The sequence below is a fragment of the Anopheles moucheti genome, chromosome 3, assembly GCF_943734755.1.
Source record: "Anopheles moucheti chromosome 3, idAnoMoucSN_F20_07, whole genome shotgun sequence".
Classification (NCBI taxonomy): Eukaryota; Metazoa; Arthropoda; class Insecta; order Diptera; family Culicidae; genus Anopheles; species Anopheles moucheti.
The window spans coordinates 1,197,669-1,268,883 of NC_069141.1; the positions used below are offsets into that span (position 1 = coordinate 1,197,669).

The window sequence follows — 71,215 nt, forward strand, 5'->3', positions numbered from 1 at the left end:
GAAGAAGAATCCTCTTTTCTTCGACTATACTCACGGTATGCATCGCTCGCATAACGAGTGCGCCAGCTTCTCCACCAACATCCACCAAAGTAATGTAGTGACAGTAGTGTAGTTCCTTTTACTGCTCTGTTTCTCTTTTGACTCTTCTTTGAAACGCTTGACGGAGGTTACCCTTTCGATCTAATGTACAAAAAAACATCCGGTTCATCTGGGCACTGGCAAAGCGGTTTCTGTCCCACGATCACTTCAAACATTCGGCCACATAAATGGATTAGGTTTTTTTTCCAAATGTTGGTTTGCCAACAACGATGGATCAATTCATGGATGGTAGGTAATTTTCCTTGTCTTTTTAACGGGTTTTTCTGTCTGCCTCAGCAGCCGAACTGTATACATTTATAACGTTTCCTTAGCATTAGAATAGTATTAGATTCGGATAGCTTCCGAGCACACTGTCTCGATGGTGCGCTAGTCCGGGTTTGGCTTTAACGACTAGCTTGTCTACACGTCTTTAACACGTTCTAAACGTCATCGAAACGGGGCCGTATCTCAGCCGTACCACACTCACAAACCAAAAGTCTCATCGCAAAACGGAAGCGTAACACATAAACGTAAACATCATTCAGCCGTTACACAACACCGTACGGTGTCACCTTCATGTGAACGTTCTTTGCATACAGTATCGCACAGTCTCATGCCACTCAAAAGAATTGCAGGGCTGCGATGTTTGTTCTGCCTATACCTTCCATGCTACTGTGCTATTGGGAGAAGAAAGAAATCGAAACAGTTCCAACTGTATGTTTTAACACTTTAAAATGTTACTGCCACCAACACTTAGTATCACGCGCTGGCCAACACCCATATCACAATAAAGGTAGCTATCGTCGAGTAAAGGGACGCACGGAACAGTGTCGTGGCCGTGCCGCACTGCTTAATTTCGATCTCCTCCGGATGGTAGCTGATGCATTTGCCCGGACGCTTTCGGAGCATCTTCTCTTTGGCCATACGACGCACACCGCATGCGCCTGCGTCGGAACGGGAAAATCGGGACCATGTATTAGTTTCGAAAAGATATACAAATCCACTCAAATATATACTACATACCCGCTCCGCCAACGACCTCTTGCGGCTCAATGTCTAACTGTTTGGAGCCACAGGGACACAATACGTCTACTACCAGGAGAATCAGATTGCTGTTCGGTATTTTCTGTACACTAAACGGACGTTCGCATCCCGACGAGTGACAGTTCGTGAGCTTGCCCTATGTAAACAAACCTTTCGTTTAGTACACACGTTTGACAGGAGTGCATATACTAAGACGTGTACTAAAATCTCTTACCTTGAGTGGATTGTTTTGACCGCTCGAGTTTAACCGTTCTGGTTGCAGTACGTACAAGTCCGTCTTGAGATCGCATGGTCGGGCATGTGCGGGATCCGGTGCAACACGCGGTCCTGCCTGGGTGTGGGAACGTTGCGGTGTCGGTGTAGACCGTTGGTCGTAGTCCGGTGTGGTCACGTCACTGTGTTCTGGCGGTAGATCATAGTCCGGTTGCTCGTAATCGTACGTATCTTCGTCCTCCACATCGTCCGTACCGTCGTAGTTGTAGTTTGAGTTCTGCCAGGCACCGATTGGTGTGGGCAGTACGGACAACCAGTACGTGGCAAATGACACGAAGTACTTCAACAGCCACGACATCGGACGAACAGGCTTCAACGGTTCGCTGGCGCCGGTGTACGGATTGTCCCGGTCGGAACAGATACCCTGATAGTCCATCAGCGGTACCCGCCGATAGATGCGGTCCTGCACCAACGAATCCATAATCGTACCATCGATCTGACCGAAAAATTTCCCCGTATGTTCACTACGCTCGGACAGTATGACGAACCCGTTGTCATCTAGCAGGTAGCAATCGAGCTCGTCCGAGGCACAATTCTTCTTGCACGTCGTCGATGCGGTACACTAACGAAAAGAATTAACGCACCGATATAGATATGGACTAGAGGAAGCGATTGGAGATCGTGTTACCTTTGACGTTATGTTGATAAAGTGCTTGAACAGTGATTCGTGCAAAAACTGCAATCCCACTACGGCAGCCGGTGCCTTATGGCCACGATGATCGATGAATATGGCGTGACTTGCAGTCACCAGCGTGGAACTGTTTTTGCCGGAGTATCTGTATGAGCGGAAAGGAATGTACTATTAGGTACAAGGGAAAAATCTTTCTCCACAATGAGCCCCACTTTACCCAGAATTAAACGGCACACTAAACACGAATCCTTCCGGTTCGGTCGCATACAGATCGACCGCACGCTTGTACCAACTCATGTCCATTGCTCTCGCGTTCGTTTCGCTGAAGTGTCTGCAAAGAGGTTAGTTACAGTAATCGCGCATTATTAACGTTCCCCTTCTTCGGAACCAATTGAAACCGGCGGACCATCCAGCGTCTCACACTTACTGTTCCGATGAGTCCTCCGAGTGGGGTAAATGGTCAATCCAGCGCAACAGCCCCGATCGGGTTGCCACGAACGTTGTCTTTACGCTGAACATGCTGAATCCAAGCCGACTGGTGGTCGTAATACCGCAACCAAAATGTGTCCGGCAAGTGTGCGTGTTGTTTGGCACGAGTCCAGCCGATGGGTTAATAAAAGAAGAAGACGAAAGGGAAGAAACACCAGTTAAAGTACTTGTTGAACACGCGTCAGTGAACATATTCCCATCGGCACGGTACGCCATTATTGGATTATCTTTCAGCAACAATCTTTTTCAGCAGAAGGCAAGCTGCTGCAGGAACTCTTTCACTCTTTGTTCCTCTCTTACGCGTGTTCTTTTGTTCCAGCTCGAGAAGCAAACAACATCTCTTACAACCCATTTTTCGGTGCTTTATTCAATTCGGCCGACGATGGGGTGCTTCACAGTTTTCCCAACCCCAAAAGTGCCTGATATCTGACCGCTAGCCAATTAAATATGCATGCGTTCTACACTCAATTTCCCGAGTTCCGACTCTTACTCCCTCTCTCTCTTCTCTCTCTCTCTCTCTCTCTCTCTTTCTCTCTCTCTCTCTCTCTTTCACTCTTTCGACCCCGGCGAAACCAACCAAACCCGGACCTTTACCGGTCGTAAAAAGCAAAAGCCCTGGTACGCTCATCGGCTCACTGCCAATTCATTATCCCGTCCGGCTTGACTAATGATTACGGTCCGCTTGCCGGTGGCCAATCGCAAGAACACATCGGCTGGTCCAACGGAGTCGTTTAAAGATTCAAACTTCCTGTCCCTGGTACCCAAACTCCGAAAGCACACCTCAGACATCCCCTCCTCCCTTTCCTCCCTTACCCTACAAAACCCGGTTGGGTTACGTGGTTCCCTCCCCGGGGGAGGTTGTTTTAATGGGCGAAAAATTTAAATTAATTTGCCCACCACACCACTTCATTTGCCCGGCGCTCATAATGATCATGATTAGTAACCATCAACCCGGGTACCGGGATGCTGGGTTGAGTATGCCTGGAGAGAGTGCAAAAGGACAGTGAGGCAGAAAAGTAGGATAAGCTTCATTACGGTGTGTACTGTTCGCGTGTACTTCGGAAAATCCCTTCAATCCTTGGAGAGGTGGAGAGGTTTGTAATGGGCACCCTGATCACAAAGAAAGCTGGAAGAGCAAGTGGACGGTACTGAACCTGGACCCGTGTAAGGGGTTCCAGCACATCGTTAAAGCCCGACGGAACAGTAGAGCGATTTGACCTGAACTGGTCTTGTTTTTTTTTGTTCACTGTCGTATCTCACAGGTTGTGTTTTCACATTACTAATTTGACTATATCACGTGTATCGGTAGTAGATTAAAAGATTTTGAAAATTAATTGCACACATTTTTATGATGTGACAAAGTGATTTTTCTTTAATTAAAAATTGTCTTATATTTCGTATGAAGTATTTTTGAACTCCAAAAGTTAAGTTTTTTTTTTTTACCTTCCGGCAACATGGTAAGCGATTTGGATTTATTCCAAGGCCTGAATATAGTGACGACCTTGTGTAGCATCCATTAGTCCCCCAACAATGAATACATGTATTCTGATTGCATACTTTTAGGCGTTGTTAATCAGTAGCACAGCCCACTGAAACAGCTATTGTTATCATACTTATCCTGTTAATTATTTTTCAAATTACAACAATAACACTTATACATAATGCAAACCCCACCCACAAAATGGCCATAACTCGTGAAGCAAAGAGGAAGACAAAGAAACGAAATGGTTCACTAGTTGTGATGTCAAGACACTCAAGATTACCTGTGCAGCAATGCCATCAACGTGGCAATGGGGCTATAAAGTGGTGAATAGAAATCAAGTGGTTTTTTTTTGCGCAGATAAAGGAAGAATAAAAAGAGGACGAAAAAAGATACACAAAAACACGGTATACGGTTGCGGTGCAAAAAAGAAGAGTGCATTTGTTAGTACATCATTATTCTTCCTTGCTGTGGTGCATGCTAGTGCTGGTTAGATGTGGTAAAGTGAGCGATGTGAGATGTATGAGCGGTGTGCGTATGCGTCATAGTGAGATGACTGCACTACTCTACACACTGATGGTAAGCGGTTGAATCTGTGCGTTTAGCCACAGTACCTACCTTCGATCTTCCTTCCGCGACGGATGAGTTGGCGTACGATCCAGCCCATCGGTTACGATCGCATCCCGTACGAGGCTCTGGACGAGGGTACGGTCGCAATAATACGGTTCCGCTTTTCGTGAACCTTGCGAGTTAAAGTGGTGCTGAGCATAATGCCCAACTGGTATGCCACCGTGTCCGTGGTGTGGTTGTGGCGATCGTGGACGTACCTAGAGAGTGTGTGTGTGTATGTTGTAAAAAATGATAAACGGGAAAAAGCAAAAGATTTCAGTTAGTAGTGGCCTGCCGAGTGCTACGTTCCACGCCGTTCCGTCGCTTACCGACATCCACTTCCAGCCGGGCCTGCCGACACGGGCCAAAAAATGGAGCACCTGTTCCTCGGGCGTATCGAAACTTTCGTCCTTATCCCGATAGGTGGACTCCTCCGTACCCTCGCCAGTACCGTCCGCATCCTTCAAACTGTTGTACTCACAGTATACCCAATCTGGATGTACCTTCCAATTGTTGCCTTTGAAATGTTCGGTCACTGGTGGAAGGGTAGAAACAGGAAGAACATTTTTAGACCAACAATTTAATCAACCTTCACTTGTAGACTTGCATCATTTATCAACAGAGAGAACCATTTATGTACAAAACATTCCAACTCACCATTAATATGGGAATGCCTAATCTCCTGCTGGGCATTCAGCTCATGAACACCGTACGAATCAGGCAGGGCTATACCCAACGAGAAAGGTGTACCATCGATCGGGCCGTAAAAGTATCTGCAACAAAGGAAGAGCATAAGTTGCGAGCATTGCGCTTCGGATCGGGACATTACTTACTTCTGAAAGCGTAAGGACACACGCTTCATCGTGTCCAGATGCGTCAGCACAGTGAGTTCGTTCTCGCCTTCCTTCTGCAGAACCATCTCATTGCGTAGCTGGAATAAGTGTAAAAGTGTACATTAGTTGCATTCGAACAGGGTCAGGTGCCACAGACGACAGATCACGTTTTCCTACCTCCTGAAGCGTATTGGCGTATCGTTGGTCGTGTCGCTCGTTGATGGTGTTACTCGGATTGTCCACCTCCGGCAGCTCGACCTCAGTTAAATCGACCGAATTGTACTTATGCTTCAGTGTCGCACTGTACTGATCGTTATCGCTCAGTGGCCTCAGATCCGGATGGCACAGCACCCGTCCATTGTTGTCCACAATGAACGCGTACCCATTTACGCCGAGTTTGTGCTGTGGAATCATCTTCTGGATCTCCTCTATCGGGACGTCCGTACCAACTACACCGAGCAGGTTGGCAGCCCTAGTCGAATGGTTTCTTCGATCAAACACGGGCGTCGAGACGGTAGTAACGAGCTTGCGACGGTTTTCACTCTCTCGCCCAAGGATACCGCTGCGACCGCCCATAAATACTGGACTCCAGTGTACTGGATGGTCGGCTTGATACAGCACCATCGGACGTGCCATAACTAGTGCATATTCCACCACCTTCTTCCTTGCCTCCTCGGCACTGTTTATCTGCGCGAAGAAGCCTAAGTAGCAGCAACAACAACCCCAAAGTGTTAGTATGAAACATCTACTGTGAAGTACATAATTTCTGGGAAATCGGTAAAAGATCTACACTCTTTCAACTTCACCGTCCGCCTGGGGGCCACGACGGTACGCTTCAATTTATTATCGGCTTAATAATATAGCCGTACTCATTCCATCCTCACAAAACAGGCTAATCCGCTAGCCGGATGTACACTCACATCTTCTAACCGGGGTGGCTAGCATCGTACTTACCTTTATTTTCGCACGCCATTTTATACAGATTTTTTCCACCACTCTTGTCCGTCCCGATCAGGTAGGTAAAAATGCGTACCGGCATATGCGGATGGTTGTAATGCTTGATCACCTCCATGAACGTATCGCTGGGCCCATCGGTAATTAGCATAATGGCCTGATTGCACTGGCTGCCTTGGGAGCTTTGGTTGTACTGTGCAAAGAAAGAAAAGGGAACTCGTGAAAGAAGGTTGTCGGATTATCGGCAGCAACGGCAGTGCCTGCTTACCTTACGAAGCAGCTCAAAAGCCGTCTCAAGGGCAGCCGAAAAATTGGCCGTATTTTCGCACTCCACCGCATTGATGGCTGACTTCACTTCCTTCACGTTATCCGGGGTGGCTCGTACCTTTCGATAGCGACGGTACGAACGGTAAGTATAAGCACAGGATGATTCGAGAAGGGGTTTTTTGCCACTTACCATTTTATCCTGGAAACAGGGCACAATCACTCGTGCTTGATCTGAGAACGAGATCAGGTTGAAAAAATCATCATCGCCGAGTGTGTCCAAGATGGCACTGGCAGTTGCTACCGCTAGCTGGTACTCCTTGCCACTCATTGATCCGGACGAATCGAGAAGAATTATCTGCACAGAAGCACACATTCACGCAGTAGTGAGGTTAGTATCGAGAATTCACGCGGAACTCTCCAGCCATCTTACCACATCCTTCGGTGAGGAAGCCGCCTGTATGAACCAATCCTCCGAACGGAAATCGTTGATCTCCTTGCTGCCATACGACGTTTCCGGTGGCCAAGCGGTACCCGGGAACCGTCTCAAGAATCCAGTGCTACTCCCAAAGTACTGCCACGATAGGGCCGAATCACGCTCAATGTTATTCGCAAACAACGGATCCAGATGGGACGACCACTTGATGGCGCTCTGTGTCTCCGGTTCGTCCAAACTAACGCCGGCAGGCATCAGTACCGAGCTCAGACTAATATTGACCGGATAGCCCTCGAAACGGCGCATATGTCGCAGGAGCATCTGTCGGGAACCTTCCGCTAACCGACCGTCCGACTGATACTCATTAATACGCCGCGCGTCGTAGAATGCGCTTGGGTGTGCTTTGGATGTAGCTGACTCTGGATCCGATTCCGATAGGGCGGCCTGTTCTGCCGAATCCATTATTCGCTGTGAATGAAATCAGAGCCAAGCAAGGGGAGAAGCGTTAGGTTGCGATGTAACACATAAAAAAAAAACTACCGTTAAACATAAGCTTCTTGTCGTATCCACGAAGGTTTTGTTCGATGGAAAAACTCCCCGAACGTCATCTTTGCTCAAAAGACACATTAAGCGAATGGCTAATCCGCATCCCTGCTTTCAGGTTCACTGTATACTTGAATTACATCGTCACATTGCCTAGATGACAAATATAAAGCTATATGGAATGTACTGCTATGCAGCATGTGTGCAGCGAAATACAAAAAAGGACTGAAACTCCAAACGCTTCCTACCGATTCATCACTAATGGACGGAAATAACCCGATCGAAAGTGTTTTCCGTTCATCGTTACAATCGAAGCCAATTCTGTGCGCCAAAGATGCTGTCCATCAGTAACCAATTTTAGTCTTCTTTTTCCGTTGAAACCAGCATTAACCTCACTACCTTCCATCGCCTCGCATCCCAAAGATAGCATTTTTCTTTTTGCGAGATGGAACATCCATTCAACGTGTAGTCAGAAACTCCATGCCTGCACACACACACTTGCCACACGGAAAATTGATATGCTGTGGAGCAAAAGTGACCGTTTTTGACAGAAACCAGCTTTTACAGTGCATCTCTTCAATGCACGGTAAAGAATTTTTTTAACGGCCCAACATCCTCAAGCCTGCCATTTCTGGCCTTCTTTGACTGTGATTTACCCGAGCTGGATATTCAGTCCTGCGCATGGGAGATTGGTCCGGATGGGATTTTGGACCGGGTCCTGTCGTATGATGACCGTCACGGCTTCTAATACACCCTCGAGCCCCCAATTCAACGAGCTTTACAACAAGGCTAATGGCGGTTGCAATGTTGACATGTCTGTTGAAAAAAAGGTGTTGGCTTTATGCTTTGAAGTTTAAAGCAGACGTTTCCCGAGGGTAAATGATTTACTATTGTGCCAGGGTAGGACAGTGGTCCGAGTAATCGATTTACTGATACCAACTAAAAGCTTTTCATCGTCTTAAAGCATAACACATATCAATGGGGGTTTGTTATAAGCGTATAAGCACGAGAGAGATGCATTATTACATCTCAATAAACTATAAGCAACAACACAACCAGATTTTGTTTTGTTTATTCCTTTCTGTAAATTATAATGAAAACAGCTATTTGACTGTTCTACTATATTTTATACAGTAAGCAGTAATTTCTGCTCAATAGTATGATGTTTACAGCCAGCATGTTTGTTTGCAATATTATGCGTAATTACTCCTGAAAGTATACAATACTCCTCCTGTAATAGTATTAAACAAACATATAACTAAACCATAATATTCTAGTTTTCCTCCGCGTAGATTGCTCAATTGCTTAACAGTGATTTAGTTCGCTCATTGCTCAACATAACCGCTCCATTGAAAACTAATGCCTAAAAGTATGCAATTCGCATGACTATACGCATCAAATAAAATGTTTTTCTTTCATTAGTTTCTAAACTTCCACAAATATCCGTTGCCAAACAAAATAATTCCTCACACGTACCGTACAGCAATTAAATGTTTGCAATAGCACCCAGTACAGGGCAACAATATTTAAATTTCACCCATTTCGTATGACTGCTTGGTGTATGGACGAAAGGACGAATACACTGTTGCACATAAAAACCCCTCCATAATACTGTTTGTAAGTCGTACAAATTAATCGAATCGGCGTTAAGCAAATTTTACAAGCGTACGAGCATCCATCGTTGCACAACGGTCGCCGGCGTATTCTGCTACTATTCCACACTTTCCTGCATGTGCGCCCCAACATCGGATATCGTCTCCCTGTGCGCCTCCTTAATAGATAACGTGAGCGGAATAACTATTATCATTTTGTGCTGGGCTGTTCGGTGTATTTCAGTGTATGTATGTGTGTGTATGGCAATGTATGTCCGTGTATCTATATCGCACCAGGCAGCGGAATCCTTTTCTTGCTTCACGTTTGAGACGCTTCCGGCCAACGAGATGCCGGTCGATGGTTTCATCCATACGCTTGGCACAACTTTCGGTAACAATGGTAAAAGGATTTCCACCCGTACCACGTGCCATCACCATGGCCAACCACCATGGTTCACTAGCCATACCCAGTGCTCTGTCTGCATTCTGGAGAAGGAAATATCGGTGCTGTTGCGTCTTTCCGTACGATACCATTATATCCATCTCTTCCGTACCGGTTGCTTCTGGTCCGTGACTCCTCACGTGGCACACTTTTTGTGTGTGACACCGACTTGCTGCTAAGCTTGCATTGGTCGCACAAGGAACTGTATCCGTGTGTACATATAAACTATATTTTCCATTTTAATTTAATAGAGAACGTTCGTTCCACCCGGCCGGCAGGGCAGCAACGCAGCGAAGGAAAACCATTCTGGCCAGTCTTCTTGGACCACCATGTCGTACATCCGAAAGTCAGGCCCACATTATTGGCCTTCACATGCAGGTCTGTACGGCTGTAGGTTTCTTCCGTTTTACTTACCGCAACTGCCTTTGGAAGACATATTACGGCAAGCGCTAGCGGCCTCGCTAGTGGCAAAAGAAACGGGCAGCAAACTACGCTGCTTCCCAACGTGACCCGCACTCCGGGAACCAACACGGGGACAATAAAAATATCGAAATTAAAGCGTATAACTTACATGCCAAGGACGTTTCTGATATTACGCTTGACTTCGAAATAAATTTCTAAATATGTTTTCCGACTGGCACTTCACTGCCACCGATTGCCATTGTGTGCTTCAATTTATCTCGAGCCTCCGAAACAATTCGAACATTCTGCTAGAAAACATAACCTATTTATTATAATACAGGCAATTTAGTACAATAATTCTTCTCGTAAGAAACAGGTCGAGATCATTAAAACTTCTATTCTTGCAAACAACAAACAAATAAAATATCCAAATCAAAATATATGAGGAAGTGTGTTAAAATATTAAACGATTCAAGGGAAACATAAATATTATAGTGTTTACTTAAAATTTCATCCTAGTAGAAGGCAGAGACAGTTAAGCAGTTAAGCTAAAATTGCATTGTTATTGCATACTTTTAGGCGTGCTTATCACACATCGAAATACGAGCTATAAACATTCATATTAACGCCTATGCAATCTTCTATGTAATCAAATAGTTAAATTTTGCTACACATTAGCTTCAATGAGTGACGATTCAATCAAGCTTCCTGTCCGTTATGTCCTATTTATCTTCTTCTCCTAATCATTTTCTACACAATCTCATACTAACCATCATCCTAAACCCTATCACTTAAACCTTCCAATCGAATGGCGCTGCTATTAATCAATAATTGTACTATGTATCGTACCCGCCGGGTATATAACATGTTGCCGAATTCTTCAACTGCATTTGCTCCATTTAGCGAGTGGCAACGTCTTGCGGTAGCGTGCAAACAAAAAGAATAACCACCACACCCGAAGCATCGCACTTCAACAGTAGCGCAAAAAGGTTCCGATGAAGTACAAACCGTTGGCGGTGGCGAACGCGAAACACAAAACCTGTCCACCCAGAATGCGAGAACATTGTTAGCATTAGCAATTTCGATACACGTTTGCACACCTAACCACCTAGAAACGCAGCAACAACATTTTACCCAAACCAGCCGTTTGAACAACAGGACGAGCAATTCATTCCACAGAACCAGCATTGAAACCCCTGGTACCGGGAGTACGGGAGAAAAATTGTTTGCCAAATCCCAACTACTTCTTTTTTTTTGGGAGGGTGGTGCTCACCTGCCCTCCACCTGTTCGTACATTTCTGCATCGTGCAAAGTAACATGAGGCGGAGAAAAAAAAACTTTTCCACCAAACGGTAGCTGCACCGAACGGACTGGCATCGGCCGCACTCGCACACCCGCTCGCTCACTGTTTGTTTGCAACGTCGCCGGAACACACTGGAACATGGTGGCCAATTTCACAAAACATACGACAATTTCCGTCCACAAACTAAGCCGAAAGTGTTGAGCGCAGCAGTATGGAGTGAATGGGAGAGAAACGAATTGAAGAAAATCTTCAAACTATGAACACTTAGAGCGAGTTCCTTTTTTGTTTGGGATTCGCCACCACAGAATGTAGATTCAAATCGTTTCAACCATGCCAGTGATGATGTAGCCTAAATGCAACAATAAGAAAAAACTAACTCACTCAACTCGTACCCGTACTTGCGGAGGAGCACTTAGACTAGCGCATTTTTAGATGATAAATGCTCTTTTGTCACATGAGTCAAATGATGTATGATTTTAAAAGCATTTGAAAACATCCATGGTAAATGCTTCAAAGAAGTAAAAGATATATTTATATCATTTCAAAATACATTCAGCATTCAAAAATTAAAAAAAAATAAAGTATTATACCAATTGCATAGTATAAGGCGCAAATTGACCTTCAATTCATGATCAATGTAAACAAATCAAATTTAAAACACCTAAACTTACGCAAAACATTTGTGAAATGAGATTTTTTATATTTCTAATTGTTAACCGAAACTAAGGCGAAAATTGTTAACAATATCCATAAACCTCCTGAAAGCTATTTTAGAATCAACTGCATGCTATATTTTAGGTTTATTCACATCGTTTTCCTGCATCCTGAATAGAATCATTTTACCACTTCTTTTAAATTAAAATACCCACGGTCGTTCATAAACGAGAAACGATTGATACTGCCGCTCAAACTGGTTCCTTGATATTTGGCAAGCTACCAACACCACAGTTGGGATAGGCATGAAGTATCTGCATGAACAGCTAAGCCCACGTACCGTTTTGACTGCTTTATTTGAAATGTTAACTTACAGAATGGAAACTTAACACAACAATACGTATCATCCACATTTGGGAATTACAAAAGAGATGGTGCCACAAAGCGCTTAGGGAACTGTGCCGTAGTAGATGTATCATATTTGGACAATTCTGTTCCAGTGTTCGCTGATGTTTCGATACGCTACGAGCCACCTACGATCCAGTTCAATGGAACAATTTCCGTTTCTACCCACTCTGCAAGGCTCACGGAAAACCTTCAACCTACCTATACGCAGTACCCATCGAACAATATGCCATTGACCTTTTGCGAAAGTTAGCCTCAATCTGTTGACCTAATAATATTCAGTCCCGTATAGAACATCCGGAGAAAGGTTTCATAGCCATAGAAGGCAACACTAGCAGCGTTGTACAGTTCTTAACTCCTTCTCGTCTAGTAACTGAATGATTGTTTACCTCTTTGTGTGCACATGGCTGCACGAACAGGGAGCCCCATGGAGCGTTCGCTTTTGGGTGAGCTAGGTCCCAATTTTACAAGTAGTATGTTATGTTTAATTACATATTGTCGTTGATCTCTATTACAGGTTTGAAAATATAAAAAGGATAAGTAATATTTGCTAGTCAATATTAACCTATTGTTTGTACTTGGACGAAATAAAAGGCACTGTCTTGGAAGGAAAATTACGTGAAAAATCGGATAAACTATCCACTTTCCCATCTTACCGAGCATGATTGTCAGGGCCGATCCGATGTTGCTCCTTCATACCCGTCACGTCAACCACATCCATCATCGCGGGGAACAGCGTACCCCGACACGCCAAACCACACAAGCCAACACCAAATCCTCATTAAATCCCGAACCGGATCGAATAAAAATCGCTGACGCACTATCATAATTCACGGCCTATAAGCGTCCACACTCACATCGAGCATGGCGGCACATGAGGTGTACAGAGGCAAAGGAAAATCAACGAGAACAACAACAGATAGGACCATTAGTTCACACTCGCAGCGGGTGAGCTTCACGGCACCCGGAACGCAATCGATTCGATCCGATCGATCGCGCACACATTCTCCGCAAAAAACGGGGACGTTGCGGCACGCGGAGCCCCAGTTTAGTTTCGAAACACTTTTGCAAGAACAATTTTGCCTCCGAGCCAAATTGGTTCGCCTCGTTATGGATAGGTTGCCATCTTTCGGTGGGATTACTACGCGGGCTGGGGCAAGTTACGAACGAATTGTAACGCGTTACAGCGAGATGCGACTGGGCTGTCATCCTCACGTCAGCGTTCGCGTTGGATCAATAGACTTGACGCGCCAGACTGAAGGATACCACATCCATATGCCCACCCACAACACACCACGTTTGACGGCTGCTAAAGTCAGCAAATATTTTATTATTGCCGTAATATTGGCTTTTATTACTGGCAGATAATAATTCTTTACGGGAGGCCAGTAGACAGGATGGTTATTTTATCCGCTCTAGCCAATAACATCATGCTCACTCACAAAGCGTTGTTCTCGTGATTTTTTTTCTCACTCACTCGCTTACTCAACGCAAACAGGAACGTAGCGGATAGACGTTATGGCGTATCTCGTTGCAAACAAAAACCCGAAGCGTTCGGCCATATTGTGACGGCTCGTTTAAAGGCACCTACTCTTAAAGCACACACCAACGACGGCCTGGGACCGACCACACTGCATGAGCATATACCATCAGTCATCCTATCTGTCACTCAACGGAACCATCTGAACAAACCCATAAAATGACCTCAAAGCGACACACCAGCACACTTCTACCCGCTTCTTTTCTTCAGTACAAAATCAAGCTGCGGTTACTCTAAACGATCCCATTTAACACCACCGAAACACGAAGAATACGATGCAAAAACGCATCCTCCAAAAATTCGGACCATTTCAACGTCAATGAAATGGTGTACTCTCTGACCGTAAATGATGCAAACTTAGCTGTGCGTGCTTTAAAGATAAAGGGTACAACAAAACCTCTAATAAGCTAGTACTCATAGTGATTAAGCCTACGGTTACTACTACTACTATTACTACTACTACTACTACTACTACTACTTTTAGAATTGCTACTACGAATTGCTGAATCTACTATGAATGCGTGGGCCTCCGTTTTACAATCAATTAATCATAATCTGTCACGCAAAATGGCAAATCTTTAATTTTCGCCTCACAGCTCTTCGTCTTTTTTTTTTCTTCTTTTGGTGTCTTTCATGGCCATCTTCGACACAGCGCCGTGTACATTACCACGTCTTATGCATTCAGTAGAAACAGATCATTAAAAGAAGCATCTCTTTCTCTTTTTCTTCCGAAACGACTGAACCAACCCAAGAACATGGCCTACTGATGTGTCTGGTCGCGATGTTTTCCTCTTTCTCTGCTCCCCTTTCCCTTCCCTTACCTTTTCTCATTTCGCTGTCGCCAGCAAAAAAGCTTCGAAGCCTTAGAAAAATGTCACATCTTCCGCCTGTGTCCTTTGTCAAACTAACGTGGAAAGCAGTGTCGCTCGCTCTTCGCAAAGAACTTTACTTCGGGGAGCGAAGAATTTATCCTCCTTTCCCATATCTCCCATCTGCTACGCGGGAAAAAAGATACACCTCCCCAAAAAAATACCCCTCGAATGCCGAGAAGATTCGGCCCCGGCGTCCTTTTAGCTTTTCACTTTATCTGCACCCTCAATGAAGCGTTCCTGACGTAATCGCAACCGACCGAACCGAACCCTAGAACAAGAAATTCAGTGCTTTATCCTTCTCCGAGCATCGAGCTAGGAAACCCGGAAAGAAGGAAGGAAGAAGGCGGTTCCACTCGAAGGAAAACCTCCCCTTACTTCCCACATACATTCCCACCCACCCACATACATCTCCATCAGGAGGAGCATACAGGACGGTGTGATGAAACGGCAACACAACTGACATGATGAATAATCGTCAAGATTCCAGGCTAATGTCTGGGAAAATCATTGCCACCATTCCGTTCCGTTCCGTTCCATTTCATTTCGCAGACGTCTCCGGTCTCGGGGTACGGAAGGAAAGCCCAGCGAGTACGTCCCCCAAAAGCGCACCCAGACACTACACACCGGAAGCTGCAGAGCTAATGCTTCTGCACCTACCACCAAGCTTTATTCATGGGTCCGAAGGATGGTGATGGTCCGATTGAATTTGCACTGGGTACAGAAAACTGTCACTTCACTGGAAATGGAACACGGGAACTGTACCATTGCCTACGCACTGTTGAGCAACCGCTATTTCCAGCGAATGTCCCTTGTGCTAAGGCTGAAAAGAAAATGTTAATGCGAAAAGGCTCCTTCCGTGCCAGCACCGACCAAAAACGCAAATCGATGATACACGTTGGCCGCACTAAGATGATGTCACCCGGAGGTTCCGCGGTGTGTGTGCGTTTTTTTCGTCCTGTCACAAATGCTGACCAATTTGCCCGACGCTCTGCGCCAAACAGTGGAGGGATAATAATTGAAACATTTGTCTACTTTCGCCACCTTCCGGTAGCGGGATTAAGGATCCCGGAAACATGATGAGGATGTGTCACTATGTACCTTTGGTTGCCGTTTGTCTCGAGCTGGTTGTTTGCGCTTCTTCTTCTTTTTGTTTTTTTTATTGCTATTCGGATTATTTTCCCACCCCGGTCGCAACCAGTTGGGAAAACAAAACGAACTCGAAACGAGTCAGTAAGGTAGTGGGAAGCTTTTCCAATCTGTTGTTGATTTGCGGCAACAGTCACATCATTCCCGCCCACATTCGAGCCCCTAACACAGTGGGTGGAAATATTAAATTAGCAGCAAATTGTTTTTTTTTTGGTTTTACTTTTCCGTTGTGCTTGTTTGTTACGCTTCGCCCATTTTGATGAATTTGGGAAATAATCAACTAGTCAAATAATCAGAGGATGATCTCTATAGATGAAACGCACAGGCCTGAGTTATTACTGAATGGATCATATTATGGGGCGGCCCGGGGCGCCGGTCTTTACACGAACGGACGCCAAGAAAAGATGAATCATTTTATGTCATCAAAACAGCATACTATTAAAACTAGTAGCATACTAGCGGAGTAATATTTTTTTTAAATAATAACAAATTGTATTAGAAAATTATGTGAGATGAAAACATACTACAAAGAATTTAAAATTGGAACATAAGATATAAGCCATGCTACAAAAACAGCCTACAAGTATGCAATTCGCCCAACAAAATTACCAAATAACCCATTACAAGATTTATCGAATATTCTCAAGAAATTAGCAGCATCGAGACATGACCATGCTTTGAGCAGTATAAATATTCAATCCATAGTTGACACGTTAAAAACATATGAATCATTACGATATCCAGTTATTGAATGTTCCTATGATTTATACGCCTAAAAGTATGCAATGACAAATGACCAGTTTCAGTTCCGAGTTCGATGTTCGAAACGACCTAAAAAGTGTACAAACTCCTATCTTTATGCAAACTTCAGGGAAAATGTGTTCAATAAAAGTAAAACAGTTTGCAGAGCTAATCCTGTAGGAATTACCAAAGCATACTTAAAAAGAAGGACAATTAAATGAACAAAAGAACGAAAAAAATGCATGAAAACACATACTTCTCTTTCACTAAATGTTTTAAACCTGCTAATCTATTTTGTTTTGTTTTCATTGTTACAAGTTCATTCTCTTCAGCTAATATATAAGAATTGTGCTAATATCCACCGAAAAATGGAAAAAATAATCACCATCGCTAGATATTGTTATTGAGACGATGTGAGCAGACACCACAAAAAAACCAAAAGTGCTCCTTCAGCGCGTTTCAGCACACAACTGGTAGCTAAATTATTCTATTCAAATTCAACGACTCCCGATCTTTCGGTCAAGGATGGGCTTGATCCACAATACTTTACCCCTCGAAGAGCTATCCCGAAAACAATACCAAACCGGCCCTATTCAATTTGTACCACTTATCTTGTTGTGCTTCATAGCAGCAGCAACAGAGGCAGCAGCTGTAGCGGCAACACCAAAGCAAACAAAAAATCACACCCACCCAGTGCCCTTTGAAGTACTCGCTTTTACAAGATTTAAGAGCACATTTTCTTTACGTAACTTGGCGCACGAAAGGCGTCCCATCCCGCGTGTCTTTTCTGCTAAGAATCTGCAGCCACGCAGCATCGAAGGGATACACAACCGTGAAGAACCTCGCGGATCATCAAATCAACAGAGCTTCGACCCTTGTGGGTTGGTCGTATTCTTGCAGATGTTTCCTTAAGATGAGCATCGTTTCATCATGCAGCTATACGCTGGAGGAGATGAAAAAGCATTCACGGCTGTTTCGCGCGAAAAGAACAATTGAAAAATCGAAAATAGAAAACTGGTTTCATGCACAACGGCAAAAGGAATCGCTTCGGGACGTGAAACGTCGCTTCGGTGCAATTGGGTGTATGAACGAACAAACGAAACGAATTTCGTTGTCCCGACACACTCTTATGCACAGGGCCATAAACACAACAACATAAAGGGTGCCAATTGAACGTGGAGGATGAAAAGTACGCGGAATATTCATTGCGTAATCATAAAAAAAAACTTTATTTCTCTTCGTTTCATGTTCTTGTTTTATGCCATTTTATGCTACTTCACATTTTTTTAACTAATTATACTGGCATCACTGGAATGAAGGTTTTTGGCTGTCATAATGGAAATAAATAAATTATACTGTGTGTACTAAAACAGAAATAAGCGAAAGCGCAAATGTAAAACTTGTCGTACATAACGATAAACGTATTCTATTTTTCTATATTCTCAATTTATGTAAAATATCTTTAAAATTTAGCGTTCGGTTCATTTTGCAAAGAAACCCTCTTACAACGAATTGATTTCAGCAAACGTGAATTCAAAAGAAGGAAAACTTGCGATTGCACAATAAAATGGGAAGAAAAAAATGCGAACAAAACTCTAATTGCTATAGATGATTACTTATAATAAAACTTTCATCATTAAGCAACTATAAGAAGAAAGACGAACAAAAAAGGGATGAAAAACCAAAACCCCCTACAAGAAGCAAACGATACCGCCACTAGGCAAAGGGAACACAGCATCTTATCGATGCAGGGCCACCAGAACCACTAACCAGGCCGTTTTCCATTTCCGCTTTTCCACCCTGTCCAACTTCGTGGGTTTCCCTCGACAGTTCCGTCTTGGCTGCAGTTCATCCCAACGTTCCCTTCGGGAAATAGTGACCGGAAGTACAGCAACCAGCAACCAACCAAATGGCCAACGAACCGGTGAAAATTATAACGAAATCAACCAACGGCAATGATAGCCAACGATATTCCAACATTCTGCCCATCCTTCTGCCTGGTTCACCCATGGTGGAAACTTGAAACTAAAGTATTCTTTGCCATCCTTTTATATCTAGTTTTCTTCGCCTCTTTCCACTCATCTCATTTGCAGGAAAAATCTTTCCCCGGACATAGGCACATCTTTATTTCCCTCTTCCGCTCTTGATTTTGTTTTTCGTTCTCGTCTGTTTTCTTTGTCTAGTTTGCCTTCCGTTCCGTTCGAAACCTTTTAAAGCAAGCCCGTAGAAAGTTGCTTCATGCAGAAACCCCTGACCGGACCTGCCTGCCTGGCTTTTCCAATGCAATGCGCTATTTTTTTCCAACAATCCTCTGACGGCCATCTCATCATCTTCGGCTTTTCGGGTCCGGGTTGGTAATTGCTTCAAATTGAAAGTACGAATGAAACTCTGGTTCGCACGGGCCGGTCAAAGAAAGCCAACACAGCCGCTACTTGCTGCTTGAGAGCGCACAAAATGCTTCACAAACGCGCACAAGATTGTGATGCGTACCGAGGAAACCTGTCGAGGATAATTTGCAGCCCTAACCGGTGGTTAGAGCAGGCAAAGAATAGGCAGAAAAAAACGACCCAACAGAGCATAAAAAAGTTTCCAACTTTTACAGATGTATGCCAACAAATTGGTGTCAAAGTGATTTTAATGCACAGATAAGTTATAGCGAAAGTTTATCACCCGCAAGTTGGTCCTGCCCGGCCAACCCGGCCCCAGCTGGCACCGACCGGAGGGGAATGAAATAACACCAGCAAATGGACGTCCATGGGCAACTTCCCATCATAATTGGATCGTGTCTGTTTATGGAAACATTAGGAAATTAGAAACACGATAAAGACGATACGGGAACGATGAACGGACGTGCGAAACTCCTAGTCACACTCTAGGGCCGTGCTGCAACTTGACGTTGCTTTAATAATACACACACACAGACACCTATACAAGCGCAGCAAAAGAAAAAAGGAAAAACGTTGGAAAAGTTGTGCACTTGCGCACTTCGGGTCACATGTAAACGTTGCCCCCGTACTCCCACCATTCCCGGTGCATGGTCGGGCGAAGTAGGAGCCAGTTGGTTGTAAAATGTGCAAACTTTCCGTGCAGCTTGTAATTAATTGAAGTAATCACGCTGAGAGTGTTTTGGAACGCCGTGTACGTATTATTGACGTTACGGAATGATTTTAATTGTGCAACAGCAACAAAACTTTCTACCGTATACAAACTTTCACTAACGTGTCGCAGTCTGATGTTCTGATGAATCTACACAATGTTGAACACTGTAAGGCAACATTCATTCTGGATTTGGTAAGAGGGAATGGATGCCAACAAAAGGTGTGAGGTTTATTTTTCAGGTCGATGCACTGAGGGCAAACTATTACACTTTTGGAAGCAACATGTTTCAGGTTTCAATAGCGATGAATCTGTTTGTATTTTATCTCTTTAAAGTATGCAATCACTATTTTTGGGAATATTTTTTAAACATGATACAAAGTATTTAGGCGCAGTTTGACAACTTTTCACCTCAATGGACAGCCATATACGGCAAACGGTTCTCGCTCGATTATTCATTTCATTATTTACTCTGAGGCATCTGACAATATATTAGCGGTAAAATGCATATCTTCAGGCGTCAACGAGAAGAGCAACATAATTGCCGCTTTGTTTCTTGTAACTTCCGTTTTGATACAGCTGATCATATTAAAACGCAGAGTGAATAAATATTTACAACCACTAACACTAAGAGACGCCTAAACTTTAATATATTCAACGAAGTTTGTTTTTATAGGTTTAAATCATGATGAATAAGACGAGTACAAAATGCATACTATCAGAATGAATAAATCGCTAAATATAACGAATTCATGATATTTGCTCGCATCCCACTAGAAAGCATATCCTATGTTACAAACTCCATTCATTTTCTGTCATATCATGTTTGCTTAACAAAACCATGGATTGTATTTACGATTAAGATGAAAAACTCAATTTTTATATATAGCTTAGTTCTATAATTACTTAAAAGCATTTTAATTGCATACATTTAGACTGCACGCACGAAGCATTCTGTAACAAAATAGGTACGTAATACTACGGAACCGAAATATTTTAATTATAAAAAAATCAACTTATTTCCCCCTCTGCCAAAACCGTTCTAAACGCAAAGTATCATTAATTCTATCTTAATAGTATTGTTAAATGTGTCATTAAATTCCACACTCTTTTCTCAGTAGTACCAAAGCATCGCACTCGCTGCGCCATTGGCACTTGTTGAGCAGAACGCAACATAAAACACAAAAGAAACAAAACCACCCCACCCGAATGGTTCAGCCCGTCAAAGCTCACTCATCAGTAAAAACATTCATTTTAAAGACCAACACTTACAACGTACCACCGTATTTCACGAAAGAGTTGCGACTGATAAAGCAATCGGTGCGACCGCTTGCCGAACAGAGGACGCCAGTGGAACAGTGCAAAGCGAAGTGAGGCTCGTTTTCCGCGCGCAACCTAAGTGGAAAATAATTGTTCACGCTACAAATAAATTAACCTCTTCTTAATCATCTAATCTGCTTCCTGGCGTGGCTGCAAACGGCGTGTGCTTTGTGGCAACACTTCCGCTACAAACACATTTACATATCACACGAGCTACCAAGGCGGGCAAGTGGCAAAAAGCGGGTTGGAAGTTGTAGGAAACCGAGCAAAAAAAAAACAGCACCGTGAGAAAAAACAAATATCCAGGCATCCATTCGTCCTGGCGCCGTGGCGCTTTGGTGCCCCAAAAGTAAATAAACAGCTGGAGGGAGTGAGAAAGCTCAGCACCCACCCCAACAAAATGGGAGACAATAAATTCCACGATAATTTTACGATTCGTTCCTCGGCCTGCCTGTTCTGTTGCCTGCGAAGGTAGGGAAAGTGACGCACATTTTATTCCAACACTCTTTTCCTTTTCGCCCCGTTGCATCCCCCGTGGGGTTGGAAAACTCTTCCCATCACGGCGAAAACCGTGTTCGAGACGAGATCAAAACCCCGGTAGGTTTGTCAAGGAAGAATCTGCTTGCCGGTTGCGATAACGGCTCCGTTCGTCACCGTTGCGTCATTCGTCATCGCGAATGGTTCGTGAAAATGCGATGGAAATACGGGTCGTGCAAACAATTTACTCACCTCCGTCCCCCTCATATCATCCCCTTGTGGAAAGAGGCTTCCGAAAATCGACATCGAATGTGCAAAACGGTAACACGAAGTTGCTGTACTTGGACAAATGCTGGTTAAAAGCGTTACACCAGTCGGAAAAACGTTCGACCCGACCCCGTTGTTCCAGAAGCTCGTGCGCTTTATATTTAGTTGCACGGTGTGTGCAGCTCATCGATGGCTTTAAGCAGCACTTAATGAGTAATTTCTGAGGCAAACGATGAAAAGTTTCCCGTTCATCAATTGGCCCTTTGACTTTGGACGGTTTTTCGTTTAAGTTTTCCGAATGAAGCCAGGACGAGGATGAACATTCAACATATATACACAAACACATACACACATGCATACTTGCGTCGTGAGATGCTCGTTAGTAAAGTTTTTCGTCCAACGATGTCGGATTTGATGTTCGAAGTAATTTAAAGATTCTATTCACGCTCGTTCCATACTTCACCTGCCGATGGCTGTGTGAGACGTTTCGTTCTTAGAACTGCCCCCGTAAAAGAATTGAACCATAAATTTACAGACAATAGGTAGCGCAGCATATGAAAAGAGCAAAAACCATGATGAGTGAAACAATTGGAGGCCATCCCTTTAAAAGGAGTTTTAAATTCTTCAATAAGCTCAAACCCGTACATGATAATGTAAATAAATAACACACATAAATATATAAACAAAAAAAGAATAGTTAAATAATTAAATGAATCCAACACTCGGCAAAGAAACATAACGCAAAGTTAATCCAGAAGAACTTACACAAGCAATCAACTAAATAACATTTTGAAATGATTTTCTTCAAAGCTTCGACCTACAAAACGGAGATTTTAGATCTAACCAGTCTTAGCAAACCATGCCTACAACTAAGTTTAGAATACATCACATTGTAAACAACTGTTTAATACACCCTACCTCAAATATTATGAACCGATAACTAAACCTAAACATTTAGAATAAACTTAATGTTTTTTATGCGTTTAATCTCAAATTTATTCCATGCTAGAATAAAATCACCCTTGTTAGACAAGTGGGACAAAGAGAAATGGAAAAAACAAACTCCACTTCGCACTGAGCTAGCGTGAAATCATATGACCCAGTTCTTAATAATTCTCCCCAGAATTGACACCCAACAAAAAGGCAAGAACTGTCGCCTTACGGGACGCAAAAACATCTGGCGAACAGCTTTGCATTCAGGGCTGTGAATGCCTATGGAGTTAATTTATGTTACATCCATGGTACAAATGCTCTAGCATCGTCCTCATGTTCCGCAGTCCAATGGCGTTGGGTACGAGATTGGATTGACGATGAGCTCGCCGCTCATCGGTTGTGGAAGCATATGGTAGTTGAATTAATTTCTCCACTTTTGAGTGCCAATGTCAGTGTTGGGACTGTTCGGAACGGGTTCTAGCTAATCGTTACTGATCAGTTGGTGGTTAGGTTTGATCTAGGGTAGATCTCGTTTCTTGAATTTTGGTGCGCGTGTATTTTTGCTGTGTGAAGCATGTCTATAAAATAGCGATCAAAGGAAGAATAGCGATTTATGCCCCTTTCAAAATGGTTCGAATTTCTATAGCAAGGTGTGTGTTAGCAAGAAAAGGTTTATGTTTTGTGTTTAAATAGTGCTCATTTTATGGGTTTTCTTATCATTCACATATTCCCAAAACACTGCCGAATAGACTGTGTGTGCTTTTAATATGTCTAGTTGGTCTGGTAAAGTCGCGTAAGTTTGTGCAATAATCACAATTCTCGAGGTCAAACCAATCTAATATCGACCGTCCGTGTAAATGTTCTATGACCATATTCGGTAGAAATCGATGACGAGGAAGAATATGAAGAGGGCCCATGTGGACGTTGGAGACCGGGTGATGTGGATCTGCGATCGTTTGATTTGATCCGTGAATTCCGTTTGGATCAGATTGAGGCTAGCAGCAAGCACATGCATCGCTTGCAAGGCACCAACGAGTACCAGACGGCCTATCGATTCGAGAAGGAAGCCAACCTCACGATGCGCTCGGTAGACGCTTTTCCACTCGGATTACCTCATCAGTTTTCATTCGAGTGTACGTACCGCATCGAGGACGAGGGTGATTCCTCCTGGCACCTGTTTGAGGTGACGAACGAGGTACAGGAGAGTCAGCTGGCAATCACGCTGAATCCCGGTAGGCAGATTCTGCAGATTGGTTTACCAGCGACCGAAGGCGAACAGCAGATAGTGGAGTACCATCACACTTCGGTGAGTCAATCGACTGACAAAATGGCATCTCCAAACATTCCTTTACCGGAAACCTTTACATGCTTATTCTAGCTATTCGATCACAACTGGCATAAGATAATGCTAGGTGTGACCAACGATTACCTTAACCTTTGGGTCGATTGCCGTCCCGTGCGTGATACTGATGGAAACTTGAACGTGCCCTTAGAGCCAAGGGACCGCTTTGACATTTCGGATGGCTACGTTTCAATATCCCGGTTCGCGGAAACGTCCGTCTTTGAACCAGAATCACCAGTGATCGACCTTCAGTGGATGGTGATGAACTGTGATCCTACCCGACCGGCACGCGGGAATTGCGACGAGCTACCTGTATATGACGTGGCATCTTTAACGGCGAAACTTCCGGAAGGACCCACTCCAAAACCGGACTGTAATGCCGTTTGTCCCCCAGGATACAATGGAACTGATGTGAGTTAATGCCGCTAGTGAAACGAAAACTGTAATCAACACACGATTGTCCTCACTTTTTTAATCTTCAGGGTTCACCAGGTCCAGCAGGCCCTCCTGGTCTACCAGGTCTAAAGGGAGAAGTGGGAGCTTTTGGAAGAAGGGTAAAGAATTCCCATTCCCTATTCTCTAAACACATTTCACCAGTACATATTTTACAATTTCTTTAGGGTCCTCCTGGACCACGCGGATTAGAAGGTCCACCGGGTGTTCCAGGAATCGGACAGAAGGGAGAAAAAGGAGAAACCGGAGCAGGTGTTGCTGGTTTGAAAGGTCAAAAAGGAGAACCAGGTGCAGCTGCGGTGGCTGGAGCGGCTGTTGCTGGACCCGTCGGCCCGAGAGGTATGCCCGGACCGCAAGGTCTTCCTGGCACAGGATTGAGAGGTGAAAAAGGTGACAGCGGTTCTCCCGGACGTGATGGGCAATCAATAGCTGGTCCGCGAGGACTTATCGGGCCTCCCGGAGCACCAGGACTTCCAGGTGCTGATGGGTTACCTGGAGCCTCAGGCCAAAAGGTGAGCAATTACTTTCTTTTCAAAATATGATCTCTTACGTCCTGTCTCTTATTACTACAGGGAGAACGAGGTGCACCAGGTGCAAGAGGTGAAGACAGTGTTGGATACCCTGGAGAACCTGGTCCAATGGGGCAGAAAGGTGAACCTGGTAATGCAAGGGCAGCAGCTGGAGTTGCCGGACCTCCTGGATTACCCGGCCCACAAGGAAATGATGGATTGCAAGGAGAGAAAGGTGAGTCCGGAAAGCGAGGACTCCCTGGCACCCAAGGGCTACCGGGAATTCCTGGCGCTCCAGGTCTTCCGGGACCTCCCGGTCCACCCGGTGAAGGCTCCACCGAAGGCGGCGGTAGTGGACGATACTTTGAGAATCTCATGTCATATAGCCACCGTGGCCCTACGGGATACACCGGCTTGCCCGGCGAGCGCGGTGCTGGAGGTCTTCGCGGTCCAGAAGGTGCCCCGGGAGTACCAGGCTCCCCCGGCGTAGATGGAGCTCCTGGACCGCAAGGTATACCCGGGCTTTCGGGACAAACGGGTCCACCTGGTGTTCCTGGAGTCCCTGGGCGAAGCTATACAGAGGCGGAAGTAAGCGACATCTGTCGTGCAGTTTTGAGGGATCATATCGCCGAGCTTACGGAAGGATTAATTGGACCTCCTGGACCTCCGGGTGTTTCGCGGCCCGGAAAACCCGGCACCCCTGGGCGTCCGGGAGAGAAAGGAGAGCGTGGATTCCCAGGATTTGCTGGGGATAGAGGTATACCGGGAGAAATGGGAGTACCTGGTGTTGCTGGACCACCCGGAGAACGTGGAGAACCTGGTGTACCGGGTGAGAATGGACGCGATGGTGTGGGTTACGTTGGTCCGCAAGGTTCGGTCGGTCTTCCCGGTCCCCCGGGCGATTCCGTGATAGGTCCACCTGGTAGAGCAGGTGAACGTGGAGAGCCTGGCAAGGCGGGTAAGTGTAGGGAGAACGTTTCGTAAAATTTAAATTGAGGTAACTGTTGCTTTAAAATAACGTCTTCAACAGGCCACCCTGGCGTTCGTGGAGCACCTGGTATTCCTGGCGCTTGTCCGAACGATTGCTACATGGCGGCTGCGGCTGCGGCTCAGAACTTCCGAACAAACCAGCAAACCAAGGGTCCAAATTATTAACCTGCTCGATGCAGTATTGAGTAGCATGAATACGAGTGAAGTGAAAACAATAAAATCATCTTTGCATTTCAACTAGAATTGGTATACAATCTAATCCATCCGAATCATTTTATGCATTACTTTTGCCATCAGTTAGACTATTTTACAAACACATAGTTTTTATCGTAATATCATTATACTTTTCTCATGGAAATTGCATAAATGTAGGCTTATTAATTCTCCAAGCTAATTCAATTACTGACATATAGTATTTAAATCCAGAATGAAACACATTTACATACCATTTGACGACAATGGCATAAAAGGGCTTAACTTAACCTTCCTCTTACAACACAACACAAAACCAATAAACTAACACTCTAATCGATCCGTAATGAATACTCCCGGTCGCATAATAATCCACGTGCTTTTACTCAGCACCATGCCATCACTAATGCACGTGCCTTCTTGTCAATGAGGCATGATAATAGCGGTAAAGCAGCATAATTATTCATTCAACACTTTCAACACAACCCCATCATTACATTCCATCAAACTAATGCCGTAATACACATTGTGAATGCTGGGAACTGAGAAGCAAAAAAACTGCCATAACTGGCCAACAATCCCCCCTTTTCCGGGTACGACACACAACTTCACACTAGCACATTAGTGCTTCCCATGCACGTGCATACACAAACACAGCAAGCACATGCCCCCTGAACGGAACATTGCAAGGCACGTTCTTACGGCGTGGATCTTACAAGGCACGAGCTGAGCAGAGTCAAACAATCGCGAAGTTTATCTCGCCATTTTCCTTATGTTTTCCGCTCAGGAAGTGAAATGTTTTTCACTTTTCTGTACCCACGTCTCACCGCCATGTATCACACTACCACTTGCATCTTGGTGTCACTGGCGAGTTTTCTCCCGATGGCTTCGTTTTTATTCTTGGCCACAACGGCTGTGAGTGTTTGTGCGCTCCGTCACTCTTTGTCTCACCCTATCTGTTCTGTTGAGCCTACCATTATTACGCCCAAAGTCCTCCCACGTATCACATACCCTTCCGGCACTCGGTCTCACTCTGCTGGCATTTCGGTAAGATTTTCCCCTACTGTGGAGCCGACGGACGGGGGCCAACAACGACGACATGGGGTACCGTCGTGCAGCAGATGCTATGACTTGGCTGTCTTTTACATCGACTTTTACTTGAACACTCCTTTATCCTAGTCCCATCTCTGGCTTGCGCTAGTGCCCTGGCTCAGTACTTACGACTTTCTTTTTATTTCGCTCTTTATTTTTCCACCCTCAAGTATGCGTAACCGAGTGTGTGTGTCTATGTGTGTATTGCGCCATCCAAAACTGGCATTGAGGATCGTTCCGTACTGCGCCTATACCCTCAAACGTGTACCACTTTTCTGCTGGTAGCGTTCACTTACATGAACGTAAGCACACGACATTTAGCCGCACTTTCCACTCTCCGTTTACATTATTTCTTACCATTTCTTTTTCTTATTTGCCGCCAGCTACAACGCGTTCCCTTCCCTTCCAAGCATCGGCTAGTGACTTTTCCACTCTGCGCTCGAAGTGTACCTCGCAGCAAAAGAACACGCGGGACGGGCTTTTAGAGTTTCGCTTTTATCTGGAAAACGGTCCCACGTTTTCCGGATGAACCATTTACGCTTGTTGGCCACAGCCAATGAGAAGATACGACGCGCGGGGGCTACACAAACGGTAACGAGGGCACCACGGAAGGACACGCTCTTGCACGGGATGTTGTTCGGTTGTTCCGTCTTGGGGTTCGAAATTATGCTTGATACGCGTGTGTGATGAGCCCAGCCAACGCACCGACACCATTAAGACCGACTACACCACCACTAACACCTCGCAATGGATGCAATAAACAATAAATATTACACGCTCATTTCATGCTAATGCCAGCTGGAGTAGGAGAGGGAGTTTGTCACTTCTTTGACTTCTTGGAAAATGTATACCGATAAAAAAAGGTTGAAATTTTCTGCGAGTTGATGGCTGCTTTGTGAAAGAACCATTGTGCGAAACTTTTGAAACATTACCTAATCATTTTCATTATTTCCTGATCCAACTTTTACATCAAATGTCTCACAATATCATCCACGAGCTCAAGAAGACTCTTAAAAATGTATTCACTTTCTAATTTATCTAAAAGGTTCGTAGGGAATCATGGTAGTTCATCATAGCAAATACGATCGGAATGTCCACATGCAAATTGTATAAACCCACGCGTATTGCTTAGTTAACGAAATGCATAGCCACTTCTACCCCTGAAACTATGCAATTGAGCTTACAAAATCGCTATCCAAATGAACACAAAAGTAATTGATAAGGATAAATGTAATAAGAAATTTATATTCAAAACTTATGCATACTTCAGCGCATTGTGAAAATTTTATCACAGTTTCTTTGATTAACAATACATAATTCAACTAGAAAAACTACGCCCAAGAGCCCACCACTAGCATGGAAAATTATTACCAAAAATATCGATACCACAATTTCTCTGATTAAATAATTAAACATCAAAGTGGTTACGTGCAGTGGTTTTTGATTAAAATCAAACACTTTTCTCGTGCGCTTTCGCGTTTCGTAACAATTTGTGTCCTAAAAATAATTTGGTCCATAACGACTAGAACGTACCATCCCAATTCCCAACGGTGGTAGGACCGTCCCGCAGCCAACGTACCTGATTAAATTCATCAATTTTTACACCAAAAACATCCCAACTTCGCTCGCTCGCGTGTAGCATTAATTCATAAACGGGACCCTTCATCAATAAGTCATGGGAAAAAAGGGTCCTGTTTTTCCATGTCCCTTGCATTGAGCGAAATTCAGACCCTCTCCATTTACGACGGCGTGGGCATGTCAAAAGACGAAACCGAACCGAAATGGTTTTCTCGCACCGGGGTAAAATTTTCTCCGTATACCTTCTTCAATCACCGTCACATAAAATATTCTATTAAAAATCAAACTCCTGCAGTTTGGCCCTATTCTTCCAATGCACATCCCCCTGCTACTGGTACCGGTAGTGCCGCGAACACCGCTTCTGCGTCAGCAAACCGCGTCTCCGAAGGGATCTGTTTTTTGTTTTCTTTAAAATTTAAAACAAAACTTTTCCATCGATAGCAAAACTACAATCGTAAGCTTTTCTTGCAGAGAAACACGTTTGATCCACAAACTCTGGCCTTAGCCCTTTGTTTCACACGTACGCTACCCGTAGCATGAGTTTCACCCGCCAGTTTTCACTGGCAAATTTGAAACCATAAATAAGTCAATCCCCATAATTCATGACCTGTGGGCCAGCAGAGAAAGCACACTTGCCGGGGTCACTTTCAAATGGCGTCAGAAAATCTCGACACGTGTGTGTCTTTATTTGTATGTGTGTGTGTGCATACCCATACACCGCACCACCTTGGCGTTCTATCTTTCACATACTCTTCAGCATCGTTCAGCAGATAGACGACAAAAATTATCGATTATCGCTCTCATTGGTATGCGGAACGTGGCAGCATGGATAAATTCTGCCAGAGTTTAAAACTGTGGAAAACGGCCATTGTGCAAAGTGGACTTATGGGCCGGGGAGTGTGGCTATTCCTCTGGCCGGGACCGAACCACCCGCACCCGATCGAACCGACAAACTTTTCATCCCCCATAAAACATTTTCCTCCAGCATGTCCAACAAACTGTGGCCGATTTCTAGCGAAACATAAAACCTCAAACCACTACGGAAAAATTGACCTACGGAATAAAGAAACAAAGCAAAAAAATAAAAACACCATCAACAAACCTTCCCAAACCCAAACCCATACTTTACTACCGGATGGCGTACGGCGTTGACTCGAAAGGACAGACGTGAAGCTGGCTGTGCCGTTTAAACGACATCGCATGGAAGGCAACCAGCTCCCTTAACCTAATGTGACTAAATTTTACAAGCTTAGCTCTCGTCACCACCAAAAATTCAATCTTCCTGTCCATATGCGTACGCCCATCCGCCGTGACAGACGCATCAGCTGAGTTCGTCAGCTTGCCGATGTTGCTGTTATCCAAAATACTGTCGACGGTGACAACGACGCCGACACAAAGCATTCGCACATATCAGCGCGTGTGCGTGTATGTGAATAACATGTATGATAAAACGTGGAACGTATTTTTCGTCTGTATTTTTTTTAGGGAACTCATTGTTCGGAACTGAGCGCTCCATAAAAAGTGAAGTAGCGTGGCTGTGTTATAATAGTGTGACCCCATTTCATTTAAGTTGTATACGTATCTGTCTAGATTAGATTCGCAACAACACGGGGTGTTCATTGTTCATTGAAAAGATTCATATTTTCGTAAAGGAAATTACACATTCATCCTAAACATGCCATGGACACCCTTTGAAAGGTTAATGAAAATAAATTAGAGTTAAGATAGCTTTTGAGGACAGATATTGAAGTAACCATGCATTATAACCGAGGAAAAAAGCTTTTACTTGTTTAAAAGGGCTTCTTGATAGAATTGCAAATGATTGGGAATGAAATAGGATTGTAACAAGTGTATCCTAGCATAACAATTGCATAACTTTAGGCGTTCTGTTTTACATTTTGGTTGTGCATCATATCGCACCATCGCCTAAAAGTATGCAATTTGCACAGCGGATATTTATGAACAGCTGACACAGTTCGTATTGACGCAAATAATTTTAAAATTCATCAGTCAGAATTTCACACATACTTTTTAACATATCCTCTTTCTTCTAATCGCCGATCACCAATTACAGTTCTTCTATTACTGATGGTTTATTTAATAGTAGTCCTTAAATGAAGATTATGATTTTTTTTGAGATTGTAAATGATTTTTGATCTGATAAGATGAGCTTTCTGGCAGATCTTATTAGCTTCACAAAGCTCTCGCTTGCAAGTTCGTTACTCCTACAAAGTAGCATAAAAGAGACGAAAAACAAACCAAAAAAAATATAAGTGTCAAATTTTATTGTTTTACTTTACGGTGAAATTTCCTAAAATTACCAACAGTCTCCTTAGTGATACCTTGCTTGCATTACATTTTCCCAAAACCATTTTAATACAGCACACGTACGTCAACGCCAGGTAGAAAGCAAACGGTCTTTCAACTGCCCGTGAACAGAAAACAGTGTTTCCAACATAAAAAAACCCTCCTACAACAGTCCATTCCTAACAACGGCCTTCATTATGTCCATCCGATGCGACACTTTTGCTACAGCACATCACCCCGAGTGCTAACAAAACGAAATCGGTGTGTAATAATGTAGGGCACACGGGCAATGGACAACACTTAATGAGCGGACGCACGCTGTGTTCCGTCATGTTTCGAAAGCACGTTTCGACCAAAATACAACGTCCAACCGACCGACCGAACCGAAACCTACCCCATCATTACCAAACATTTACAGCATCATCTTACCCAAACGAGTTAAAGTTGGACTATCTCGTCTGGTAGAATACCCGGTCGGCACAGTTCCTGCCCAGCACCGTGCATTCACTCGTTTCGTTTGTGTCTCGTCTTTCTCGCCAAGCGACACTCACCAATCCGGTGGCACTGGATTTTATGATGTTCCCCGCCTGAATGGGAGGAATTTTTACGCGCATACACAATGAGTGCCAACGTGCAGTGGAATTTTTAATTGAATTTGCCAAACAAACGAGAACACTTTTCCACACTGTAGCGAAAGTTTGATGTGGAATGTGAAACACATTACCGGCAACTAGCAGGCAATAGACATATTAGGCGCATTTCGACCACTTGCTTGCGCTATCGCTGCTGTCCTGTTCTTGATCGCCGAACCCATTTTTTGTAGCCAAACTGCTACTACACCATCACCATCACCAGAAACAACGATGGTACCAATGTTTAGAACCAGAGGAAGAACTGAGCAAACCATTGTACTTAGAGCAAACGCAAGATATCCACGTCATCTTCAGGCACTGTGCCCATCACCCTTTTACGGCCATCAACCGACCAATGGAGTTCGACATTAACGCACGGACGGCTCTTGATTTCATATTCTCATCATGACACTCGACTATTACGCACTAATGCTTTCGCCCGTCGAAGCACATTTTATGGTGCCAATTTACGAATTCATCATTTGCTGAGTGATTATTATTGGCATTCTATTTGTGTGTATGTGTTTTGGGAGGGTTTTAGTTGGATTTGATTTGATGCGAATCGATCGTACCGAAACATGGTTCGCGGCTCTAAGGGACCACGGCGCCAGTGTCTCGCGCTAAGGCTTGTTAATTATTATGGGACGATACCGATACAACGATAAATTTTGCTCGCACTACTGACCGGAAATTGATTGTTGAGGATTGCTTCGAAAGCTTAACCCCGCGGCCCATCGGGATACAAACCGCGGGAAAAGGACGTACCGCTTGTTTTTTTTTTATTCACCCCACCCAAACCGTTCCCAACAATTTCCGCCTGCCCGTTCCCGGTGGCGGGAGCGGCGCTATTGAATAATAATGGCACCATTAGCGTCTCAACAATGGCGCGGCCTAAAATGTGCTTTATTATGCAGAGCCAATCAATACCGGGCGACATGCCGACATTTTTAAGCTAGGACAAATCAATATAAATTTCATAACCCTATTTTGTGCAATTAAATTACCATACGAATCGCTCATGTTTATGTGGATGTGGATTTACGTTCCCATGCACGGCACAATTTTTTTTTCAAAAAACTATTTATTTACCGTAAGTATTTCTTCTTTTATACCTCTATAAAATTTAAACGTAAATGTATGTATAAAATATGTACAGATTAGTTTAAACAACATTTGCGTTATAAAATGTATTTATTCATTACACATTAAAGCAAATATGAGTGGATTATGCTTATTTCAGATTTTCTACAGATATCTTCGTTAGTTAGGAGCGCTAGGCATTAAACACGCCACAACAGCCGTGTCAGTAGTATTGAAAAGAAGATCGTCTGTGACAGATTCTGTTTCAGCATTACAACGACCTCGATCCGATTCCGACAGGTTCTTTGTGCAACACGGAGGCAAAAGCATCATAGAATAGGGGAAATTTATTAGCCCTCTCTGTCTCTATCACTCCCACCAATCTCTAGTCCCAACCGTCTTGTGTGAGGATAAACACAGTAAGAGACTGTGTTTTCCCTTTGCCCACGCTGGAATGTGTGCCAAGTTCATCCTGGGAACAGTACGCTTACTAGGATGTACACATTTTTCGAATATACCTTCATTCAGCTTCAACTCCCAGAAAAAAGTACCGAAACCCAAGTTGTCGTTCCTCCCGTCAGCTTAGCATGTGAATTTTTATCTCTTTTTCTACTTTTACTTGCTTTTTCCCATGAGACACTTCTTCTGATTATTGTGGTACTGCATTCTAAGCCCAACTTAAAAAAACCCTTATAACAAGCATAAAAATCTCATTCAAAGACACAGCACAACAAAAAATAAAAACCCCACGGTAAAGTTATTTCTCGAGTAAGCGATTTACTTTTGATGTTTTGCATCGGTTTGGGTTCATTTTTATTCTTGCCATTTTTAAACATGCTTCCTTTTCGCTACTCTGAATGACCAATTTTTGAAAGGATTCCCCTTTTTTTGTTGGCGCTTTGGTCGGGTTCTCGTACCAAAAAACCCTGTGCCACCTGTTCCCGAACGGTGAAGGATAAATTTGGTGCGAAAAAAGGGATCAAAACGTGGGAAATACTAAATCGTACTTGCTCGCGTCCCGTCGGTCACCTTCCAACAGAGGGTGTACAGATTGGTTGTACGATTCACAGCGCAGGAAGGATGAATTAAAAATTATGTGCTACGGGATGGAACTGAATTCTCACTCGCAATCGCGTTGTCCCTGAACTGACCTCATGTAAAGGCATTAAGTCGCCAGAAATAAAGCTCGCCGCATGGCGTGGAACTTTTGTGCTTTCTCCATCCCTTTCGGTCCATGAAATACCCATTCACCGTATAGACAGTGGCAGAAAAGATTTGGCACGGGGTTTGTGTGTGTGTTTTTTATATCAAAAAAACAAGAAAGAAAGTTCAGTTTTTGTACAACTTTGGCTGAGTGGTTTTATGCGTTGTTCTACAAAACAAAACTTTTTGCTGTAATTTCGTTGTTTTCTTGTGAAATGAAAAAGAGTTTTTGCCAGTTTCTTTTACATTTAAATGGAGTCACATTGAACAATTGAAAATGCAGGGTAAATATGGCGATATCAAAGGAATTAAATGCTTTCATTTAGCACTACTTTTTGTTGATTTATTACAACAAAATTTTCCATATCTTAACAACATATTAAGATACTTAAGGTATAGAAATGTTCTTTTACAAAATCATATTTACAATCACAGCCAGAATAGGCTTTACAGAAAAAAAACGTTCCACAATTTGGTCCATTAAATTTTCACCCATTAAGATTTGATTTCAATGCCGTCAGAAGGTAAAAGTAGCTGTCACCAACATATTTTCCCGCAGAGAACCCACTAACCGACGATGCAATTTAAATCATTAAGCATTCTCGTTCTCGAGTGAATCGAAATAAGCCTTACCGGGACCAATAATCAAATAAGCCCCAGAAAACCGATTGACTGGAGGAGAAAAATTGATCCAATGTTTTTTTTTTCTTGGGCTTTTTCCTTCTTCTTCCGTATACCATTTACTTCTTCGTGTACCCTAACTGGGTTCCCTTCGTCAACAATTGGTTCCCATACTATGAGCCAGTACGATTGCATGGTTAAGTCAAAACATCTCCCAATCACAATGGAAGCGAAACAAGTTTAGAGCGTAGTAGTAGTAGTACACCTCTACCTTGCACTTTTCCTTCCCTGTGCCTACAGGCCAGATAGCAAGAGAGGAGATCCTTCCACTCCGACCTCATTTATCATGCTTGCTGTACGGTGCCGTAGGCCATCAAAAAAAAGCACACACACACACACACACAGGAAACCCTCCTTCATGGTAAGTGGCATCGGGGGTGTTTTATTTTCTTTTTTCCTTCCGCTCAATGCAACGTTCGCAAACCGCTTCAGGCGATCGCTTTCTTCTTGGACTTTCTGTTTCTTTTTCTTGCAATCCCCCCAAAGCCTCGTGTTCGATAAGCTTCCCAGAAAACCCCATTACCCCCATCGAAGTGCGGTACAGGGGTAAACGGAAGTTGCACGAGGGTGGCCCGATAGCCTTAAGGCTAAATCCAATTTACGGAGAAATTTCCGTTCGAAAGGTAATCAAACGTTAATCTGACGCTGAAACGAGGAAGAAAGCCACTGCCAAATCAGGGCTCAGAGATCTGCACTGCACCGTCTTCCGAACCCGGTCTTCGATAGAGGGGAATTTTTCTTCTCTTTCTGAGGGGTCTTTTTTATGCATTGCCTTCCAACAGCTCAAACAAGCATTGCTGAGTAGTTTCATGCTATTGCACCACACCTACGTACCGCTTGAGATAGGTTGAAAGAAATACCTCCCCGTATCAATGTGTTCCAGGAGAATGGTGAAGCTTCTTAGACAACACCCGAAGCATTCTGAAGCACACCTGTGCTGCAGGTGTTTAGAGGAAGGTGTTCAGAAAACATTCGGTACACGTACGGTAAAAAACAAACGTTTCTCGCACAGGACGCATTGCGCTACTCACCATTACGGCGTTCATTTTGAAATCCATAAAGTTCTTCACTTCCCCCGCCAGCTCGCGCAACAGCAAGATACCATCCTTCCTGGTCACGTCCACGTCCGAATCCTTGAAGCGCTGCAAATAGAAAGAAAGAACGAAACGGTAAGCGACTGTGTTCTGTATTTAAACGGTACGGCATGAGGGCACGTTGAGGGGGGAGGCAACAAACCCATTTTAAGACGTCATCATCTAAATCGCTAAAACGATGATTGGCTAGAAATCGTTGCTTATGAATTTAATGCATTTAGGGAGCTTTTTTGTTAGCGGTGCATTTAGTATACAGATACCGGCAAATGCAATTCCATTTTAAACCATTAGCACCATTAAGCAGCACCGTCATCGAAGGCAGATGGGTTTTAAACCGACGATTAAAGAGCGGTTTATTCTTCTCTAGTCATCAGCGGTAATAGTTGCATTAGAGGACGTCACGACTTTCAAGCTCATCATTTAATAGATCGTTAAAATTAAAACTTGTCTATAGGATTAACTAAGAACTTAAGACCAACATCTCTAGGGTACTGTTTTTTTTTTTTTGGCAAATTTAATTAGTTTTGCTAATAGCTTTAAGCGCAAAAGAAACTCCGTGCAAAGCTGTAAAAGAACCCATCATACATACGCTTAAATTAAACATCATTTATCAATTGATGCATTACTTATAGACTGTTCCAAGATGATTGAATCAAAATGAATATGATTAATATCTTCCTCATATCTCGAGCTGCATATGCTGCGAGCTGCATATTTTTAATCGATTTACGTTTACTTTATAGGATTATGTAACGATTTTAATTATCTAGTTAATTTTGTTTTTCAATATTGGATTAAGTTCTAGGTAAGTTCAATAAACCAGTGACAATTTTAGAACCAAGTGCTACAAAATTTAGCAAAAAGGCCGAAGGGTTAAACGACTTGTTAATCTCATTATAATTGGCATGATTGTTTAAACCCACATACAGCAAATGCTGGGACTTAAATTGATTCCAAATGAACCACCAATTTATTTATTGCTTCCATTCATCGATTGCAATCATCATAAAACCTCCACGAACAGCGGCACAACATTGCAACAAAACATCCAAATCCCATTCCGATTCCTAGTTCAACCATTACCCACTGAACTACCAGCATCGTAGAATCATGTTGAATATGAATTGTAAAACGAATTAGTATCGAATGACATATTAATCTAATTATCAATCATATTTTATCGCTTATCCGTTATCAATCAAGGTAATTCGGAAATCATGTTTCCACGATCCCTCCGGAGCGCAACCGTTACGGTTCGTTAGTAGGAAACGCGTCAAAACGACACGACCTTCTATCGTCTCCTCGCGCCAAACCATCGTATGGTTTCGTGCCTTCCGCCATTTCATATCCGTGCCAGTAGGACATCGTTTTCCCCTAACACAAACTGTTTAACCGGTTGAAAATGAGAACGAGATGAGAACACGCATGTGGGATGACTTTACGCTACCTTTCCGATCCATTTTCCACAGTGTGCGTTACGGAAACAATCACGTGCCGTCGTAATGAGCACGTATGAGTGTAAGAACCGTCCAGAACCGTTGAAGGTTGGTTCTACCGCAAATTACGTATCGGAAAGGACACTCATTACAGCTTTTGTTCGAATCGACAGCACGGCCGAAAAGACAGTTAAAAGCGATGCGCTAATCGGTCTTTCGCCCATTGCCCATTGCCTTTCGGTAAGGGAACCGCAAAGAACCGGATGGTCGGGCCGATACAACTGTCCTGCCCGACAGAGTGCAGTAGTGCGTGGGTTTAATGTTGAAACCATAACCGATTGCGTGCGAGACGGTGCCATGCGGTAGTATCCTTCCCGTGTCTATACGAATCGAAATGGAATGTGGTCAGGCTGTGGCCTATTAGCACTTGCTGTAGACATCCGCTCGTTAGTGAATCTGCTGACGATGAACGTCTGGAATTTGTGTTATTATGTCCAGTTACTGCCATCGTTTCACTTGACCCTTCCCGCACAGCCTTGTAGCACAATAGCACAAAAGTGTCGAAGAGGACAATGGACCCAAGAGCATCAATAATGGGTGATAAACATATTGATAATTGTTTAAATTATTTAATGATGTTCTATTCATTGAATCGATTTCAATTACCGTTAATATTGTTTATTACAATCAGCTACAATAATATGTAAACACATTTAGCTCATTGTACACCAATCGGTTATAGCTTTAGCGCATGCCAGTATGCAATAAGGTTCATAAGTCTAGCCTCAATCGTCAAGCCAATTTCAGATACCAGCTTCGAAATTTCAAAAACCATATTAATCATATTTATTGTAAAAGTCCTTGACTTTGAAATTTTAACTTTAACTTTTTTTAATTTATATAGCCGGCATCTACTGATAACCAAACACAAATTCTAAGTCTAAATTTAATGTTATTTCTTGTTTAGAATGGTTTTCAAAGACAGTTGATAAATTATATCTTATTGCATTATCCTAAGAATTGCAAAACTTTATTGAAAATATTTGTGTCTAATGCTGTATATTCTTCCGCTAATTAATTTGCTACCAAAGTTTGGTGCATCAAAAAAGGAAAATCTTTTCGCATCTTACATTCAACATAATGTGTGCTCTAGTTCCCTTGCTATTGTCAAATGGTGGTCAAAACAATTTTTAATATTTCCAGTTTAACTAAACTGTATTTTTCCACAATCATCGGTACATCCTGTGTTAGATTGGTGGGTTTGAGTAAAGAGATGTTCGGTTCGGTTTAATTAGATCCTGCCTGCCAATTTGGTGCATACTTTTCGATCCGTCATCGTTCCTGCCCGGCCCCATCATCATCCGTCACCGGTGACAGCGCGCGATTAACGCTGACACCTGCCAATAAACCGTCGGCTTCAGCAAATTAATCCAAACACATTTCAACGCTCGAATACCAACCCACCATTGCCCCCTTACGATGTGTCTCGCTAGAACGTGCGAGCTCCAAGGTTCGTTGTAGAAATTTTTTCCGGTTCTCTTCCTTTCCGGGAACTGACTGTTTCTGTGTACGTGCAGCACTCTTCATTCGAACGAAAACATCCTCTAAAAGGGACTATCCTCGTCCTCTGCACCGGATGGATGGAAGACGCGAAGCGCTAATAACAATTATCCATTCAATTTGAATTTTAATGCCATAGAAATGATTTCACGGAAAATCTGCTCGCTAAATTTTGGTGTGTCCCAGCCCTTTTTCTCATAACCGTCAACTCGCTTCTTTCTCTCCTTCTCTCTCTCTCTCTCTCTCTCTCTCTCTCTCTCTCTCATACACTCTATTCCTTCCTATTTCCCCACAAAAAAAAACATTTCTGGAAACAATACAAACCCTCAAAGATGACCCATCCTTTCGTCCTTAACGGCAACCGCAGCGCAAAGCGGTTCGCATTTATTCGAACTGACAAATACACAAACGCACAACGGGAAAGTAAATGATGGGAACGTGAAAACACGAGAAAATGACCTAATGCAAGGTGAACGGGAAATACTCGACCGTTTGGAAAAACAACAGCTCGTCCTTCCATTCGTTGCAGGACACGCACGGAACGCGGAGACGGGAAGCTTTGGTGGATGGGCGAGGTGAATGGATTGGGTCGCCTTATGAAATGAAATACTCAGTTTCCTCTTCAACGCCAATCCCTTCTACGCTTTCCTTTTTGCCGTAGTTCCCGGAATTCACTCACCGTACCCTAGCGGAATGGATGGCGAATCAAGAGCGAGGCAATTAAAACCTACTCCAACTGTCATCCTTCTGCTTCTTGTTCTGCCACGGCCGCCATTTCAACACAACCTTCCGTTCAGTAAGCCCAACGTCCACCAATAATGCCGTGGTTGTCAATGATGAACGGAAGGGAAATGAAGCGCTGAGAAATTTTCCTTTCCATTTACCTGTGCACATCCGTTTCGGTTCCGTTCCGGTAAAATGGCAACGTGATTGGGTGGTTGTAGCGATGGGGAACCGCAAGAACGGGATGCGGTACAATACACACCTTTTTGCTGCCAGACAACCCTTTACCCTTGGCCCTGAGCACTTCAAAGCGAGTGAAAACACTCACGAACAGAACCGTCAAACCGCCGACGGGTACGAAAATGAAGGCTCCGCTTAAAGCTTTTCCATTTGAGACGAGTTTTGCTAATGACGTTTCTGTACAGCGAAAATTCAATTTACGGTGGGTGTAAAGAGCGTGTTGAGTGTGCCTCTTAATTATCAAACACACATTTCAAAAAATTATCGTCAGATAATGAGATAGCAAAAATGGATGCTGGTCATGGCCCCAAAATAACAGAGCAGTGGAAATAATAATAATATTGTTCACCATTTTACAATAGCTGGTGGTATTTTTTCAATAGCTGGTGACTGGCACCATAATTCCCTTTTAAAAACTACAATTTTGATTGGACATATAAAATTCCCCCACTTGAAGCTCCAGCTTAACCAGGTTTAATCAACGGAAAGCTTCATTACACCCCAACATAATAATACGGCAGGAATGTGAATCTCAGCAATGCAACTGTCTGTCGCAAACAGCTTGTTAGCGTGTTGTTCCAATCCACACGCCCTCGAAAGAAGTGTTGCAGCAATTGATAAAATTGTTTAAATTGCTTCCATCAACAAATCACCCGTAGCTGTAGCATCGTTGCATTCACCGCACAAGCAGAGATTTAAGGAAAACTCCAGGTTGATCTGCCAGTGGTGCTACGAGGGCGCATTCCCACACGAAGATAACCATCGTTGAAATCCCACTACCAGCTCAATTTACTCCATAATAGACATCTTGCCACGCGACTGGCACTGGAGCGAGACCTTCAACGCAAACGGTACCGGAGTGGTTTTGTGTCTAATACACCGTACGTCCTGCAACTCGCGACAGGATCTGGAGTAGATCTACTGCATCACCTCGTAGATTTCACCTCGAACACGGTTTGCTTTGCGCTACCAGTCACATGCGAACCGAAAGAAAAACCACTGCCCAATGAGACTTAATTTAGTGATTTGCCACCATCACCACCATCAGCTTTCCTCCACGAGTTATGTAGTTGGCAAAACGGTGCTCTACACAGTGCCGTCTTTACCTCGAGCACTCGATGACTCGGGCAGCATGGTACGGTATAGGAATTGGGACGAAATGGAGCTTACTTCTGCACACGGATCACGTATCACCGGGACAATCGTCGTTGCTAGCGGTAATGGGCGATCGCTAGCCAGTTGTTCGCCCACGGCCACCCGTAACCCCGTGGTGAGCTTTCCCTTTCATTCAAACAACACCCCTCCCATTATAGAGCACACGTTGCAGTGCTTCTGGCTTGTGTGGATCTGATAAAACTCACACAAATATACAAGCAGAATGTGTGTTTCTCCGCCTTTTTTTGTCTTCTTTCCAACCAGCTATGCAAAGACTAGCTGCTGAAACAACCCCAGCCGAGGTGGAGAGCACACGATCGACAGGCACGAGCCACCATTAATCTACGTCCCGGGGTGGATAAAATATTCAATATATATTCGTTTGCTAAGTGCCGGAGCGTGGCAAATATTTTATGCCATGCTGAAGAGCACTCACGGGCAATGCGCCGCACATAACCTGTTAACCTTTCCATTTGATCCGAAATAAAACACTTCAAAAAATGGGTGTTAAAAGATTGCCGAGATTTCGTTACCGCCTGGCGCCTGGCGTGGGCTATGTTGGTTTTTATTTGTAGCATATATAACACTTTAAGACATCAAATCTTACTTACTGGGAATGAGTATAAAATTGGATAGAATTGCGCCTAGTGATGTTGCGTGGTAGCTTCATCCGTAGGCAATAAGTTATCATTTCCAAACCACTGCTAGAAACTTGATAGACAATTATTGTATTTTGGATCTTACTGCATTTATTTCATTTACTTTGGAAAAAACATTTCTTATCATTGTTCAGTACAAACTTAAACTAAGAGCAGAGGTGTCAAATTAGTCTTGCGTCTAGAAGGTAGCTGTCAAAGGAATATCACTCGGTGAATGAGGAACTGAATGGGGACCATGATATATACAATCTAAAGTCCAAAACAAATCCTATTTTGGTTCGTCAACTTGAATGGAAAGTTAAAAGCGGACGAGCTTCCGAATGTCAAAACGAATACAAAAAAACTATTCTCCTTATGGCGCCATTGCGATGAATGCAAAAAATGTTAATGCTCTGTTTTAATCCAACTCCATCGGCAACAAACGTGTTTTTATAGTAAGGCAACTACAGAAAAAAAAACACTGCCGCAAACAAAAGCCCTCTCTGGTCAACAGTTCGACATGCGAAAGCCGCCGTGGCTAACGATGTGTAAGCAGAGGTAAACACCGAACACGATACATTAACCGTCTTCTAGCACGGCAACGGCACAGCTGGCCAATGCAAATGCGATCCGTTCGCACACCCATACACACTATAATGCTCTGCTCACGCTGTTGCACCTTTTCCGCTACAGCATCAATGCGGTGAGCGTGTGTATGAGCAGTGTATACAAAAAAACTACCACTTCCATCATTCCATCCCTCGACATCACACCTTTGAGACCTTTGGTTTGAGACACTGAGCAAAAAGACCGGTGCGGCGTTGTTACACGGCGAAGCGCTGCATTGCAATCAACATTTAACTCAAACACCTCATGAACACGTTAGAAATCATTGTTTTCTAGACTTTACTCTTATCTTCCATCTGCTGTGCAGTGTGAAAGTGTGTAAAGGCAGGAAATCGTGCTTTCACGTTGCATGTCGGCGTGTGAAGCCGAGGGAACAATAACTGACAGTGCAGGCCCAGTAAAGCGATGCTGAGTAACGCAGTTTTATCTCGTACGAAATTAGACTCTTTTCCATTTTGCTTTGATTAAACATGATGCACTACTGCATGCCCTATAAAATTCTTCCAGAATAAATAAATGCTTAACATAACTTTACTTATTGAGATACCTTCCGATGGAGACGCATGGTTGTTCACGTAAAATGGATACAAAACAATGAATATATAATTCAAACAATTACGTGTTTATTTATGTGAGCACCTCATTTTTATCGAAATAACAAAATTATTGATAAAAAGTTAAGCTTCTCTATTCACACGAAATATTTGACAGACCTTAAAATATAGGGAAAATTCATTCAATTGGATGGAGACGCATGGTGTTTTTCAGCCATATATATATTTGGCTATATTATTTTCTAAAATTTCTTTGTTATTCTAAAAATAATTTGTAAATCACGATAATGGCCTGTTGTTTTTAAAAGTAAATTATTTTATATGCAGCTTACTATACACATTGAAGACAAATTTAAAGTATTTTTTCTTCCCTTTTATACTTGCTAATCATTCTGGCAAGGTTCTTGTGCTTCATCTTGCCGTTAAACTTCCTTTGTGCTATGGTAGTTGCATGCAGCATAATACGAAAAATAAAGTACGCAATGTGCTTTCGCAAGAAACTCATCGATCTCAATGCCACCGCAACCAGATACATATACGAAGAGCCATCACGCTGAAAATTGGCTTCACAACGTTGCATCGCATTCCACCGTGCACGCCGAGGCTCGTTTCATCGGGTAACTAATTTCAAGCTAACTCTTATCCGTCCAACCTCGGTAACATACGGTACACCTGAGACTTCTGGCACCAGCAGCTCGTTCGCACACGTGGTAACTGACGAACGAGTTGTACCAACTTTCGAAGGCGTATGCTTTTCACCTTGCACACTCGGTCGATACATGGCATCGTCTTCAAGGTTTTCCATTCGCTTTAAACCCACCAGCTGCGGGTGGCACCAGCGTTCCCTCATACCACCCAACTGCAAGAATCACTTCAGATCCATCAAATTCTATCTACAGCCCAAGCCCAACCGACTTGGAGGTTCCTTGCGAGAAAATAAAGCCACACACACACACACTCGCCAAATACGCCCGGAAAAGCCCGATGGACATAAAATCGATTCCTACGGGCCGTGAAAATCCGTGGCACATTCGGCTGCACGGCGTGCAGGTAGCACAAGTAACGAGCCATATCCTACAGCGAAGCACTGCGTCTCATTCGTCCGTTTCTTTCACCGCCCGCCGATTATGCCGATGCGAATGTGTAGTAGCGACATCACCCGACACTACACACCGTTTCTTCTTTCCTTGGTGGCCGGTACGTGCGGGAACACACACACACACGTGAAAAATGGCCGTCGGCGGTGCGCTTTTCCAAACGGTTGTCGTGGGAAGGTATAGAACGGATGGTGGGAAAGTAAAAACTTTCAGCACATATCTTCCACCTTCCGCTTGTCCCGGACACACTTCGGTTCCGATTTCCTTACATACATGTATGCGTGGATGCCACATCGAGATATCTTTACTTTCTGGTAGAAAATTTCCCACAAAGCTTCACTCCATCCGTCCACCGACCGGAACGTGCATGAGGGTGGGGTTTGTCCCGAAAATACACTCACCAGTGCTACCTACAACTACACACTAACAAACGTACACGTATACAAAGTCTCGCACACGAGTCTCGCATCAGGACAATGGTGCTCCTCGCATGAAGGGACTAAACTGAATATCGGGTGGAAAATGTAAGCTTTCTCGGCAAACTAGCAAAGCTGTTACATACACCGCCAGTCAGCCAGCCACTAGAAATCTCTGCGAAAACCCTTTTATTCCTTACCCAAACCGTACCCACCTGCCAGAGTAAATCGAAAGGATTTCGGGTCGCTTCGTCAGTACCTTCCCTATCCCTTCGCTTTATTGCGCTTGACTAATCTTGACCCGCTTTTCCTCACCATTGGCGTTCAGGGGCTCCTGGAAGGATGGCACACATTATTGGGTCTTCAGGTAAAATGCCGGGAAATGCTTTGTTGGCTTACAGCGCAAACCGCATAGCAGAATCATTTAAAGGACCGTCTCGTTTAACAGTTACCAACCTTTCATATCTGGCAGGTAGACCCTACCAGAACCGACAACATCGGTTGGCCAATCAATGGGGCTGTACGACAAAACTACAACTCTGCTAATCCTCCACCATGGGGGCAGCAAGTCAACGTGGGAGGGAGTCCCAAAAATTAACAAGAAGTCCTCTTTCTTTTGTACATCAGCAGTAAGCGACAACCAAAGCTGCACACAAAATTAATCCTTTTCGCTTTCCAAAAGGCTACGAGCTGCTGCTGCTGCTGCTGTTGAAAGTTAAAACGGAGAACAGAAACACACAGGAACGATGAACATGATACTTACATTTCTGATGTCGTTCACTTTGGTAAACTGTCGTCCAAACTCCCACAGATCGACACCGAAACGGATGGCCCAGTTTCGTACTCTGCGGGAAAGAAAAAAGAGAAGAGTTTCTGAGTAAAAGACATTTGGTTTGATATGAAAGCGCCCCACGTCAAGCTGCACACTTCCCAAGGACGAAACAACAAGTTCGGATATCCTTCTTCACTTTGCGTACTGTTTGTTGGTGTGTGTGAGTGTGAAGGTGAAATTTATCATGTCCATTATCGATGAAATGATTGCAACCTCTGGCCGTGTGCACCGGGGAATAAGCACCCACCCAGCAAGAAACATTCCGGGCACTCCTGGGGAAGCAGCTACGGATATGATTGGCTTAGCCGGTTTGGTTAGTGGAGAAAACTTTACCCACAAGGTGGCGTGTGGTGGCAGTGTGAACACGGTGCGACAAAACCGAGCGATGTAATATCTGTCAATATACTGCAGTGCCAAAAACGGCACCCACCCAGTGGCCGGAGGGCAAAGACAGTACCAAAACCACCAAACACGCGCCACCAACGAACGGACGGAGCATTCCTTTCTATTCAAATTCCTACATAAATTTTACCAACCAAATCTTCCTACTGGTTTGGGGATGGTGGAGGGTGGTGTGATGGGTGGAAACGCATTTTCGCGCTATGGGATGTTCTTTGCAATTCGCACCGAAACATACACAAACTAGCACGCACGCGTGTGAAGGCGTGTGCTGTTGTCGCACCGGATGGCGCACACTAGCCCGTCGATCGGAAGCTACCAGATCTACCATAACCTCAAAGCCTCCGAGCTATAGGAACAGTATCTCACAAAAAAAAGAATTCACCAGGATGCAAAATGTATCGATGGTGGAGAGGTTGTGAAAGATTTCCCAACTCAACCTCGGTTTTTTAGCCTTCCAATTCTCACATGCTGGAGGCAAGAAGATGTAGAGTGGTAGAGAGTGGCATTTCACACTATACCATGAAACACGTTCACAGAGCGACACACGTTTCCGTTACGGTGGCAAGATTTATTGAAAATTCTTTTCACTCAAAAGCTCCAGCTGTCAGCCGCAAGTAATCGGGAGTCCAGGCAGTCTCTAGTACCTCTCCTTCCTTCCCACAGCTGCTCTTTCTTTCTCTCTGTCTTCCTTCCAGCATGCTACACCCATGCTTAATGCACAATATTCGGTTTTACCAGCCAAACCTGCCACATACGGCAGTCCGAAAAGGACGCTTCCGATGTACACTGCTCACGGAAGCAGCCCAGTCCTGGCGTTTTCTGTGGTTTGGCTTTCAATTCCGGCCGCAAAGCCACTTCTAACCGGCTCTCTTTTAAATCACTACTTTACTCCCCATCCGATAGTGAAGTGGATTGATTGGATCCGGACATTGATGAAAATGCTACTCCTGTCCAGTGGATGATTAGTTCGTGTGCAATAGTGTAGTCGGACGGCTTGCAAGTGACAGGATATGTTTCTTTGGGAATCATGGCCAAAAAACGCGGCAAGTCTGTGTACAATCGTATCTAAGGATGCACCTTTAATATTAATTTAAATTTATAGTAGTGAAAGTAATACTCGCAGCCCGTTTATGTTATCAAGCCGTTATCAAGCGTATTTGGAATTAGTTCATGATTCCTTCTAAAGTGTATCATGTGGAACAAATACATTTTGATTACGTAGAACAATAAGTAAAATATAAAATATAACTCATTATCCTTCTCATTCGTATATGGTGGGACCTAGCTAGAGATTGTTATTGTGAACTTTCCTCTATAAACAACTGTGGTTAAAGCCATTGTTGAGGGGCTATAAGAGAAACAAATGGAAAGACTAGCTGCAAAAAGTTACTTTCATTGAATAAAAATGCAATCTATCTACACCACTAGTATAATATACCTTGTTTACATTAATAAAAAACTAATTATACAACATTAAACATCCCCACGCGATGCAGGTTCTTTAAGATTTTTCACACAAAAGGTTTATGACCAGGGCACATTTCAACTTTAAGACAGACTTTAAGTGCATTCTACATATTTCCCTCCAATATTACTCTCTCCTACCCTCTCTGTCATCTAAATCGATTTCCTTGGCTCATATTTTTTCCAACCTTAAAAAGCGATAAAACGCTTTGCAAAAAGTTATGACCGTTACGACTGTGAAAATTCGCTTGCTTCCGGATGGTATTTTCTTTCTTTGTTGCGCATGACGCTGGTGCAAATAAAAAATGAAAAACAGCACGAAATAATATTAACGTTATAACCCAATAAAAACAAAGAAACAACAACGGTGTCCTCCGGTCTTGTTTTCTTTTATTGCCTTGCACGCCCCATCAATCTTAACATCGGTTGCTCACATTTAGCTTCTAGGCTGGGCGAAACGAACGCGCGCCAAAGATGCAAGTGACGTTTCCATTTGGACGCAACAAACAACCGTCAGGTGATGGTGAGGAAATCAATCGCATACGTATTACGTAACATAAAGCTGCTGGTCGTAATGCCGCTGGGTGTGTTTGGAATGTTTTACCAATATTTTTTGCAATCTTGACTGGCTTAATTGTAAAGAAATAAGAACAACATTGTTGCTGGACGGTCGATAAACTATGAACGAGCTAGTTCTATGTACGAACGAGTTTGGAAAAGTGCATCCCAAAAATGTGGTAATCAAGGCAATCACACTTTCAGGCAAAAGTGTTAAAGTTGCTTACTTATCTAGCGCTGGAATGCAAATGTATTTCTCTAATGCAACTTTACGCTCATGTTAGTGGAGTAAAAATGCCCCAACGTACAGCCTTGCTTAGTTTCCATTTATTGTAGATAGATGCATTTGCATGTCTACACTATGGTCGGGAAACGAACATCAGTGTAATGAGCTTTCGATAGTAGACAAAGATAAGATATTTACTTCCTCTAGACGACTTACTGCTGAGTTGTGTTTGACTAGCACGCCAAAATTTATGCAAGAATGGCTTTGTTTCCAAAGAGCCAAAGAGTTTCATAGTTTTCGCTCATAATCCTTCCGAACTAGTCCGTAACATAGTCCTAATGTTGGTAATTGCATACTTTCAGGTATTACAGATACATCCAGAGCTACCTAAATCATTTACCACGAACGAATATTTCTATTCCATCTTCTTCTCTTAGATTTAACTATTGAACAAACTTCCAGCACGCACAGAATAAGCGAGCTTTTTGGGCCGAAAGTCTTTATCGAAACCGCGAGAATGTCTCACACCGCACGGATTAGCAAGACAACCAGGTGGTCAATGAAGAATTCGAAACTTCTGCTCGATCGCAACGCTGTAGTGCACTTGAGAGCGAAACACGGCTTTGAACTAAAGCCGAAACGCAACCACCGCGGCCAAATTCCCCATAAAGCTGACGTAAGGATGCCCAAGACCTCACAAACCATCCAGAGACAACACTTCCCCAAGGTGATTATGTATTTTTTCATGAATAAATATAAATCTTCACGAAGCCTAGTCTGCTGCATCAAACGAAAAGCGATGAGTCCCAGTAGTGCAGAAACACTTCACCGTCTTCACGTTCGTATGAAGCTCTCTGCACTTTTGTCGAGATAATTTAAACAATTTAAACTTTACCACTATCCCGCCACGCGTCCCAATGGTACTGAAAAGGGCTGGCCCTGGTTTCTGCACACTAACAACCCTACAGGGAACACGCCCAACAATCGGGATGCGGGAAAAGGCAGAACGCGTTACGTGCTCAACCCCTCGAAAAAGCTCTCGGTCCGTACGAGAATGAAAAACATGGCGCTGCAATCTGGCGGGGAGTTTCAAACGATAACAAGGATTTAGAGGAACGCGAGTGGAATAAAGCAACGAATACAAGTCCCCTTGAAGCAGTCGTCAGGATGGGCAACTCCGTACAGATGGTGTGGCATGCAATTGTTACAATCGATTCATAATACTACCACAATGGAGATGAGTTGCAACAAAACGAAAAACAATATAACGAAATCAATTGCTGGCAAGAGAAGGATCAACTGGGAATTGAGAGTTCAGCTACACTGCAACCAGATAAATTCATGAGCAACAATTGACCTACCGATTTTTGATTTGTTCAGATTACCATTGACTTGTAATTGTGTAATTACTATGCTATACTTTAAAAACTTAACACTTAACAGATATAAAAACATTTATCTTTAAAGTTGATCCTCAGCTTTAATGCTCTTATATAACAACTAATATGTTGATTCAAATAACCCTGCATGATATTACAATCTACACTGGTACATTAAGCATATTAATGTTTCTTTTTATGAAAATAATATTCTTTCAAAGTTTTGAGTACAAGACCTGCACTATATTATTCTTAAATCAAAAAGATTTTCTAGTTTTCTAAACTTTTATATAATCTTTGGAATATCATTTATGTAAAAAGTTTTAAACCTCTAGATATGCCATACACTATGTTGAAAGAGGGGGTTCTATTTGGGAACATGATTCAATATTTTCACTAGCATCTCTTAATGGACACATAAACCTCGTACAATATAAAATGATGTTTCCTTCAACCTTCTTCAATATTTCCCATACCCTCCACATTACACTTACTCGTTGTGCGGTATATCCTCATCCGGGTCGGCATTCACTGGGGCAGGATCCAGCGCAAACAACAAAGAAACCAGCAACAATAACGATCCCGTTAGCAAATGGCGCCGTCTCCAGCGCCACCACCTACTCTGGGGCAGCTCCATCGCGCACCGACCACTTCCGATCGGGGATCGGGGACACACCGTGCAGGATCTCGATCGATGCGCTCTGTTTCAATTTCGTGTTACACTCAGCCGAATTGGCCGTTCTAAATAAAAATAAAAACACACACACCGCACACAACGCGCACTCTAACAAACACTGTCCGGACAACCGCTGTACACCCGTGAAGCAAGCAGGAATGCTTTCCTACGCCACAGAAACACGTCGTAAGGTTTTGGAGATGAGCTTCGGCTTCTTGTGGGCCAATTGTAGACTACCCTACTGTTTTATGGTTTATTTATCTTGCTTTACGACCCAAGGCCACAGCCAGCGCCTCGGAAACACTCACACGAGGGAGTAAATGCATTCACCTCGCGGTTTAGTATCGCGAACCGGTCACAAACCACATGTCTACAGAAGGACACGTTCACCCACAACACGGCACGGCAAGTATACGTGGGAACCTACACAGTAGGGAAGGTGGAATGAGAAGATCAGAACACATTGGTGTTTATCAATAAAACATACAATTTAAATATAAATTACACCCTACGCGTACCCACAACCACACGCAGCCTTTCATAGTGAAATTGAACGCATAACATTTTATGGTACTAGGTAACCGTTATCGTTACCACGGTTACCACCCGTACCCGTGCCACTTGGACGTTCATGAGGAGGGTTTGGTGCGCAAATTTCGCTGAAGAGATTTGGAAGTTGAAGCGAAGAAAAAAAACTTTGGACCCTGCTAATGTTGGCCCCCAAGTTGCATCGTTCGATGTACAAGTGCATCCATACAGGACTTGTCTCTCTATTCACAACACTCTCTAGCAACTGCAGCTTCACACAACTCCAAACACACACGCACACTCACACACAAATGCACATAGTATACTACTACAATCTAGCATCACGGGGTGTGTTGCTGTGGGTAGTAGCCTACACACGCAAGAAACTCCCGTACCAACACATTCACGCACGTGCTGCAAATGGGATGATTACGGATATCTTCGCCTACACACCGACCGGACCGGAAGTGCAGCGTAAGAGCACGTGGTGCGTGGTCGTGGCGTCTCGTGGTGCGTAGGATGCGGAAATACGACGACACACTCACTCGCACCCAAGGGTGTCTGTACAGCGTAGGCAAATATACACCCATCGATTCAATCGACTATTATGTATAGTTGTTTTTTTTATTTTCATGTTCTCACACACTTTTCCCTTAACGCTACACACATACGTATGACCTTGTGCGGTTGAACTGTGGTGTGCTCAACTGCAAATACGGACGTCGCCCGTGATTGGGGTGGTTGTGCATCCGGGAGTGTAATGCATTTTGCACCCGAAACGCAATCAATGTCACTAATCGTTGCATCTGTACTGATTCACTTGTACTAGCTAAGAAAGCAAAAACCTTCACTATAGTATTATTTAAAAAAAAAAAAACAAAACAAAAATGCAGGAAAGGTGTAAGCAAAAAAAAGGGAAGAAAAAGAAGTAAATAAAAGAATGTACAAAAAAGCAAGATAAGGATACAAAACAAATAAAACAGAAAAACAAAATAAAACTATTAAAAAACATAGTCGATGTCTAGGAACTAGGAACTGGAAACTGGATGTCGATAACTAGGAAACACATAACACACTTGCAGCCAGTTTTCCTTAGAACACACATTACAATCAGGTAGTTTTGAGCTTTTTCTTCACTTTTATCCTTATTTGTATTAAATCTTGTGCCAAACTTCCATACATAACTGGACCATCTCTACACTAACCCGAAGCCATCGGAGTTTGATTAATGCTTCTCACCAGCGATGCCTTGCCGATGGCTCATGCTCCTTATGCACACACACACACCTTCACCCGTACAGAATGTCCTTGCCTTTCCTTTCCACAGATGAAACACAATGTACTACAGTTCCCCTCCCGTGAACATTTCTCTTGCTATTTCGCGCGTGCAGCTTCGCTCGCAGCACACAAAACGAGAATCCATTTTCCATCGCTTTTCCCCACTAAAATCTTTATCCTGTTCAGTTTGGAGGTTATGATGAAGATTGTAGGTGTATGTGTGGTGTTGGGTTTTTTGTTGTTGTTGCTTTCTTTTTGCCACAAAGCGAATGCAATTCTGGTACGATACGAAGCGTAATCCGCCGCAGCATCTGCTTGCCTACAACTCATTGCTTTACTCACACACTCCAACGAATACTGACCACTCGGCTCTGGAAGTCCTTTTTTCCTATTTACTACTTGCTTGTAGCTGGTACTCCAAGTTTAAGCTTATAGTAGTGCGTTTGCGATAGTATTCCACACAATTCACACACATACACAACCACAAATGTGATAATACACAGATATATCCATTGTAAGCCGTGAGATGGTTCGTTCTAACAAAATATCACCAAAAAAAATGGCACCTTTTCCACGTTACCAATCATCAAAATCCCTAGAATTCAATATCCGTAGGGCACACTAGAGCACCACACACACACACACACACACACACACACACACACACACACACACACACACACAATCCGCCATAAAACGTTACAGGTCACATGCTTCAAGGCCAGAACACTGAACACGCTGGGAGATGCAATCTTCTCTGCTGCACTTGCATCTGCTGCTCCAAACGGCAAATTTAGCAGATTCGTAATCTCAGTTCATCACAGCTTCCGAAAACGGAGCCGCCTCAACACGGCTGCTGGGAAATCCAATCCCGTTGGGCGGGGTGGTGGTACGGTCCTTTCTTTCGGTGCCTGCCTGCACTTACATTTTCTGTCCACCCGTACCACTCCCATGCCACACAAGCTTTCCCCAATTCCACCATTGCGAATGAAGGATGCTTTCCTTCCGACAAGGAAAAATCCCCCCCAAAAAAACAAGGGTGTGCAGGTGTGTGAAGTGTGCGGCACTCTCGCATATTCACAACGGGCATCTTCTTTGGGGAGGAGGTTTGCTGTCCCTTTCCGTCCAACGTGCGATTCACGGACACGGAAAGCACATGATCACATGCACGCACGCGTGCCCCACGGGGAAGGACACTTCAACCCATCGAGCTCCACGCTTACCCAGCAAAAGAGCGGGAGGGCGAGAGCGAAATAGAAAGAGCGTGAAAAGTGAGTATGAAAGGAGTCGGCCAGCGGAGACAGGGCACGTCACTTCGGCACCGTCGTCTAACATCCGTCTAATCGAGTTAGTATAATCACCACCGATCGGAGAGCACAGCGAAATGGAAACGATTTTTCGGTTCAGCTACCTTCGGCGGTGAAGCCCGCGTTATTTGCCCAAAAGGGCAGGAACGGCGACGAACGGTGGGATCGGTGGGATGCAAAACTTTTGGGTGGCACCAACGCAAAAGAAAAAATAACGGCAAACCAAACGGGGAGAAAGTTGATGAGAACTTTACAAATCCGCAAAAAGAAGCGCGTTTGGGAGGTGTTTTTCCTTTTTCGTTTCCTGTGTGCGCGTGAGTGTTATATTGCTCTGCTCGGGCACTCATTTACGGTAAGCGTTACGCTAGATTTTTTGTTTGTTTGTTCCATTTGCAAGGCAGAAATATTGAGTAAGGATTGTGTGGCGGTTCTTGTATAGGTATAAATTTACACAACCACCCACCCACCCGAATCACAGCCGAATTTAGACCACATACACACACACGTGTACTCCACAGTGCAGAATAAAACGGGCACTCCAGTAGCGGTGGCAAATATGTCCCCTTCTCGCCATCTATTCGGGTCACATTTCGATGCACGGCAGGCAAAGTGTTTTCAATTTTCTCCAAATTTCACCACACAATCCGCAGTAATTGATTCCAGCCGTAAATAGCATGCCCATACCCCCGCTGTACCAGTAATCCGAACCGGGAAAGGGGAAAAGCAAGCGTCCCCAGCACCGTTTTTGACCGAAACCGGAGCCCACGGTACGATGGGACCACACGAACCGTACGCGTACGCTAGCCGATACTACTGAGACCGATGGGAAACGCGCGTATTCCTTCGAGCCACTTTTTCCATCCTGATACCGTGGAGAGAATTTTCCTCCACTCGTTGCCTAGACACATACACACACACTCACACATGTATACAGGTTCCCCCCAAAACGCGGTGGTTCGTTTTTGCGCGAGTCACAGACCGGATGCGCACGCGCCTGGAAAACTCACGAGACCTTGCGAGCGTGAGAGAGAAAATATTGGCAGCGTTTTTTTCCACCGGTCCGCCAAGCAATTTCCACCATCGTGTTCGTTTCATGTTTAGGGATGAGGGGGGAAAAAGAGTCAAAAACTTTAAAAAATAGCCAACCCAGCCCAACACGGACAAGGCATTCTTGATGGCGTTAAACACTTTTGTTCACCTTTACTACACGGTTTTACCTCTAGGCTGTGATTTTAAACCACTCAAATCTTATTCGGTTGGCGCTTGACGAAGGAAAACACACCTTCCTGAAGGCATCCAACAAGGGACACAGGAACGCCGCCACTGTCAAGCGCTTTTGTCCTTGTGTTGAAATTTGGGGGAAAAACTCATCTGACACATGGAGTGGATCGATAGATGCTTTTGAAATGTGCTGTTTGACAGGGCGGTCGGAAAAGCCTTTTCGGAAAAGCGACTTCAGTACACCACGGCCAACCCAACTGGCCAAACTCGAGAACTGCATAACCTTTCGCTATCCAGTTTAAACTCTACAGGAACTTACTATGGACCCATTCAATTCCTATTTGCATATCTAAATTCCCATCTAATTTGATCTAAGTTTCGCCCAATTCCTTGTGAACACTACCTAAGTTTGTATATTGAACTAAAGTTAAGCTCATTTGACTCATTCCGGGCTGTTCGTCGAAAGTTTGTGGTACCTTTCTCTAGACTCGATTCGAATGTCTTGAAAATTACTTCAAAGAAGACCGATTTTCGCGTTTATAATTTTTTTTATCTTAATCCTAAACAAACGCCTTGCAGCTCAATTGCATTGTGATGCTTCATATCGCGTCTAGGATTGATACGTTTGTTTACTTTGAACTACCTAGGATTAAGGGTTTCCTCGTTTCATTTCTCAATACCTATTTATATCTCAACCTTTTCAATACATTGATGAGATTTTTTTTTGTAACAATATCCTTGTCTAAAGCATTACTTGATTTACCTCAACATCATGCAAATTTCGCCTTACTAGGACTCATATCTCATAGTTTTAAAAATCATACATTTAGTTGAGCTGCATACCTAGTTGGTATGAGATTCGACGCTTGACCAAAGATGTATTAAACCAAACATCGAGCCAAGAAACCATATGACAAACCTTGTAACCCCTAATTTCTAAGTGATCTCCAATCGTACACAAATATCCAAGGCTACTAAATATCATGTTACTGTAATTTATCTTTGTTTTATCATTTTTCTTTCACACAAATATGTATCGTTTCATTGTCTTTTCAACCCTCTACAGGTAGAGCGAGGCCGCGAACACGATATCGCGCTTCAGCAACCGAATCGCTTCGGCGAACTTATTCTCCAGATCCGTGTTTCCGATCGTCTTCGACGCTTGCACCATCTGCCGCAGCAATTCCTCCAAACGACGCATGCACCGAATAATGGAACCTTCGAAAATGTCCGTCATCTTGCAGAGCTGCGCAAACGAGGAGCCCTTGCACCAGCACAACACCACATCCATCAGGAACGGTTTGAACGACTCTACGTACCGCTCCTCGTCAACTTCCACCTTACACTCGTTCGATACCTTCGCTATCCGTCTGGCTAAATCCTGCATCTGACGCAACGGTCCGGATAGTTCCTCCGTTGCTGCCGGCATTTCACTGCTTTTCTCATCGCACACAAAACAGCTCAACAAGGCGCACGATTGCGCCGGCGTCAGTTCGGTAAACGTTCCGTTAAACACCATCTCCGTGATGAGCAATTCATCGGCACAGCTCAGTTCGCATGCCACTCTTCCCTTGAACTCGATCACATCGGCCGTAGAGCAGTAACCCAATCTTCGAAGCACTCTTTTTCTGTGTTTCAATTCGCTCATCTGCAGCAGACTGCGTGCTTCCCGTAGTGCGTTCTTTTCGTTTCGCAACTCCTTCTCCAGATCTAGCTTATTCATGTACTGGGCGTACACTCTCTCTAAACCGGACGATTCATGCAGCGGGTGAGCAAACAGACGCTTCTCAAACTTATCAATCATCTCCACAATGCCCTGAAATGCCTTCTCTTGGATGTGCATATCGGTCATCGGATTCAGCAGTGGCGGGCCCTGCGGAAAACGCTTCTTTACTTCCTCGATCGTTTTCAACACCGATCGACGATTATCCGATGGACGCAGATCGTTCGGATAGTACACACGCAGGGAGCTGATGCGTGACACGAGCTTGTGCAGCACGGGAACTACCTCTACCGAACCACGTTTTCCCGGTGGACAAGGTTTGGGGATGCCCTCCTTCTCGAACCCATCAGCAACGTGCAGCAACACATCGATGATAACCTTCTGCTCCGTCTTGAGTGGGTTTTGCTTTGAATCGGCATTTTCCTTCTTGAAGTTCACTATGATGCCCCATTCGAACTCGCCTGCATCCGATTGAATCTTAATCATACGACCCGGTTGCAGGAACGGTACCAGATATACTGGGCGCGTTATGTACTCCCGGAATTCTTGCCCAAGCCGGTCCAGCTGCTCACGAATGTGATGGTACGATGCGATCGACTGTTCATCCTTAATCTGCACTCCTTGCAGCTGCTTCTGTTTCTTTTGCACGCGCTTGTAAATCTCCGGTATGGACGATTGGTTCTGAAACTGGAAGAACGACCGTTCCAACATGTACTCGGGATTAATCTCCTCCACGCGCAGCAAGTTCAGCACCATATTGTACGTCAGATGAAATGCGGAATTGATCGGATCCGGTTTGCCCTGTACAATTTCCTTCCCAACCGTCGGTGAGACGGCTTCATCGATCATCAGAATAACGATACCCTTGTCATCTAAGCCACGCCGACCGGCACGTCCCGACATTTGGATGTACTCACCGGACGTTACCCAACGGAAGTCTTTCCCGTCAAATTTACGTGGTCCGGTGAAGAGAACGGTTCGTGCAGGCATGTTCAATCCCATTGCAAACGTTTCCGTAGCAAACAGTGCCTTAATCAACCCTTCGCCAAACAAAATCTCGATCGTTTCCTTCAGAATTGGTAGCAGTCCACCGTGATGTATGCCTATGCCACGACGTAGCAAAGGTAATACATTCTCAACCTGGGGCAACTGACGATCCTCCTCCGTCAGCACATCCATCGCGTTGTTGAACACTTCATCTACAAGCTTTTTCTCCATCGTCGAGTTAAAGTCAAGCTTTGCCATCTGCATCGCGTAAACCTCGCAGTCCTTCTTGCTGAAGGAGAATATGATGACCGGTGCAAAGTTTCGCTCCATTATCATCTTCACAATCTTGAATATGTTCGTTTCACCTGCATTGGACGCTTTCAGACCACCCTTTTTACCCTTCTGATCACCCTTTGCAGCCTCTCCGGCCGTCTGCAGCACATTCATGGCCGTGTTGAAGTTGTCCTCCTTAAATTGACCCCGTTCATCCACTACCAAGTGAATCCCGTCACCACCGGCCGGAAACAGGTAGTGCTGTAGTGGAGTAGGTCGATAATCGGTATACACCACATGACAGGGTTGTTTGTGCAAATGGCACACCCATTCAGCAAACTGGCGCGCATTAGGTATCGTAGCCGACAAGAACACGTAGTGCACATTGTCCGGTAACAGAATCAACGTTTCCTCCCACACTACTCCACGTTCTTTGTCACGCATGTAATGAATCTCATCGAACACTACCCATCCAACCTCGCGCATTATCTCCGACCCACGGTACAGCATGTTCCTTAGAATTTCTGTGGTCATAATTAGGCAAGAGGCACTCGGGTTAATCGTCACATCGCCCGTTACCAGACCGACGTCCTTAAACTCTTCATGAAATTCACGATACTTCTGGTTGGAAAGTGCCTTAATCGGAGTGGTGTAGATAACGCGCTGCTTGTCTGCGAGTGATTTCGCAATGGCATATTCAGCCACCACCGTTTTTCCGGCGGAAGTATGTGCGGACACGAGAACGGATTGATTGTTTTCGATGCACAAAATCGCCTCCTTCTGGAATGGATCCAACACGAATGCGTACTCTTTCGCTGGTTTGCCTGTGGCCGGTGCTAGTGGTATATATTTCTGATCCGGATACACAGCCACCTCATGCGTACAAGCTTCCGGTGACTGTATCGTATGTACCTTGATGCGACTCTCAATGTTGTCCAGACTGCAAAAAAAGGGAGTGATTAGTAACGTTTGCATATCGTCGTAGTGCACTATACTGAGCCAGCAACTTACTTAATGTCGTCCAGTATCGATTCCACCTTTGCCTTTTTCGATACTTGTTCCTCGTCGCTTCCCACTTCTATCACTTCCAGGTCGCGCTTGGTACCAGCCGGTGCCAACTCACTAATAAAAAAGTGTGTAAATTAGACCACAAAACACCATGAACATTCTGTCAACGCGTGATTACAAACCCTTTCTCGGTGGTATCATCATTACTCGAATTATTTACGGACGCCGTCGTCGCTGATTCGGTCAAAACTACCGGCACAGGTCCATTGTCCTCGTCGTTCTCCTGTTCGAACACACTGAACAAATCGTCCACATTCGACATATTCTGTGACTTCTATTCAGCACTATACCGCTTCAGAGAACAGTTTTACACTACGTTTTAAACGAAGATTTCTTTTACACAACTTTAAAGTGCAGTGGTTTCTAAAGTTTTATGTATACACGTGCGTTGGTTGTTGATGTTGATATGTTTGCTCACGCACCCAAGTGACAGACTGCAAGTCGTTCATGAAATACAGTGCAATGAGATAAATCGCGTGGATGACAAATCAAACTTTGAATTTTAACTATCAGTTTAAGCAATAAGATTATTTTCTGTACATTTTGTTTTGCTTTGTCCTTACATATAGAAATGCGTTGAAGACTTAGAACTTTGAAAACTTTGAACTTTGAACAACCTATTAGTAAGTTAAATTAATAATTGTTCTTTTCCTTCTTCTATGCACTCAAGGCGAACATTAAAAACTTAACGAGACTACGAATGTTCAATAGTCCCAACTTTAATAGAAGATGCGTTAAGCATTGAGCCATAAAGAGAATCAATTCCATCGTGTATAACATATAGCATCTAAAACATCATAATCTGGCAAGGATATTTAGGGATAGAATATTTGTAGGAGCTCCTATATTTAGCGTATTATATGATCAATTACAACGCTTTCAACATGTTACATTACAGAGCTGTAATTTTGTTGTTTTAAATCATTATGCAAATGAAAATAAACTAACCCACCCACCCACATTTTCTCAAATTCTTCCCATTCAATCCTGTTGATCCCCATTCCCGAAGAAATAAAACACATTCATTTTGTTTGTATGACTATTACAACTCCTATCGCAAATTTGAGTTGTTCGCTTTGCAATTTCTGTTTTGAAATCATTACTTAAACTCACTTTATTTTTATTATTATTATTATTATATTCAAAGATGCTAATGTGTTTGCTGTTTTTCTTGTTTTTAGTTCGTGCAGGGTTGCATTATGCATTTGTTGCGACTTCTTTTCTATTTCTGATGCATTTTTTGCCATTTACCATGTGCCTGTGGCTCTTTTGTTTTATGTTGCTGTGATAGATTGTTTTTTTTTTTGTTTCTCTTTTTTCATTATCTTTTGGTTCATCATTGATTTTTTTTCAGTGGATTGTTTTTTTCACTTTGTCGTTTCACAGTTCATGGTTTTCTTTTTTCATTTTCATTGCCGCCAAATCATATCCAGAGTGGTGTTTTTTTTTTGTTTGGCTTCAACTTACGAGCTACTACAGATCGTGTTGTGGTATACGTATCAATGACCATTCGCGCCCGTTTTGCTCTTGTGTTAAGCGATTCTTCGCATAAATTCCGCCTTAAACAGAAAACAACTGTGCTTAATAAAACACAATCCTTTTCAAGTTTCGTTATATCAAAGCAGTAATTTAAACAAAGACCTGCTAACCGGGGACGATTGATCTTACAATTGCTTTACATTCATAATGAATTTGTTTACAGATTACATATTGTTGTCTCTGCGGAACAAATTACAAAACGGTTTTATTTTACATACACCTAGTTCTATCTATCGCTGCCGACAAGGAATTGCTGTGTTCGGTAAACTATCCCGCTCTGGTTTCATCAGTGCTTTGCTCCTCCGTACTCAGCTTAGCTTCGGTAGCATTTCGCAACATTGATTCGTTTGGTTGCTTTTACATACATACTGCATTCCGAACGCAAAATGTTAATGACTTAAGACAAAATCTAATGGCAATAGATAGGCGGAACCATTACAAAAAAGAGCATAATGTGAACTTAATCCATCGCAAAATGGTGAAAAAAAGAACAAATCGACTAGGTGCAGGAAACCTACGCACCTACGAACAATCTATCCTATGGCAAAGAAACACTGCAGTTGATGCAGATGATCAACAACAATGAGTGTTCCTGGGCTCGGGCTCGGATCAGAACCGCAGCGAACATAAAACACCACATATTCCATGCAAAAGGGTAGAAACGAATCTTCATTATAAAAACCAAAAAAATAATTAAAATAATCATCTAACTTCCTATAGACTTTAGTTCTCCTCAATCCAAATCCTTCTATAGTCTATGCATATAAAGCATATACATTATTAAACCGTAAAGTAGCTAATCTTCCAACCTCACCAGCTTCGTGGCATTGAATTAACAAGCATAGTTACCGTCAAATAGTATAATAACAAGAGAACGCCTCAATCAATCGGAACCGAAACGAACGTGTCGGAGGTTGATTGAAATGTAATGAATTTTCAGCATTTAGAAAACAAAAGCTTCACACAACCACACATACACACACATGCACACCTTCCGCTAATTCCTATTTTAAAAAAATAAACAAACAAAACTCCTAACCCAGCCTGTCCTCATTCGCTGATCCGGCGACCGCAATGGCGAAGGCTATGCGCCAAAAGAGAAAACTTTAAATCAGAAGACATGCGCCTACATTCGCTTACTAACGACGCCAGGAACGTTCACCCTCCATGTCGTCATCATCTTCCTCCTCCTCCACCATGTGCGGCATCTCGATCAGCTCGTCCGTTTCGTTTAGGGTTTCCATCGACGAAGAGTTGATGTCGGTACCCACGCCACCGCTCCCAATTAGCACCATCCGATCCGCGCCGTCGCTCGATTCATCAATATCCAAGAGCTTTGTGGACGTCAGAGCGTCATCTACATTATCACCATCGCTACCACCACTGCTAGAATGAACGAGCGGCTGATTGCCCTCATCCTTGCCAGTGTCGGCGGGCGTTGCGGCCACAGCATTCGGTGCCGACGCTCCGGTCGGTGTTGTCGGTGCGACTGCCGCCGTTGTCTGCCATACTATCGATAGCAGCTTCTTGTTAAACTGCTTACCACGGGCCAATGCCTTCTCCGCTACCGGCCGTGTGCTGAAACTAATCGTTAACGATGGTTCCATCTTGTCCAGCTGATGTTTCGTAACCTCACCGAACTGCTTGAAATGTTCCAGCAAGGGTTCTGCCTCCTCCTCGACGAAACCGGTTATCAGAATGGTCGTCGGCCTTCGATCGACACTGGTCGAACCGGGCGGTGCTACCCTCACCACCGATCCAGCACCTTTTCGCGAACCACCACCGTATGGCTTTTGACCCGGTGCTGGCGCTGCTGGAGGACCGTCCGGTGCGCGGAACGTACGCTGTTCCTGCGCAATCTGCTCCAACTCCGCATCCAGCTGCTCGCGTTCATGCTGCGCTTTCGTCTTATGTTTCGGACCGTGGGTGGGCCCCCTTGCCGAATTGGCCTTAAACAGCTGCTGGTCCTGCTGGATCTCTTTGCGCAGATTGTTAATTTTTATCTGCAGCTCGTCGAGCGATTCCTTCAGCTGGGGCCGACGCGGGTCGCTCACCTCATATGTAACGATCAACTCAAGCAGCTTCCGTTGCTCTTTCAGGTATCCGTCCATTAGAATGACTTTGCGCTCGTTAATACCCTTGTTGAACTGTTCCTGTCGTTTGCGTAACATTTCATTCTGCGCACGGGAAATCTTGTTGGCACCTCCACCACCCGCCAGAGGCACCCCCGTAGCAGGGCTGATGTACTTCGTGGCACTATTACCGTGCCCTTTCAGACCACCACCCACGATTTGCTGCTGCGGTGCGAGATTCTCATTGCCGTTCGCCACCACTGGGGCATTGTTCGCGTCGTCTTTCGCCTGCATCGTTTTACCGCCTGCAACGGTTGGGCCCGTTTGCGTCGTGCCGGTTGACCCGGTCGTGCTAAGGTTGTTATTAATGCTGTACTGATTCGGATATGATCTTCGCAGTGAATGCTCCGTCTTGGCCGGCGCCGTAATGGCGGGCTGCTCACCGCCAGCCGGCGGTATATGCCAAAACACTTTGATAAAGCGATTGTTCAGCACCGCCTCGGTGCTTCGGTACGCTACGTTCGCCTCCGCGTGCGACGTAAACGTTACAATAGCCGCCTCTGGATCGTTATCGTACCGTATCTGAATGTTGGTGATCTTGCCAAACTTCGAAAAGTGATCGTTCAAATGCGAAATTTCGTTCAATCCGCGCGGGATTTTGCGCAGCTCTAGCGAACAGTTGTGCTGCGGGTTCATCAGCATCGAGCCGGGACCTCCGGGGCCACCCACACCACTATGACCACCACCCAGCACGCGCGGTCCGTGCCGATTGTTCATGGTCATTTTGCGCTTACCACCACCACCCATCAGCATCGGTCCGTCAGCGACTGCGACCGCATCTTCAGGCTCGAAACGACTGTTCCGATGATCGGCGGACACATCGCCTCCCTTATTAGCATCCACCACCGGCACGGAGATCAGTTCGCGCTGCAAAGGTGTCGCACCGATCGGATTGCCTGGAAAGCCCTGCATTGGGAACACGGGAGCCACACCACGGAACGTTAGTCCCATACCGACGGGTCCACCGCGTGGTCCAAATCCGCCAATACCACCGCCGAGACGTTGTGCCGGTCCGGGGCGAATTGCAGGAACACCACCGATAGGAACACCGCCCGGTATGTTCGGCGGTTTGTTCCACAGTTCGGGCGCATCAGGGCTATACTCGGGCACAATCGTGCCGCGCATTTGTGCGATCATGGCAGGATCGCTAAGACCGTCAAGCACGACCGGGTCTGTTCCATGATCCCAGGGACAAGTTTCACCACGCATACAGTAACCCTTTTCGTCGAAATCTCGGCAACGCTGTCTCTTCGAAGTACCTCCACTGAGCGGTGCGGTCGATACAGCACCTCCCTCGCCCGCCGTCGCATTTTTTACGCGATCAAGACCAACGACCGTTGCGGATGGTACCGGCACCATCGTAGGCACCACCGTTCCACCTCCGACAGGAATGACTGGAACACCGCCCGCAACTGGCTGAACCATGGCAGTGACCGGATTGATAACCGCCGCATCTACCGCGCCTGCTGTAACGGCTGCTGCTGTATCACTGGACACCGGCGCAACGGTTGCTGCCGCTGCACGTGCTGCTGCCTGCCGAACCGGCGTCATCGACCGGGCAATCTTCCTCCGATCTGAATTCGGGGACGGTGAACGGCTGCGTGAATGCGAACGGATTCGTTGCGAGCGATTACTCGCGACGCCATTACCACTGCTGCCACCGGAACTTAGTACGTTCGTGCCCGACGATCCCGTCATTCCGCTATTACTTCCACCGGATGCATTCGGACCGCTGTTGCGCCGATCGTACACCTTTCGCTCGTAGCGTCGGAACGAATCGTTGCTACGTAACGGTGACTTGTTGCGATACGAGCGTCCGCCCGATTTGGAATCATTCCCACTGCCACCGTTACCACTAGCGCCTCCACCGCGCGTACGTTGCTGTAGCTCGCGTGAGCGCGATCGGCGCGTATCGCGCGTACGTTCAAACGATCGCGAACGAGATCGGGACCGGCTGCGTGATCGATTCTGCATACGGCGGCTACGGCGGGTACTGCTGCTGCTATTGCTCTGGAAATGTAGAAAATTAACAAAACAGATTTAAATTATTGTTTTTCTTAATGTCACATCTCTCATAAAGCATAAATATTTGATGAACAACACACCATGAGACAGATGCTTTCCTTAGTCATGCCAATGAACTGTACATCCCATAATACAACATCCCATAAGCATCCAATGTGTACCATGCCGACGGTCACCAGTATCAAACAAATAGACCTTACTCGCAAATACCGATTCCCCAGTGTTTGTAATACGTAACACAGAAGCGGCCAACTGATGTCCGGCAGGTTTGAACAAGTTCATGCACGATGTGTATGGTATGCCAGCCCGTTCAGACCGCGATTAGGAACGAGGTGCGCGCGCAGTCATCAACACGATCCAGGGGAGAGAACCGGACCGTACTGAGTAATGGCTTCCCACGTAAATAGGATGATTGCATCGGTACGTGTGCAGGGGTTTCCGAGACACTATGTTACGTTGAAGGAGTGTTTGTTTTATAGATCTCTCAAATAGTGCAAATGTTGTGATGAATGTGCTTAAAATTAGTGCACAAATTATCCGCGAGGTAATCAACGAATCATTTAATTATAATGCAATTAAAATGTACACATCTTATAAAACAGTACAATCTACAGCGCCAGTCACATAACTTGGACGTAAAAGGACACGAGATCAAACGAATCATACCGTACAGTGCTGCGTCAAAAGGCAAAACAGCTACGAAATCTAATGGGAACTAATACGCACACACAAAACCACTAGAAAACATCCACAACATCATAGCAAATGCGTCGCTGGCCCGAGCACTGGGCAATTACGCACACACTCGATAGGGGATAAATTGAAAATGGCTTTTGTTGTTGATCATAATGATGATGAATGCATATATTTTATTCCATCCTGCTTTCGCTAGCGTACAGAACACAGTGCGCGACTGTGTTTGCAGATCTGCTCCACGATGAGATGTGCTCGGTCACGATCTGATCAAATACAATGAGCATATGTTTTGGGAGGTATTACACAATTGTTTTTTTTTTAATACAACCGAATGTTGAATATGCGTTTAAACTCGTTTGCCAGCCACCATGGCCAAGAAAATACCAATCAATTGTATACCAAAGCTATAATGCTACTTTCTTCCTTCATGCAAACACTCACAATATTCACGCAAATAGCTTAATCAAAAGCGTTTTATGCATAGCGTGGAGGGTAAAAATTGTCAAATCAACTGAGAAGGAGGTCAAGGATAGCCGTTCTCGTTCGCGGGTACGCGCATTCCCTTTCGCTCGCAAGCTATTCAAAACTGGCCCGGATGCTGTTACACGATCTGCCACGTTCTATAACACACGTCGAACGTCACTTGCTATTGACGCGGTTTGGCATATTAATGTTCCAGCACTATAGGGGGGAATAAACTTCAATGAAAAATTATATTAAATAAGATTTTTTTTTTTTTCAAATATTGACAGTCAACAAATAGCGACCAAAGACAAAGTGGCGGCATACTATTTTAATCCTCTAACGTCTTATCATGGTGAGTAGAAAAATGTAGCTATAGGTGGGTAAAAACAAATCGAATTGAATGTGATCGGCTACAAATGATACCAGGAGGTTGCCAACATTTGATCAGTATCTTAAACACACAGATATATAACTATGCTCGATGACCAATTGAAGTTTTAAACATCTTAAAGGTTTTCGATTACGTTTTCCTTCCAAATTCCTGTTCCTGTTCCTGGCTGTTTCTTCAAAAAATATTAAACAAACCAAACATACAACCATAGAGTTAACTGAATCGTAACGAATCTTTGAACAGAATTAAATACTTTGCATCTTTATTCTGAATATTCGTTACTTCATTCAGATTCATGTGTCCTAAGGGCAGCAAATAATTGATATTTGATCGATTGGCATTTGATAGTAAAACTAATTCTGCTAAATTGGTTGGCTAAATTGATATCAGTATACAAAATCTTATTTCAGAAACTAAAATACAAAAAAAAACAATAAAAGTATTATTTCTTAGCAATTCCTTCTTTTAAGTGCTTGAGATCCTTGAACAGTTATTGTGAACCTATGAAGATTCTAGAATATTCTAAAATTCAATTCGTGATTGAGTCAGTTTTTCACGTGACTCTTCTTAAAATATTTATTTTATTATTCCCGCGCTTATGAATGCCCAGTCTCGGAATCGGAAAAAAGTATTATAATAAACGGTCGCCTCCTACATGGAAACGTGATGCGTGTTTTTTATAGCATGATGTAGATTCCCCTCGATGCGTTCTACTACCACGGCTATTGGGTGCGCTGAGGCCAAACCATTTTCATTTGCTGTTAATAATATTTATAGTCCGCAGGAACGCGCGGGATAAATTTAGCACCCAACTCATCTCGTGCCACGCGCTACAAGAGATCCCAATCTCCCCGGACTCTCTGCCAGACCTAGCGCCGGAAAGGGTGGATACAATGTGTACATCTACACGCATACTACTGCTGCTGCTCGCACGGATGGGCCTCGCACGCATCGTGCAGTTCGCTGCACGTTAATCACGACGCATACATGTCAGATGATGGGAGGACCAGTCACACTTACATGATCATCCTTGCTGGAACCTTTGATTGGCGAATGCTGCTGGTGGTGGGTGGAGGTGGACTTTTGGTTGGTGACACCACCACCCGATCCTACTGCTGTCCCTCCACCACCACTACTGCTGCTGACGGACGGCGAGGAATTATGGGCAACGCTGGAGGATGTCATTTCGCTGGCACGGCCCTTTTCTGAGCGCTGTTCGCTGTGATGATGATGGTGAGATGTGGATCGTTCCGACGTGGATGTTCCGCCGCTCACCGTGGTAGCACTAGCCAGCGTCGACACTCCTCCTCCCGCTGATGAGGATGATCCGGAGGTGTAGTTCGAGGTGGCGGAACTGGGCAGCGTATCTTTACTGGACCGTGTTGCAGACTCTTGCAACGGTGGCGTAAATTCTCGCTTTATCCGCATCCGAGAACTGCTGGTCACCTCTTCGGCGTGTTGATGGTTGGTGGAAGCGTGCGGCGTAGCGACGGGTGTCGCTGAGACCGTCCCCTGCTGGGTGCTGGCACTGCCACTAGTGGTGGAGGAAGCTACGGCGGCCGTCGCTGATGCACCATTGCTAACAACCGAACCGGCAGCCGGAGCGGCTGGGGCACACTTCAGGTACTCCTCGCTCTTGATCATCTTGAACAACCGCTCGAGAAAGGGCATCGTTTGCTCGGACAAGAATACGTCCAGCTGCTCCTTCATCGATACGATCAGATCCTTCTCTGGTTTGTCCTTCTTCAGTAGGGCGAGCACGTACCGGGCCAGGGCGGCCGGGTCCGCATCGCACAGCGGTTCCAGAACCGCTGTCAGCCATATCTTTAGCGCCTCCGTATTGTTGATGTACATGACTGCTCGGTTAGCAACGTGTGTAAGATGACCTTTTTTCTTCCACTCCCTAGCTCACTCCTTTAACCGCCTTGCCTACTTTGCTTTGCTTTACTCAAAAGCAAAACGGGCGCGCGAATGCTGTTGTTGCGTTACAAGTTGCGGGGTTACTACTTTACTTTCGATAGTCACTACACTATCCGCACACACACACACACAAATACACGTGCAGGTTTGGATCTGTGATCTGTTTTTAACACTACGCGTGCACTAACTTGCGCCCTTTCCTCGGCTTCGAATAGCACGGCCACGACGACTCGATGGCTTCACTGTTTCGGTCGATTGTGTAATAATAAGTCCCGCGTGTTGTTGTTCACCTACAGACTATGTATTTCCACACCACTTTTCAGCACATCCGCTCAGTCACTAAATTATCTAACACGTAGTAAGCAAGTACTTAACACGTTCGCACGCACCGAACGACCGTAGACGGCTGGTTTCGGTGTCAAAAGTTGAAAAGAAAATCTGTTCTGGTTTCACGAATACGCCGCCATGACAGGGGAAATCTTGTGCCCTGAACCCCCTTGAGGTTCGTGTGCGCGCGTGTGTGTGTGTCAGATAACGAAATGATGATGTGTGGACCGTACAGCTTTTCCTTTGCCTTTCGTACTGAAACAAATGTTCCAAACTGCAACCGAACACTCTGTCCGCAACGATGTGCGATCGTTTTCAACACACTCTCCCGTCGTTCAACTTATTTGCAAGCGAACTGTATTTGCTCTGCACTTGGTCGAGCTGCTCTATTTTGGGCCTTCGCTTTTCTGTACTTTCCAGAAGAAAAAACTCTTTCAATAGGGAAAACTGCGCAAAGACAGCAGTCCTCAGCTGTACCGAACACGAGGGGTTGTAAACATACAGGCCAAGCGTGGTGATTCGAACACAAGGTATGTTTATCGCTGAACATGAAAGGTGCGCTAAAACTTTATAAATTATTTTTCCTTTTATCTGCTAACGGGATGAGATATCTTACCTCCATTTTCACCAATTTTGCTTTCAAGGCCACCCTTATTTAGCAAATATTTTATTTCAATAAGAAATTAACGTGAAAATAATTATTTTCCGTTTCGAACATCGAAGTACTTTTCATTCTTCGGACATTTCATCTGTCAACATGAAATGGTGATGTTTTTGTTTTATTTTTCCTCTAGAAAATTTGACAGCTTTCGTCACGGAACGATATTCGTGCGAAGAGGTCTTCGCTGATAGCGGTTTATTTTGTTTCCGCACCGTCTCGTTCGGTAATTTTCATCGTCCCAGCAATGGCTTCATCCGATACCGGAGGCGTTAAGCCGATGTCCATCACGGGCCGTATGGTCCGTGAGCGGGAGCGGTTGCTGGGCATGAGCAAAGAGGAACGTGCCTGGAGAGCGCAATGGCTGAAGGATCAGCATCTGTCCCCGAACGAACCGAAGTACGTGCCGGAATACTGGAAGGAACGATACAATCCGATTCGCCGTGTATACCGTGCCCCGCTGAACATGGTCCAGAACGTTCTCACGCCTGTTATTGTACGTTTTGCCCGCAGCACGGAATCCAGTGCGCTGGTTGCGCTTGAGAGTTATGTAATGATTGTGCACAAACACTTTTCTTACTCGACAGGGTCTTGAATGGGCTCACGCTGTTCGTTTCTGGACGGGAAAAATTGCACTGAGTGCTTTCGTTGTTCTCTCGACTGCCTACTATTTCAAGTACAACCAAAATGTGAGTATAAATATGGATCCCCGAACTGGGCGGCGGTATGACGCTTTGTTTACAGTGTGTCGTCTATCGTCATGCATCACTTCTGAAACAAACTAATTATTCTTTTTTTCGTTGTAGGATTGGACCCGCAAGGGAGGCTGGCGAGTGATTCACTCACGTGAAGCAGTGGTACCCGGGGATCCAGGCTATCCTAACTTCCCGAAGCGCGATACTCCGGCAGACTACGCCGCCAGAGGCTTCAAGCAGTCGCCCATCTAAATGTTCCCGGATCGCATCAAATCAGTGGTCGATATGTTTGTAGATAATAAATAACGAAACGGCACGATGCTAAAGCATTCTCTTGGTTGGAGTTATACTGATCTAAACAACTAGGCGTTAATGTGTTTCATTTGAGCCGGAGTTTGTACCAAACATGTAGATATACGATCTGGAAGTTATTGTTAACATGAAATCCATTACAGATAGCTTGCATTCGATATAGTTTTGAACACAAAATTGAATTAAGAATATTTTGAAAAGGCAAAAATAGTTTTAATTTTAGTTCGAATCCATATGTAGTAACCTGTTTCGTATCCAAGATCTATACATCTGTAAAACTGACAGCCGGATCAAATCTGTTATGACAACCGTTTTTGTTCGACAATGTGTTTGTTTGGAAACAAATTAATTTAATGTCGTTTTTCAAAGCAGTTCACAAATTAATTTGAACCACTTGCAAAACCAGAACCATTCTGCTATTGCCTGCTGCAATTACGCAACTTATTCTGGGTTGTTTTGGTGTAGGGAAACAGCTGTGTGTGAAACAACATGGGAAACATTCAACCGTGCTCGTACAACCTCCATTATGACCATTTGTGTTGTGTCCGCGAAGGCGGAAACATGTCGCAGTTTTCCTTCGAACCGAACTGATTCAGTTCCTAGTTCATCGTTCCTTACCCAACGTTTATACGAAGTTTCCAAACATTTACTTGTGCTCTTTTGGTGTTGTCTCTTTACATTTTCGTGTATGACCGCTTGGCGGTGCGGTTTATCGACAGTGTAAAGTTTAATGAGTTCAGTGCTACATTCGGTGTGCCTTCGCGGACCGAATTGGTGTCACGCACAAATACAAATCACGATGACCACTAGCGGACTGTACGTGTTTATCATTAACCTGAGAAAAAGCTTTCTGATAGAAGGTTGCTAAAGGGTCGAAATAAACCCATTTTGTCCATGCGTGTTAACGTTCCGTCTGTAGAAAGGTTTCCGTTTTGTCGGTGTGCGTATGTATGTGTGTTTACATAAGTTTTGTCCTGTTTGTCCTCATTCCTTCAATAAGACCAAAGGCTGTAATGTCTTCATATTGCTTCGAATAGTTATTTGGAAGTTCACATTCTCGTTCACATTGCAACAATGTATTGTAATCGTTTGAATACATCATCATCCACCAACAGCAGCAGCGTGGCAGAGCTGAGAGGTTGCTGACCTAATACGAGACCCACCAGTCTGCATGATTAACTGGTCCATTGCAATAGAGAGAATTATGTAATGCAGTGTTAATGCAACGCGGATACGCACTTTCTACTAAGTACTACGATTCCACCACTACTACTACCGCCGTTATACACACACACAAACAGCCGTTCTCCATGGCAACCTGACAGCCGGCACCTTTCTATTGTTTGGTTGTATTCCGGACTCGGCTGTTTGGCGCAGCACGAAAACATAAACAACAAGTATCATCGGATTTCGATCCTGGCACCGTGTTTTCCTAACTGATACCGCAAAATACAAAGCGGAGCGGAAACTATTGCATGGCTTGCTCTGTCAAGGGTGAAGAAGAACCGGGCGAAATAGGGGATGAAAGGATAGCATCGTTAATCGCAGCTGCAGATGATTATTGGCAAAATAATTGACCATAGAAAAGCGGACGAAGAGAACACGCGCAAACGGTAAATGTGTAACAACTGGATTGGAATCTGTATCGATTCCTGGTATTGTCGTTCACGAACGAATGCACCTGTGGGGAGAATTCCCGTGTCGCTTTTC

The 71,215-nt window shown here is 44.3% G+C and overlaps 6 protein-coding genes across 10 annotated transcripts in view; 3 read left to right on the forward strand and 3 right to left on the reverse strand.

The window, feature by feature from the left end:
- Positions 1–837: 837 nt before the first annotated feature.
- On the reverse strand, positions 838–49,921 carry LOC128301886 (voltage-dependent calcium channel subunit alpha-2/delta-4). 2 transcript variants are annotated; one of them, XM_053038553.1, is made up of 19 exons: positions 49,779–49,921; positions 45,187–45,268; positions 35,915–36,025; positions 7,089–7,559; positions 6,849–7,013; positions 6,660–6,776; positions 6,392–6,584; positions 5,615–6,138; positions 5,438–5,535; positions 5,262–5,377; positions 4,934–5,139; positions 4,614–4,822; positions 4,279–4,311; positions 2,454–2,561; positions 2,244–2,357; positions 2,024–2,171; positions 1,337–1,957; positions 1,102–1,258; positions 838–1,022 (listed from the first exon to the last, which is right to left on the reverse strand). In XM_053038553.1, the coding sequence occupies exons 1-19, from the start codon at positions 49,919–49,921 to the stop codon at positions 838–840; spliced, it is 3,801 nt and encodes a 1,266-aa protein (XP_052894513.1). The 2 variants fall into 2 exon arrangements, with proteins under 2 accessions (XP_052894513.1, XP_052894510.1); XM_053038550.1 differs by lacking the exon at positions 4,279–4,311.
- LOC128301887 (collagen alpha-1(IX) chain-like) lies at positions 23,452–26,283 on the forward strand. Its single transcript, XM_053038554.1, has 8 exons — positions 23,452–23,474; positions 23,574–23,617; positions 23,706–24,130; positions 24,203–24,577; positions 24,649–24,720; positions 24,787–25,131; positions 25,192–26,086; positions 26,159–26,283. Exons 1-8 carry the CDS (start codon positions 23,452–23,454, stop codon positions 26,281–26,283), a joined length of 2,304 nt encoding a protein of 767 aa, XP_052894514.1.
- A 4,915-nt stretch (positions 49,922–54,836) lies between the features above and the next one.
- Positions 54,837–58,690, reverse strand: LOC128302017 (exosome RNA helicase MTR4). Its single transcript, XM_053038729.1, has 3 exons — positions 58,468–58,690; positions 58,289–58,399; positions 54,837–58,217 (listed from the first exon to the last, which is right to left on the reverse strand). Exons 1-3 carry the CDS (start codon positions 58,605–58,607, stop codon positions 55,355–55,357), a joined length of 3,114 nt encoding a protein of 1,037 aa, XP_052894689.1. The 5' UTR covers positions 58,608–58,690; the 3' UTR covers positions 54,837–55,354.
- A 709-nt stretch (positions 58,691–59,399) lies between these two features.
- Positions 59,400–68,168, reverse strand: LOC128303167 (zinc finger protein swm). The gene is made up of 2 exons (XM_053040031.1): positions 66,614–68,168; positions 59,400–64,026 (listed from the first exon to the last, which is right to left on the reverse strand). Exons 1-2 carry the CDS (start codon positions 67,445–67,447, stop codon positions 61,024–61,026), a joined length of 3,837 nt encoding a protein of 1,278 aa, XP_052895991.1. The 5' UTR covers positions 67,448–68,168; the 3' UTR covers positions 59,400–61,023.
- Positions 68,169–68,643: 475 nt separating this feature from the next.
- Positions 68,644–69,570, forward strand: LOC128303811 (uncharacterized). The gene is made up of 3 exons (XM_053040882.1): positions 68,644–68,994; positions 69,086–69,187; positions 69,305–69,570. Exons 1-3 carry the CDS (start codon positions 68,746–68,748, stop codon positions 69,443–69,445), a joined length of 492 nt encoding a protein of 163 aa, XP_052896842.1. The 5' UTR covers positions 68,644–68,745; the 3' UTR covers positions 69,446–69,570.
- Positions 69,571–69,831: 261 nt separating this feature from the next.
- Positions 69,832–71,215, forward strand: part of LOC128300967 (mitochondrial uncoupling protein 4) — an 8,292-nt gene continuing 6,908 nt past the window's right edge. Inside the window, exons 1-2 of one of the 4 annotated variants that reach the window (XM_053037235.1) lie at positions 69,832–70,445; positions 70,621–71,215. The exon at positions 70,621–71,215 is cut by the window's right edge and continues 46 nt beyond it. Coding sequence is in view for 1 of the 4 variants with exons in the window: in XM_053037233.1 (XP_052893193.1) it covers positions 70,236–70,365 (130 nt within the window). In the remaining 3 variants the exon portion in view is untranslated. The other 3 variants (XM_053037237.1, XM_053037234.1, XM_053037233.1) reach the window with 3 other exon arrangements.

What these genes read in the sequence shown, in the direction of transcription:
- LOC128301887 (XM_053038554.1), top strand. Translation starts at nt 23,452, where the DNA reads ATGGTTCGAATTTCTATAGCAAG. An exon ending in CAGGATACAATGGAACTGAT is followed by an intron (nt 24,578 to 24,648) that starts GTGAGTTAATGC and finishes TTTAATCTTCAG; the next exon opens with GGTTCACCAGGTCCAGCAGG. An exon ending in CTGGAGCCTCAGGCCAAAAG is followed by an intron (nt 25,132 to 25,191) that starts GTGAGCAATTAC and finishes TTATTACTACAG; the next exon opens with GGAGAACGAGGTGCACCAGG.
- LOC128301886 (XM_053038553.1), bottom strand. Translation starts at nt 49,921, where the DNA reads ATGGAGCTGCCCCAGAGTAGGTGGTGGCGCTGGAGACGGCGCCATTTG. An exon ending in GTGTCCTTACGCTTTCAGAA is followed by an intron (nt 5,378 to 5,437) that starts GTAAGTAATGTC and finishes CCTTTGTTGCAG; the next exon opens with ATACTTTTACGGCCCGATCG. An exon ending in AGTGTGCCGTTTAATTCTGG is followed by an intron (nt 2,172 to 2,243) that starts GTAAAGTGGGGC and finishes CCGCTCATACAG; the next exon opens with ATACTCCGGCAAAAACAGTT.
- LOC128302017 (XM_053038729.1), bottom strand. Translation starts at nt 58,607, where the DNA reads ATGTCGAATGTGGACGATTTGTTCAGTGTGTTCGAACAGGAGAACGAC. An exon ending in GATGATACCACCGAGAAAGG is followed by an intron (nt 58,400 to 58,467) that starts GTTTGTAATCAC and finishes CTTTTTTATTAG; the next exon opens with TGAGTTGGCACCGGCTGGTA. An exon ending in TCGATACTGGACGACATTAA is followed by an intron (nt 58,218 to 58,288) that starts GTAAGTTGCTGG and finishes CTTTTTTTGCAG; the next exon opens with TCTGGACAACATTGAGAGTC.
- LOC128303811 (XM_053040882.1), top strand. Translation starts at nt 68,746, where the DNA reads ATGGCTTCATCCGATACCGGAGGCGTTAAGCCGATGTCCATCACGGGC. An exon ending in ACGTTCTCACGCCTGTTATT is followed by an intron (nt 68,995 to 69,085) that starts GTACGTTTTGCC and finishes CTTACTCGACAG; the next exon opens with GGTCTTGAATGGGCTCACGC. An exon ending in ATTTCAAGTACAACCAAAAT is followed by an intron (nt 69,188 to 69,304) that starts GTGAGTATAAAT and finishes TTTTCGTTGTAG; the next exon opens with GATTGGACCCGCAAGGGAGG.
- LOC128303167 (XM_053040031.1), bottom strand. Translation starts at nt 67,447, where the DNA reads ATGTACATCAACAATACGGAGGCGCTAAAGATATGGCTGACAGCGGTT. An exon ending in GTTCCAGCAAGGATGATCAT is followed by an intron (nt 64,027 to 66,613) that starts GTAAGTGTGACT and finishes CTACATTTCCAG; the next exon opens with AGCAATAGCAGCAGCAGTAC.